The 72,089-nt window shown below is 40.6% G+C and overlaps 1 protein-coding gene across 2 annotated transcripts; it reads right to left on the bottom strand.

The window, feature by feature from the left end:
• Nucleotides 1-42,138: 42,138 nt before the first annotated feature.
• On the bottom strand, nt 42,139-67,158 carry CYTH4 (cytohesin 4). Of its 2 annotated transcripts, XM_063308441.1 has the most exons (11): nt 67,104-67,158; nt 64,190-64,277; nt 61,501-61,619; nt 61,296-61,376; nt 60,215-60,327; nt 59,419-59,567; nt 52,379-52,490; nt 50,458-50,534; nt 49,617-49,688; nt 46,061-46,215; nt 42,139-44,856 (listed from the first exon to the last, which is right to left on the bottom strand). In XM_063308441.1, exons 2-11 carry the CDS (start codon nt 64,202-64,204, stop codon nt 44,784-44,786), a joined length of 966 nt encoding a protein of 321 aa, XP_063164511.1. In that variant the 5' UTR covers nt 64,205-64,277; nt 67,104-67,158; the 3' UTR covers nt 42,139-44,783. The 2 variants fall into 2 exon arrangements, with proteins under 2 accessions (XP_063164511.1, XP_063164510.1); XM_063308440.1 differs by lacking the exon at nt 67,104-67,158 and having other exon boundaries at nt 64,190-64,457.
• Between the last annotated feature and the right edge of the window lie 4,931 nt (nt 67,159-72,089).

Here is a 72,089-nt window from a genome sequence, read left to right as displayed (position 1 = left end):
TCAGTCTTAGAATCTGTACTCTTCCACATTTGTATTAATGACTTGGATGAAGAGGTAGAGGAATGCCAACTTCCAGAGACACGGAACTGTATGGAATAACTAATACCCCCTGCTTTTTTTTTTGGTGCCCTCCAATCAGTTTTTGACTCCTGGCAACTGACTGGACTAGTCCCTGCAGTTTTCTTGGCAAGGTTTTTCAGAAGTGGTTGCCACTGTCTCCTTCCTAGCGATGGGAGTGATGGCCCAAAGTCACCCAGCTGGTTTTGTGCCTAAGGTGGGAGTAGAACTCACCGTTTCCCTGTTTCTAGCATGATGCCTTAACCACTACACCAGACTGGCTCTAATACCCAAGCAGATAGGGGGAAAAATTTCAAAAAGATTGTAATAGTTTAGTGAAATGGGCTGAAAACAACTCAATGACATTTAATAGAGACAAATCCAAAGTTCTTTGCTTAGGAAACGGAAATCAAATGCACAGTAAGGGCTCAGGCATGCCAGTGGTTAACCAGTTGGATGCCCATAGAAAGCTGACAAGCAAGACTTGAGGACAATAACCTCACTTGCTGGTTCTCAGAAACTAATATTTATAGGCAGGCTATCTCTAATTTTAAAGGCAATGTGTAGCCAGCCTGGCAAAACTGCCTTCTTTAAGAGTCAGTAGTAGAAGGAACATTATTTCTGCCATCTTCTCATGAGACTGAACTTTTACACTAATTGAGGGATGGAATCCAAAATAAATGTGACTTTCTGCTCTGAAAAAATACCCTGAGGTCCTGCATTCCCTACTGGTGCCAAAGCTACCACTCTGACAACCTATTAAGTGGCGTTTAGAAGGGGATTGGCTTAGGAGCGCACACAATTCTCCATCTAGTTCCAGGAGCAGAATTGACTGACAGTTCCTCTGATTGAGAATGCATCAAAGGCTGCTCAGCAGCAGAGGGCCACAGTTCAGGATCCAAGGGAGCCAACTGCTGCCCAGCGCTCAGATTGAGCTATCACAAGAGATTCAGTGGTAGTTAGCAGATGGTGGACAGCACAGTTTGTGAAGAATTTTCTCACAAAGTGAGGAAGTGATGCACAGATCATTTGCATTTCCCAGTTGGGTTGAGTAGTGAATGAGTACCTGCACTATCTGTCTCTATGATCATCTTATTAAGCAGTGATTGATAGCAAAGTGAACCTAACATATCAGTTTGACAGTAGTAGCATGAGAAGTGATGTAATTAGGGAGTTTCCCCAAGGGCTCAGTCAGATCCCAATAAAATCAAGAGAGCTCAGCTTGTTAGCTAAATAGCAAATACATAGACAGGAGTTCCAAATGAAGTTCTTGGCAACTGCATGGTCTCAAAAACAAAATTTTACTAGGGGTCAGGGCAACCTCATCTTGTACTTGGCATCTTCCCGAATTTCACACCATTTCACCCATCTTTGCTTCTTACCGTGAACAGTAATTGTTCAAAAGAAAAATAAATATCAGCATAGCATGTCTGACTAATAGTAATAGAATCCATCTTCCTGGTGTCTTTGGATCATGCAACTATGTATAATACCATACATATTTTGATATGCAACCATACATGTAAACATACATATTACCCATTAAAATGCACACTTCTTCTGCAGCAGTATTATTGCTAAAGATAAGGTACAAATCAACTGAAATATATAGCCTTGTATGGGGTGATTACAGTAATAATATGAACTCCATGTATGTATATTTACTGTATTAAGGAAAAGGAAAAAGCTATGCACAGCTGATCCAAATTCTGCACCAAGAGAAAGCTGAACAATGCAATCTGTACATTTTGGAGATTGGCCACATTTGCTTCTCTCTGTCATATTGTTTATCTTTATCTTGCATCATTTATTTTTGTGATATTGATAACAGGAACATTGAATTGCTTAGGATATGTCTATTACTATTACTTTGTTTTAAAGAGATGGCTAATTAGCGACTGGGACTTAATTAAAAAAAGTTAATTTCCTCAGTACTCAGTCCATAACTCTCAGTAAAAGCCATAAACTGCATCCAAGATTATAACCAATAGTCATGTTTTTTTCTTCCCCTCCCTTTTTAACGGATTTTTTTTTTATCTGATTAAGAGTCCTTGGGAACTTGAAAGCCTACACCTCTTGTATAAGCCTTCAGTTAGCCTTATAAACCTTAGGAAAAACTTGAGAATTTTTCAGCAACTGTGAGCTATTTATTCTTTCCAACCCAACAGAATGTTGGAAACAAATTGTGTAAAGGGGATCTTTATGCATTTGTCTGTCTGTGAACAGATAGTCTCTGAAAACTGAACCCAACAAGGTCAAATTTAGTGTGGTGGGAGAAGCCACAAAAGAAAGACAGAGTTTGAAAATGCGTCAGATCCAGCTATGGAGAAGAACATATCAGAAAATATTTTCCCAATGCATCCTAGGGGAGAAGAAGTTGGGCAGTGGCTCAGAATGCTGTTAGTCCTCCATTTTAAGCCCCTTCCTCTTTTCCCTCCCAGTCATGTGACGAAGCATAGTGATTCCCAGAGCACAGCCACATACGAACACAGAGAAGCAACACATGGGAAAAAGCAGAAACACAACAGATGCAAGACATCTCTCTGCTACGCAGAAGGAAACATAGATGGCCACCACTGGCAGAAGGAATTCCAGAAGTCATGATGCGCATCCCTATCTGTTTATTCTTTCCAACCCAACAGCATGGTGGAAAGTATGTGAAATGAGTCAGATTTCTGGCCATCTATCCATCCAGCAGGGTAACTCATCAGAAAATGAGCAGAATGGGAACAAATGTGATTGTGGAGGAGAAGTCAGCACAGGAAAGGCTAAATTTTTTTTTAAAAGGGCCTGTATGTAGCTTGGGGCTGCGGAGAAACAAAACAGACAGACAAACAAAAGGAAAGGGCAGCAGTTCAGGATGTTGCCAACTCCTCCATTCAAAGATCCCTGTCCTGGTCATGTGACCCAGACTGGAACTATGATTAAGGAGAGGATTCTAGAAGCCACCCTTTGTGTGTGCTCCCCTACCTTGTTATTCTTTCCGTCCCAAAAGAATGTGGGAAAGAAATTATGCAAAGGATCTCAGGTCTCTGTCTGTCTGTCTGTCCATGAGTAGGGTAACTCTCCAAAAATGAATGAAACCAGGACCAAATTTGGTGTGTGGTTAAAGCCAGCAAAAGAAAGAATGAGTGAGAAAATAGGCTGGATCAGGCTGGGGGCATCCTATGGGCAGGGGCTCAGTAACTTGGCAGTTCCATTCTAAAACTCCTCCCTTTTCCCTCCTGGGCATATGATCCAGTGCTTTCTGGCATACCTACACTCAGAAGTGCAAAACAAGGGAAGAACAGAAACATGCACATACATTATTTCATTACGCAGAAGAAAATACAGATACTTCCTGTGGTTATGGTAAAGGGGTTGGAAAGAACTCCAGAAGGCATTGCTCTGCTTGCTTTCCTTATTGCTAATATTTGTTTACGTACAGGGGGGAAAGGGTATTTTAATCCACATTAGTAATTGTAAGCATAACACATTAGAGGTGGGGTGGGGTAGAGTGTGTTTCAGGGAACCTGAAATAAACATCCATGATCTGTGTGCATAAGACGCTATTCTCACATTACAAGCACAAGAGTGTAGCACAAACTGTCGAAAATAAAATAGAACAGTGCAGATACGGTTTATTGTGAAAATATTAAAATCTTATAAAAACTTCATATAAGTCTTTCTCATAAAAAAGATCCCAAGAATCCTAATACCTTCAAGTTTAGACTTTTATTGGAGAAAGTGAAATCAAACAGTCTTTTCTCTGGAAAGTCCACACATATCCATCCCTTCACTGATGTTTATTTTTGCCTTTTGCAGTAACTTTATCTGCATCCACCAACACTGCAAGAAAGTGTGATCTAAACTGAAACAACCCAGAACTGGATTCCTGGAGTGACTATAACTGGAGATGCTAAGTGGCAACCTAAAAAATCTATTAAAGGAATATTACAGGATTATTAGTCTAAATAAAGGTGGCTGCAGGTACGTCTGCCATAATGAACAATAGTAAGTTCTGAAAACTGATATTTGGAACAACAGATTTTTAAAACCCTTTGGGATATAGAAAAATACTCATATAGAAAATGAATATAGACAAATAATCTAATTATTTCATGCACTGGACTATTTAGCCTAGCATTCTGATTGGCTATCCCTCTCCAGGTTCTCAGCTAGATTGTTCTTTTCCTTTGTTTCTTTTCTTTTTTTATATCGCTGCAATATTACAGTTAGGTAGCTCTAGATTTTGGACTATAGTCTCCTCTTAAGAGTCAATATCACTCATTTCAAAATGTGACAAGATGGCTTTGCTACATTCAGGAGCCTTCTTGCTCATTCTGCCATTTAGAGCTTAGACCCCTCTCCAAAGTCCTGCCCCCATTTATCAGTGGCCTGAGTTATGGGGACTGGAGATGCCAGGATTTGGGCTTCAACGTGCAAAACATGTGTCCCAATGTTCAGTTATGGTCCTATCCCACATATATCACTTGTGCTAGTAATAAAAATGCATGGATCTAATGATTCTAAAGTCGGATCTACTCAACCACTCTGTACCTGATTAATAGGGTTTTTTAAAATTATTATTCAAAACAGATGGCCAGATGGCAGTTTGAACAGTAAATATGGCCTGAAAAGAATTTTATTTATCCTTTGGTGAATATACCAAATTTTAATCAACACATGGTTAAAAAAAATAACAATAGGGAAAGCTGGAAGGAAGGAGGTCTGATAGAGATTTGTCACATCTTATTCTCCACCTCTTGGGGTTTGGAAAGGAGTTCTATGTGAAGCCCCAATCATATCTAAGTATATGTGCTCCAAAATTATGAAGCTGTTTTGCTGGTAGATCACTACTTTCTTACAGCCCAAGTTATACAGATATCAAATAGTAGTAGAAAGATAGTTGGACCATTGTATGGAAAACTGAAATAATATCTGAATATAAATAAATGTCTTGGAGTATATTATGGCCCCAGCTGTGCTGGAATACAGAATCCAATACTCCTATCCAGCAATGGGGTGAGAGGAATTGTAGTCCACTACACATGGAGAAAACTACTCTGGAAAGACAACCAGATAATAATAGCAAGCCACTCTCTTTGAATCTTTCTGTAGCTAAAATGCTACAATCCCTAGACAAGGAAAAGTCAGTTGCTAAATAGATCAATGATGTCTAAGCTTGCTTGGGAGGCATGAAATATTGACATCCTATTAAAGTTGGGATGGATGGCAGAAAGGAACTTGAATTTACACTGCATCCAACTTACTTTTATGTTTTTACTGACATGCCCAACTTTCAGTTTCATGTAACAAAGCAGGCAGAAGAACACTCTTAAATACAGCCATTTTCACTTATTTGACAAACATTCATTTGTTTCAATAAATCACTTAGTACCTGCTACTTTTCTACCAGCATTTGCACATCTTAATTTTTTTTCATCTACTTTCTTATCTTTTGTAGACTTCCAACAAGGAAGTCCCATTTGTGTATAACTTGCTATTGATCTCCATTTTCCCTGCCAAACACAATTACCTTCGTCTTAGATAAATTAAAATTCAAACCCATGCACCTCTTTGCATCATGCAATCTATTAAACATTTGTTGAAAATCATTTGAGTTTTTATCCAGGAACCCAGCATTGAAGGAGAATTGGGGTGGGGTAGGGTGGGGTGGTCAAGTTAAAAGCTCCTAACTCAAATACATCTTCCTAGGGAAAACAAGGCACTGGCTCAGCTACATGGTATTAAATTGGACAACTACCCCATTAGAGAAATACCTTCCCAGGGAAACCAAAACTCAGCTCAGCCATAAAATATTTAGAAGCCCAAGGAATGCTGATAAGCTAGGAAAAGATAGTGGCAGGTGAGTAGAGCTGTGGGAAAGCAAAGGATGGTTACTTCCTAGAAAGAAACTATGTTCATAGAATACTGCCTCTTTGCTCTTTCAAAACCCTATTGTCTTTGTAGTTATGCCCCATTGCCTCATAGTTACAGCCTAATGGTCTCTCTGACCTCACCAGCATATGATGTGTTATATTCAATGAAATATGTGGATATTCTAATTTGCATTTATCTAAGAAGAGGGACTGTAATCCCACCTCTCCTTCCGCCTGTCTTTGCCGCCATTGTTGTCAATAAACCATTTCCCCCCCTCCAGTATAATGTGTTCTGGTCTCTGGTTTAAATGAACCCCTTTTAGGGATTATTATTATTATTACAGCATCATTTCTCAATGAAATGCTAAAGAGCAAAAGTCTGGTCTGCATGCCCCCCTGCCTAGTATAAAGGCACACTGTACTTCCTAAATTTTGCTAATTTTCACCTGTCATATCTTTCAATTAGAATTCCGGCAAAACCTTCCAGGCACATTTAATAAACTACTTTTTTGCAATTACCTATCCTTCCCTTTCTTTAATGGAATAATGACAGGTTAGTCTTCATTAAGACTCATTAAGCTACTCCACAATAAGCCATATGCAGATTTTAATATTTCTCTGGTTGCACCATCTACACCTGCAGCCTTACCATTTCTCAACAATCTCACAGCATTTGTGACTTCTTTTTCCTCAATATTTTTGGACATGAATATTCATTTCCACTCTTTGACATATCGCTGACATTCTCATATAAAACTTTAAAATACTCTCTTCAACATTCTCTCACTTTGTCCCAAATAATTTTATAACTTTTATTCTTAATTCCATTCACTATGTTGGAGGCTTCTTATTTAGCCCTCTTCATCTACTTCCAATATCTTTTTCAATTTCCATCAAAATCACTCTGCATTTTCTTTGCCTTTTTTAACTTTAACTCTTGCTTTCTTTGACTATATTCAAAGTGCAACTATCTTCTTTATATGCACATTGCAGATATCTTTCCTTCATCACTTTTACAGCAATTATTTTCTTACATGCGTTTTTCTCACTCAAAAATCCTTTCACTTCATCATTCCAGTAAGCATCCTTTTTTATACCTCCTATTAGCTTAACATTTGTGGCACATGATCCTTTTCCATCTGTTCCAAGCAGCTTCCACATCCTCTTTCATATGACTACCCTCCACTGATTCTGTTGGGTGATTAATCTATTTTCTCATACTTTCATGTACAATGTATACCTTCTCTTCTGCAGTCATTCTACTTTCATTCTCATTTCTTTCACTTCTTTCCATTTTGCCCCATATCCACTTTTTCCCCAAGATCCACTCTTGGAACTACCAAAAATAATCTGCCCCACATTCAGTACCTACCATTATCCTTGTTTCCTTTACTAATCCAAACAGTCTCTCATCATAATCACATTTAAATGTGCTTTTATATCTACAGTATATTACTTCTTTGCCATGCTTAGGTAAGAACAGACTTATGCTTTAATCATATAAACTTTTTTGAGTATGTATTCACCATTCCTTCCCCATTCTCGTTCATGTTTGCTTCCCTTCAGAAACATATTTGTATTTCTCATCTCATTCCCAATCATCTAGCAGAATATTTTCTCATCTCATTCATGTCATCCAGCAAATTAATTTTTCCCCTAGATTGCATTGATTCAGAACGTTGTACATTTTTCCCCAAAACTCATCTAGCTTATTCACTGGAACATTATAAACAGCTATCACTAACTTTGAGTCCTACTTTCAATACACCCACCCACTTCATTCTTTCTGATATACATTTGAGCCCTTTTCATTCATAATTAAACCTAAATCTTTCCTGTATGTATTCATCAGTTCACAAGTCTGAGCCAACTCTGCATTTCAAAACATGTGACATGTCTTTTCTAATTCATTTGTTAATTTGTGCTCTTTACACAAAGCTTTAACAATTTACTCCTCTTAGATTCCAAGTTGCAATGTTCCATGTGCTATGGTCATCACCAGATGGGACAATATATATTACCCTCTGCCACCCATTATGGCTTTGATCAAACAAGACTTTTGCATAAGGGTTTGTAGTAATATAGAGAAGATACAAAATGGGTTACCAAGCTTCACTGCACTCATTCTGCATGTACCACAGCTAATATGAAGACAGTAACAGCCAGTTTTGGCACATTTTGGCCACAATGCCACAAGCAGAACTAAAGTCCCATTTTATTCCAAGTATTTTCATGCTATTCTGGGCAAACTAGATCTCTAATCCAGAAACTATCTTGTAACCCAACACACTGTTACCTGCAACTTACCAACTAGGATGGACTGTTATACACTTGAGATATGTGGCCACAATGTGTATGTTTGAATATCCTGTCAGAGATATCCTGTCAGAATATCCTGTCAGACAGCCAGTCTGGCCTAGTGGTTAAGGCAATGGGCTAGAAACCAGGAGTCTGTGAGTTCTAGTCCTGCCTTAGGCATGAAAGCCAGCTAGGTGACCTTGGGCCAGTCACTCTCTCTCAGCCCAACTCACCTCACAGGGTTGTTGTTGTGGGGAAAATAGGAGGAAGAAGGAGTATTAGGTATGTTCATCACCTTGAGTTATTTATAAAAATAATTGAGGCAGTATAGAAAATTAAATAAATAAATAAATAAATAAATAGTATAGCTATATTGTTAACAGACTGATAGCTTCCTGTTCTTCCTTTCAGTTCCAAGACATTCTTCCTTTGGAATTTTTCAGTTGTGATATTTCTGTCACTGCTATGGGGAATTCTGCCCTACAGAAACACTTGAGGAAACTCTGAAGAAATTCATAAGTTAATCCTATTTCTCAGCTCATAAGCTTGATGGGGAATTTATAAAAAACAATTGTACCAAGCCATAGGGTTAAGAACATTTTTGGCAGGCCTGCTCTGCCTTTTTTTAGATGCCCAAGAATCTAATATTCAGCAAAAGAGCAATCTGAAGTCCCTCCTACAAGGTTCTGATGTACAAGTTTTTGTGATATACACACACACACACACACACACACAAACATATACATACATACACGCCAAGGCGTGTGCAGACTTCGGATCTGATCTTGGAATATTACTAAAACCTTTCATTTTAATACCAAAACAGGAAGCTGTTCATGTGATAAAAACATTGCAGTCTAGTTCATGGTGGAAAGCTTTCAGAACAGGAAGTCATCATAGTGGGAAAACTTTGGCATCTAATCTTTTGTGTTGCAGCAACAATTTCTAAGCTGTATCATAGAAAAAGTTGGCAATTCTATTCAATTTCATTCCAAATACTAAAGGAACCTGCTTCTCTAAAGAATGACATATGTAAAAATAGATATTTTAAAAAAAGAAATTAATCAAAGTGATGTAATCTAAATGAGAATTAATCTGACTTTGCTTTAATTAAACTGCAATTACTTCTAAATTAACTTGAATTTGAATTGATTGGTTTTGGACTAATTCGAATAAACAGAACTTGAATTGATCTACATTTATACTTCAATTTCTTGGTGACTTTAAATTCTATATTGTGTATCAACTTGCTTTTCCTCCAAAGGGAAACTGTTCATTGAGAGAACAAATATGGAGAGTAAACAGGAGTTTGCCAGTGGAATTTTACAAAGGGAAGAAACAAGGAAAAGGGAGTGGTCAGAGAAACTATATGTTCTAAGGCATTGTGTGCTCAGCTTTGAGGGGTAAAAAGGTCATCTCCTGAATAGCTGCTGATTGCAGGGCATCTGTCTAGTGACTTCTCCCTGCTAAGAAAAGCAGATAGTAGAACAGAGCAGAGCAGAGCAGAGTAGGAACATAAGGCACCCCAATCCCAGGGAGTTTGCAAACTGGAGGTTGTGGGGAGTATAAGGGATAGTTTTCCCTCTAAGTCAAGAGTTTGTGCTTGGCTAACCTGAAAATCTAAGAAGAGACCAACAAGAAATAAAACTCTTTCTACTGATGGTGCCCTGAGAAGCAAAAGTGATGATGAATGAGCAAGAGTCTGCAATTATGAGATATTTGTCTTCCTGCCTGGAAACAATCTAGCATATATTTGCAGCAAATGCAAGTTCATAGGATCCTTGAAAAAAAAAAGTCAAAAGACTGGACCAGCAAATGACCATACTTCAGCTGTGGAGAAAGGACAGCTGAAAGAAAGGAAGCTGTACCACAGAAACTGACAGTGAAAACAACTCTCTATAAGAAAGATACTCAAACCAGAACAAGCCCAGTGGATGGGAATAACGTCTAGATGCAAGAGATCCAGAAGATATTCTACACTGCTGGAATTCAGAGATGGTTTTTAGGCCTTTGCAGATGAAACAGAATCAAAGGAAGTAAAAGAGACATTGCAGAATCGGAGACAGGTTGGTGGATCTCTAAGGGTCAGAGAGGATGCAATTGTGGTGGATTCCAGCGCTGCCGCTGGTTCCCAGGGGGAGAACACATTCCAGACTGATAAGAGGCTTCACTTCGCTTTGGACTCTGTAGCTGGGAAGGTTAAGAGGTTCAAGGTAGCTCCACCCTAGAGCCTTTCTGGGTTATTTTCCCTTAGGTTAGTTGAGCAGCCTTAGTCTGGCAAGATTCTGTCTATAAGGTGAGAACAATAAATAACTACAGTTGGAATACTGGCTCAGCGTGGTTCCTGGCCTGGTTTCCTAACAGCAATTATGTCCTACAAGAAGACAAACAGAAGAGTCATAGTACCACATAGTCACTACTATGAAGAACTGAAACAAATGTGGGCAGATTAGTTGTATAGCTCATGAAGACATGGACCTCATAGAAAGAATTGTGCATTGTGGGAATATAGCTCAAATGGGGCCTCTTAAACCACTCAGCGAAAATCACATTGGTTCACAAAGTTCATTGTCTTCAGCATCTGTATGCTAGTGCTCAGGGCATAGGAATAAACAAGAACTTGAGCTCTTAATCTAGAAAGACAAATATGATTAAATAGGTATTACAGACATCTGGAGGGATGACTCCCATGACTAGAATACAGCAATTGAAAAAACTTTTTTTTCATTTGTCCAAAACTCCAAATGAATGAACCATTTGGCAAAGCTGTAAAAATTGATTGATAATGTGCCATCAAGTCAGTGTCGACTCTTAGCGACCACATAGATAGATTTTGTCCGTGACAGTCTGTACCTAACCTTGTCCTTCATATCTTCCAATCTTTCACTATAACTGCCTCCATCCACTTTGCATAGAGCTGTCTCCAGAAAGCTGGGCCTTCACACAATGTGTTTGAAAATGCTGTTTAAAATAAGTGGAGGAACAAATGAAAGCAATGCTGTTGTTGATGTCAATTGCTGTCTGTTCAACCATGGAGAAGATGTAGATGATGCCTTCCAAAAACAAAATACCTATCTTTAAAAGAGACACAAACTCATAGGGATGGCACACTTTCATAACTTCAGTATTGGGAGACAAATCCTACCAAGCATGATATTTCAGAAAATTTCTCATTTGTCTTGCTGAAAACCTTCTCCTCCAAAGGATGGAAGAAGGCTCAAGAGAACTGGTTATCAGAAACATTCCATCCCCTAAGTAGTTACCTAGGGTATCAGATTAAGTAAAACACCACATTTTTTAATCTAAAAAATTGCATCTTTATTTTATCCAAACTCTGAAACATTGGTTGGACAGATTGACAGATCCAATAATTATATCTGTTTGCAAAAATATGTTTTAAAATATTAATGGAAAATAATGCCAACAAGTTTCCTAGTTTACCGAGATCTGCTTCAGGGGTTTGGAGATGAGGGTGTCAATTGTATGATTCACCTCAGGCACCAATTGCTGACAGCTAGGCTAGAGCCACCAGTACAGCTATTCTTGGTTTGATATTAATCAGTATAGAAGGCTTGAGGAATTGAAGAAATGGACATTGCAGGAACATTGAGAGAAAGCAACATGTAATACTGAAGTTCTTGATTTTAACAGAAACTGAAATAAAGCATGGTCAAGTTTCTAACTCTGGCTATAAAAATCAGATTGTAATAAAGTAGGATCACAGGGAAGGGGAAGCTAATCAGAAAATGAACTCAAGATGCGTGGGAGTTTCTGAATAAGGAAATACTAAGTACCCAATTGCAAATAATTCAAGAAGAAGGAGAAGAAAACAAAATGGCTATATAGCTTAGAGAAGTTCCTGGGGGCTGGGGAGGGGAAATACATAGAGGGAATGAAAAGGCCAGATCACAAACGATGAATACAGACAGTCTGGAACTGTAAAGCTGGTGTCAGGAAACCAAAAGCTCAGAATAAGCTGGGGTTAGCAAAAGAGGGAAAATTTGACAAAAAAGGCTTATTTACATATGTTCAAAATAAAAGGAAAAGAAAACAATCAGTATAGCTGCTATTAAATGAAAACAACTAAGATAACAAGGAAAGAGCAGAGGTACTCAACTCCTATTTTAGTTCAGTCTTCTCCAACAAAAGGCATGTATTGTGCCAGAAAAATTTGATGGGCTGAAGACAGGAGTAAAGACTGAAACTGAAAAATAGTAAGGGAATTTCTCTTCACTTTGATGAGTTACAGGATCAGATGAATTAAATCCTAGAATACTGAAGCAACTAGCTGATGCTCTGGCTGAAACATGATGTATTATGTTTGAGAAATCCTGGAAAACTGATGAAGTACCAGATGACTGGAGGCACAGAAATGTTCCTATCTTCAAAAAGGGGGAAAGAAAGATCTAATTAGTCTGGTATTGATATCTGGGAAGATTCTAGAGTAGATCATGAACAGATTGATATGTAAGCATCTTGAAAGCAATGTGGTAATTATCAGAAGTCACCATGGATTTCTCAAGAACAATTTTTTGCCAGATTAACTTTATATAGTTTTTTGATCAAATAGCTTCCTGAATAAATTGTGAAAATACTGTAGAAATAATATGACTTCAGCAAAGCATATGAGAAAGTACCCCATAGCACACTGATTAACAAGAATAGGCTAAATAAGAGGCTACATAGCTAGCTAAAAAATTGTATTTAGAAAGTGTTCATCAATTATTCCTCATCAAAATGGAGATGGGCGTCCAGTATTGTGCCACAGGATCCTGTCTTGGGCTTTATACTCTTTAGTATTTGTTTTTAATAACTTGGATGAAGAAATGGAGGGAAAGTTTATCAAATTTTCAGATAAAACAAATTGAGTGATATAGTTAATACCCTAGACAGCAGAAATAAAATTGAAAATGATTTTGATTAGGTATAAAGTAACAGAATGAAATATATCAGAATCAAATGCCATGCCCTTCACTTAGGAAACAGGAAGCAAATGCACAAATAGAGACAGGGCAAACCTCACTTGGTAAATAATACTGGTGAAAAAGATATTGGAATAATAGTTGAGTGAAACTGAATTTGAGCCAAGCAGGTTGATGTAATTTCCAAATCACAGAAAGTCATCATTTCACTTTATTCTGCTTTGGTCAGACCTTACATCAGGTTCTGGGTTCCATACCTCAAGAAATATGGAGAAACCAGAACAGGTTCAGAGAATGGCAATGACGGTAATCAGAAAATTCCAGAAGCTAAGTCCTGGAAAAGCCTTTAAAAAGAAAGAGAAGTGGCGGAGGCTCAGCATGATCACATTCTTCAAATATCTGCAAGGGTATCACAGAGAAGAAGGTCAAGACCTATCCTCTGTCATTCTGGAGTTCAGGACACACAGAATAATGGATTCAAATTAAGGAAGGCTGTTTCCAGCTAAGAGCCAGTCTGGTCTAGTGGTTAAGGCACCAGGCTAGAAACCAGGAGACTGAGAGCTCTAGTCCTGACTTAGGTATGAAAGCCAGCTAGGTGACCTTGGACCAGTCACTCATCTCGCAGGGTTGTTGTTGTGGGGAAAATAGGAGGAGGAAGGAGTAGTTGGTATGTTCGCCACCTTGAGTTATTTATAAAAAATAATAAAGGCAGAATGAATGAATGAATGAATGAATGAATGAATGAATGAATGAATGAATAAAAGAATATACTTTCTAACAGAACAATCAGTCTGACAATAGAACCAGTTACTCAAAGATGTACTCACTGGAGGTATTCAAAAGAAGGCTAGACTGCAATCTGTCAGAAATGCTTTAACTTGGATTCCTGCCCTGAGCAGGGATTGAACTCATTAGCCTAAATGTCACCTTCCAGATCTGTGATTCTGGGATCCATTCTTGGCCATAAACTGTTGTGTCCCCTCATTTCCTTTCATTGTTTCTGCTTTCCATTTGCTGAAATAAGTGGAACTTTAACTCATATTGAATGAAGGATGTGCCCCATGAGAAAGTGTGGAAAAGCAGGCTTTGATATTAGTAAAAGTACAGGTAAATTCTCTTGGTTGCAACCTACAGTCTAGCTATGTATATAATACAGAAGTCTGAGTTGTATTGGGGGAGATCATATAAAAGTATTCCTAACATATTACAAATCTCCTTCTTGATGCTGCCCTTATTAAACATGGTTTCTTGTATCATATTTTTTTGCTGATGTGATGTATAGCCCATTGGGTTATCCACAACTGTGTGATGAGCAGAAGCTTTAGCGGTTGTCTCCTGTTCTCAGCAAGAAGTAGCTTCTGTGACAGTACCAAGGACTTAATCCATTGCCAAATCTTATGGGGCTAGAAACACTGCTAGCATGGGTCAGAATGTATGGACTGAAGAGCCTTAGACTCCCTTCTTTAGGACTGGTAAAGGTGTCTGCAGTAGAGGAGAGGCTCATGGAACATAGAATCATAGAACTGAAAGGTACCTTTGAGGATGTTTAGTCTGATCTCATGCTCAGTACAAGACCCACCTCTGACAGGTGACCACTTCTGCTTGAAGACCTCCAGCGAAGAACACATTGCTTTGTGTGGCAATCTGTATCACTGGCTGACAGCTTGTATGGTCAGAGGTTTCTCCTGACATCTAGCTTGAGCAGATTTCCTTGGAGTTGTAATGCACTGCTGCTGGTTCTGCCCTCCGAGGCAACAGAGAATAAGTCCACCCTCTCTTCTATGTGACAGCTATTTAGTATTTCATATCTCATCTCTGTTGCCTCTTCTGTGGGTTAAACATATCCAGTTCCTTTAACTGTTCCTCACAGGTCTTGGTTTCCAGACCCCTCAGTATCCTGGTACCCATCTTCTGAACTCACTCCAATTTGTCACTGTCATTTGAATTGTGATTTTATTTATTTAGAAAACTTAGGGTTAGGGTTAGCTCATACTTGGACACAGTATTTCAGGTGGAGTTTGGCTATGACAGAGTACATTGGAACAATTATCTCCATTCTGGACTTTATGCTTCTGTTAATCCACTTCAAGATATTATTTGCCTTTTTTAGCGGTTGTATCACACTACTGGCTCATGTTTAACTTGTGGTTGACAAGGATACTTTCACATGTATTGTGTGAAGGTCAGGCTAAGCCAGGCCTCCCTCATCCTGTATTTATATTTTTCATTTTTCCTACTCAGATCCATAACTTTAACATTCACCTTAATAAATTCTACCCTATTCATTTCAGCCCACACAACCTGTTGAGAACTTTATGAATTCTCTCTCTCCTCTAAAATATTAGCCACCCTTCCCAGTGTTGTGTCACCTGCAAACTTCATATAATCAACTTTCTCATCCAAGTCATTTACAAAAATATTGAACAGCACAGGACCAAGGACAGACCCCTGTGGCATTGGACTTGATACTTCCCTCCAAGCTGAAGTGGAGCCTTTAACAAGCACTATTTCAGTATGGACATTCAGCCAGTTTGGAGTCCATCTAATAGTAGAATTATCTAGTGAATACTTTACTACTGTTTTAATGAGAATATCATGAAGCACTTCACTGATGGCTTTGCTGTGGTCCAGGTACCCTATATCTGTGACTTTTCCCTGATCTGCTAAGCTAGTAACTCTATTAAAGAAGACAATAAGGTTAGACTGGCATAATTTATTTACAACAAACCTGTGCTGACTCCCATTAATTGCGGCATGTCTCACAAACATGCTGATTAATAATCTGTTGAAGTATTTTGCATAGGATATACACTAAACTGACCATCCTGTAGTTTCCTAGCTCCTTTTTCTTTCCATTATCGAAGATGGGGTCAATTTTTGCTCTCTCCTGTCCTGTCCTGGAGACCTTGTCAGGAATTCTCAAAGATTATTGAGAGCAGTTCTGCAATTGCTTAGTCTTTTCAGTACCTTTATATGTAATCCATCTGGCCCTGGAGATGTGAATTCATTTAAATTAGCTAAGTTCTTTCTTACTCTTTCCTTGTCAATCCTTAACTGCCATTTCCTCCTTCCCCTGGTAACATAACAATGACCAGCTAAGACTTCATTTCCCCTCTGGGAGAAGACAAGTGCAAAATAGGACTTAAGTAGTTCTGCTTTCTAACTATCCATCACTAGTTCACTACTTTCTCCTTGCAGTGGACCTACATCCTCTTTGGCTTCCTTATTGCTTCTAAGTACCAATAAAACTCTTTTTTGTGTTTTTGGTATCTCTCAAATTGTTGATTGCACCTTTAGGATCTCATTTTGTAGGATTTCCTATCCTCCCTGAGCACTTTTCTCTTTCAGGATTTCAAGGGATTGGAACCAACCAACATTCCCTCACAGTTCATCTAAATCTGTTCTTTTGAAACCAAAGATAGAAGCTTGACTCTTCTCAGTTCCTCCTTTCCTGGATATCAGGAATTCAAAGATAACATGATCACTTTCCTCCAAGGTACATGTCACCTTCACTTCTTTAACCAAATCCTCCCTACTGGTGAGGATTAGGTCTCAGATAGTAGACCTACATTGTTCTTTATTTCACCTTCTGATAAATGAAGTTGTCCACAAGAGCAGATACAAATTTGTTGGATCTCTGCCTCTTTATAGAGTTAGATTCCCAGCTGGATGATTGACATCCCCCATTATCACCACTGATGCCTCTTTGAAAGACTTGTCATCTGATGCAGAAAGACCTCACCCAAAGCTTCTGTCTGCCTAGGCAGTTTATAATAATCTCCCACAAAGTACCTTGTTTGTTGCCCTCTTTTCTTACAGAAACACTTTCAGTAAGATTTCCATGTTCCAATTCCAGAATTACTGTGCAGGTATATTTTATTATTTACATATAGTGCAACACTCCCACATGGTCTTCCAGGTCTATGTTGGTTGTGTTTCTTTTGAATAAGTTGTAGCCTTCCAGGGCTATGTGGCGATCATGAGTGATATTCCACCAAGTTTCAGTGTTGCCCATCTTATCATATTTGTCATCCAGAGTTGGGGTCTCTAGTTGTCCCTGTGCTTTGGTGCAGAAACATCTGAAATTTTGATCACTAATGGCCTTTCCTGTGAAATTCTGAGTGCCCAGGCATTCTGCATCTCCCTTTATGTTCTGCTTGTTGGCCTCAGGCATTGGCTGCTTATTTGAGTCTAGGTTTTTGTCAGCCTCCTTTTTTTGCTGTCCAGATAAGATTGGTGAGGTGCCTGCCAAATGCTTCCTTCCCTAACAAGATGCAGCCTGTCTCTTCCCAGGAGACCTTTGTGAAGATAGAATATGGCATTGTCATAGAATCCAAACCTTTCTTGGTGACATCATCCATATAGCCAGTTATTGACTTCTAGGTTCCTGTTTTTTTCTCTTCTTGTTCCATTACTCTCTACTGGAAAGATAGATGAAAAAACTACATGTACCCCCAGTTCCTTTGCCTCCCTGTCCAAGGACTTGTAGTCTCCAAAGATTCTTTCTCTGGCTGTACAGTGTAATTCACCTGCATATGAATAAATAGGAAAAGATAGTTGTAAGTGAGTTTGAACAGACTCAGTAACTCTTCTGTCACATTGTGTATATGGACACCAGGAAGACAACACACATCCTGCGACATGATATCACATCTGAACATAGCTGCCTCATTTCCTCTTAGTAGGGAAGGTTAGGTTGTGGGAACATATACATATGATCACTCAAAGAATTACAGTTACAAGTAAGCAGCCTGTCCCGCTTCTTTATGGTATTTGTGCATCACACATATGGGTGAAGAACAAGCTTATCTGAAAGTGATAAGCAAATGTTATGATCAAGGAGGATGGCACTTAATATTGTTTAATTGAACCCTCATGGATAGTGTCCCCATCCCATACAAGACATCAGAACTCTTTCACTGATACACAAAATTCTGAATGGTCACTGAAGGGTCCTTGCTCCTTGGGGAATGCATTCAGTCACTTGTGGGATGATGTAATGAATGCCTTTCCCAATAAATTGTTCAGACTCAAACTTGATCTTCACAGTGAACTGCACTGTGATCCTAACTTGATCTTCACAGCTAAAATGGGGCAGTTAGCACTCACCAGGTCGTCCTCATGCCCATCCTCCACCACCTGCCCATTGGCGCAGCTTAAGGCAGGTGGAAGTCATTTCCCGCCAGTTGTTCGGAGGCAGTTTGCGCATCTCCTGCCATGTAGACATCATCCTCCTCGTCCGCTGCTGCCTTGGCCGCAGTCAGTCGATGGGGCGGGGGGGGGGGCGGGGGGGTAGGCGCTTTTGGCAGCACCTTTGGCAGGCGCTCCCCAGGCTTGCCCTTCTGGCAGTCTGCGCCCTGGTGTCCTGCTTTTCCACATCTGATGCATTGGCCACGGGCATACCACCGTTGTTTTTCATCGTCCCACGCTGCTGCGGCACCCTGTCAGGGTCCCTTCCCCATGGAAGGTGGTCTGTCATGCTGTCTGGCTTGCATGTAGGTCCGCTGGGCATGTTCAGCCTTACCAGCTAGACAGATCCAATCATGTAGCGATTCCGGATCATCTCTGCCCAGCACCCACTTCAGAACGTCTCAATTGAGCCCGTCTTTAAATCTGTCTACTAAATTCGCTTGTGACCACTTGGACACTTTTCTTGCCAAGACTTTAAACTCTAGGGCATAGTCAGCAACTGACTTTTGGCCCTGAACAAGATCCTTCAGAGCCTCCTTGACTCTAACCTTAGCAAGCGGATCTTCAAAATATTGCCTTAAGGCGGTCAAAAAATCGTTAAAAGAGCCAAGTTCAGGGGCTTTTGCCTCAGTTAACTGTACATACCAGTCCGCTGTTCTGCCCTTAAGCTTCGTGGCCACTGCCGTGATTTTAGCCTTTTCCAACGCGAAGCACTGCTCGAATTGTTCCATGTAGCTCATGGCATTGGTGAGGAAGAAGGATAACTTGGCAGGGTCCCCATCAAACTTAATGGGGAAGTCCTTCGCGACCCCTCCGGCTGGTGCGGGTCCGGCCGCGGGACGAGCAGGCGCCCCCCAGAACACCGACGGTGGACCCCTCCATGGTGGGGATGGGTCCCGCGCCCGTCTGCGCCCTGCGGCATCTGCAGTGGGAGGGGGGGGACGGGGGATGGTTGTCTGGGACCTGGACTCCCATCGCCTCTCACCTGGCCACCCATTGCCAATGAAATCGATTTCGACATGAGCTCTATCGAGTCCAGCTTCGCCTCTATCACTCTTATCCTTTCGGGCGTGACAGCTTCTTCCTGTCACAGAGCCTCGGGCTGTCGCCCAGCTGCCACCGTCGTAGACTCCACTTCAGGAGTCAGGGGGTAACGGAGTCTCCAAGACGCATGAGGCGTTCCCGGTTGGGGTTCCCCCATTGTATCCCACATCATCTCCGGAGGAGGGGAGCCAGTTACGGGTTGTTGCGTCTCTCCCCCCTCCACCGATCCACCCAACTCCGGGCTGGAGCTGGAATCCCCCGGGTAGCAGGCGAGGTGAGAAGGGAGGGGGCTCGGATCCCGGCTTGGGAATGCCGACTCGAGGAGCTGTCTAGTCGCCTCTCCGAACCCCGTGGACTCCTGTTTCGATTCTGCCATCGCTAACTTCTTCTTTCGCAAGAAAATTTCTTGGTAGAGACTAGCGAGGTATTTTAAAGTGATTCTCAGCTTTATGTAATGAATGCCTTCCCCAATAAATTGTTCAGACCCAAAAACAAAGTTTAAGTTCTGATTTTATTAAGAATAGAGTGCAAACACAAAGAAAGCTGAGAATGAGAAAAGCACGCCTAAAATCAAACTAAATAGCCCCGTTACAAACAGAGTCCCCCCCCCCCCTTCAATCATCTCAAATTTGCATTCCCAGGTGCTCCTAATGAGTTCTGCTGATCAACGGGCAAAAAGACCTTGACACAAAAAGATAACCCAAACACATTCCTGCTTAGCACAAAGAGATATAGCACCCGGTGCAAGGTTTATCAGCAGCTCCCTCCCAGCTAGGAACGCGCGTCAGTGCTCTGGCATGCGAACCATTACGATGTACAGACACATCGAAATGTTGAACATGACAGATGACCCTATTCTTTACATGACCCTATTCTTCCCATTCTATGTATAAGTCTTAACAGGTTGCTACAGATATTTTTAATCACTTCATTGTGTCCCAAACAATTTTGATTTGTCTTATGCCAGTCATCCCACCAGAGAGGATGATGAAGAGCAGGCTTATCTGAAGGTGATAAGCAAATGCTATAATCACTGGATAGCACTTAATATTGCTTTATTGAGACCTCACATCTAGGCAGTAGTTGTGAATGTATGTTGAAAGCTAGGACCATGTAGAGCTGGCACAAGCCTTGCAGAAGAACTTCCTGGCAGAAGGCTATGAAATAAGACCCTGCCCATCTGGAGTACTCTCTAAATCCTTAGAAGGTGACTGCTTTGCTATCTGATAAGCATGAAGCACTGAAACAAGAATAGTAGCCTACGCCAATGCAGAAAGAGTGTTGGCGGCTGATGGAATGGTGCAGTTCTGTGGTTACAATGTGCAAGAACCTTACCAAAATCCAAAGACTGGAGAGTCTGTTCCAGAGGATTGGGTGGTCACAGTAACAGGGTGGATAAAGAAATAGACTGATTTAAATGAAAATTCATAATGTTTGGTAAGAAAGAAATATTAGGGCACATAGTGACATTATCTTTCAGGAATATTTGGTATAGTGCCTCAACATGGAGAGTGTGCAGCAAAGTTATCAGTAGGAAAATTCAAGAGAATAGGGTCCAAAATGGATACGCTGCCAGTGCTCTGAAGACCAGCAATGAACTTAGAGTTGGGATTTACTGCTAGTAACGAGGGTACAAATTAGCTAATCTTTTCAGAACCATTTAAAAATGAGTAACAGACTGCCATAATACATTTTACAAGGAAATAGCAGAGAGGTAAACCCAAAGGGAGGAAAGTGTTACTCTCCTCTTTAAATTTAGGAGAAGCTGAAGAGTAATTTCCAAGGGGCAAGTTTTCAGGTCCAATGTTTTATCTGATATGAACTTGATGAAGGGCAACTATTTCAATGTATAGAAGTGGCACGTGGAAGTCTAGCAAGCACAGGCTGAGGTGAAGACTCCTGTTTCCTTTCTAGAAATGAAAGCTTTGGGCAGTTAAGGCGGAGAGAAGAATTATGTTCTAAGGGAGGGTGGAGGAGGGAGAGGTTTCCAACAAGTTCTGTATTTCCATAGCACACATGACTATCGAACGATCTGGGATTATAAGGGAGCAACCTATCCTTGCCTATCAAAAATTAACTAGAAAGATTAAGAACCCATTTGCCCAATATCATATGATGCTCTTTTTTTTCTTTTCAATTACTGTTATTTTTTCCCGCTACACTGTTGTCTTTTCAAATTAATCAATATATGAGACTACATATTACTGGGACTATAAATATACCATCCTCTTTCATCCCCTTCTAATAATATGCTTCCCCAAGTGTCCGGCCACCTTACGTAGTAGTGCTGGGCAAAGAAATTCTGCTTGTTTGGCAATTCTCATTCAATTCAGTTTGCTTTTGAAATTCTTTCAAAAGACAGGAGCATTTGAGAGAAATTCTCATGGTTGGAGTATGTGGCATCTTCCACAAATTTGTGGCCAGAAGAATGCATCAATCTGCCTGCCTGCCTGCCTGCCTGCCTGCCTGCCTGCCTGCCTGCCTGCCTGCCTGCCTCCCTCCCTCCCTCCCTTCCTTCGCAGCCTCTCTGGCACCCCATGCTTCAATTAAATCCCAAATAAAACCATCATGAGGAAATTCATCCCAATGGGCTTTCTCAGTGGTGGCATTACTGTCATCACTAAGGAGTAGTCTTGCCCTTCAAGGTTGTTGGGGAATTTTTGCTTCCCTTTGTGTCCCATCTAAGAGCTCTCACCTCTATACTTTCCAGTCCCCATCAGACAGCCCCACAAGTATCTACATATGTGTTCTCCCTCCTACCTATTCCTTAGTTTTTGACTATTAAGAGTTTTTTTTTCTTTCAGAACCTTTGCATTCTTTAGTAGCGATCCTGATGAATGGGGCCTTGCTGGTAAAACAAAAATGATGTGATGTAGCATTTAAATGCCAGAACAGGAGTTGAGGGGTATTTTTTCAAGGCTGTCTGCCACACACACCACCTCCTGTCAAGAGCACCAGCTGCTTCTTGCAGATAGCTTGCCAGGCAGAGAGAGCTCTCCTGTTTGGTTATATGAAAGCAGTTCCACAATGGGGTTCTTCTTTCTATCCCAGAGACAAAAGGAGGGCTGCCAGGAGAATTTTCTCAACCTGTATAATGTTGGAATGCAATTCAGCTCCCTTACAGGTCAAACACTGGCAAGCAGCCTTACTGCTTTCTGTTGCAGCCCCATCTTTAATCTGTGGTACATTATATGTTTGTAGTGATTTACTGATGTGGGAAATGGTACTGGTTCCTTCCTGTGAGACTCTCCTCAAGAGGGCTTCCTATATTCTGACTCTGAGATCTGGCAATGAAAGAAGATTCTGTGGTTGAATAAGGATGTGCAAATCTGTCAGGTTTTGTCTTGACACTGACACTATTACTCTCATAACAATTTGAGGGTTCTTTTTTTTTTATCAAGCACAGAACAAAAATGTGTAGGGTTGTTTTGTGAATATTTCTTCAAGCATACACGTTTCTTTTTAGTTTTGCCTGATAAACACAGTTTTTGCCAATACTTTCACATAATAAAATGCATTTTATACATGGAAAAAAGTGCCTTCTGTATAGGCTTTTCTCTCCGATATGCTGCACATTATTTTCTAAGTGGAAACTATATTACAAAATTTGGAAAGATGAATTTGAAAGGATAGCTGTAATATTTTAGATTGGCTCAACAGAAGTGAAGTTGCATTCAAATCTGAATACAAGATTCCTTGGGCTGAATCCTGATTGAAATTAAGTCTTGCATCTCAGAAACTTGGAATGGCTTCCCAAAGAACAACTGCAATTTAGGGAGTGAGGGGTGTGCATTCTGGAGATGTCAAATTTTCAAGCCATGATTCTTGATTCCGGTGGTAAGCAATGGTATGACAACCCATATTTCCTACTGTTTTACCACTGACTTTTTGAAATGCAATCAATTTCTACAATACAAGAAGCAGCCTTTTGCTGGACCATTGGCTAGCCCCGTATTGCCTATGCTAACTGGCAGTCATTCTAGAGGTGCTTTTCAAAGTTGTGCTTGAAGACGCTGGGAGATGAATCGGTGATCTTCTAACACAAAGCGTGTGCTCCACCTCTGAGCTATGACTCCATCAACAGCAGCCATGAGGCTGATGGTGAAACGGCATAGCTAACAACATTGTGCCCTCTTCTCCAAAGCCTCACACTGCTCTTTCTTCTCCCTTCCTTGATATGAATATTAAAGATCTACAGTGAGATGTGTTTAGAGTGGACATATTCTACCAACAGGCAGGGACACTAACTGGAAATAATTTGCTGTGGCTGCAGTAGCTGTTTCTCCTTCTCACTGAGGTGGACTGCTTCTCTGCTATCAAAGAGTGCATCAATATTTTTAAAGTAGCACCAGAAAAGCTCTCATTAAAGAAAGATTGTGTCAAAAGTGGCTTCCTACATACCAGATCAGATCAACTGATCCTCAAATATGTTTTAGCAGAACAGAGGTGCCATCATGTGGTTCGTAAGAGTACTGATTGGAGGGAGGAGACATGTAACAACGGAACCCTTCAAGGTCCATTCTGGGGTGTATCTCAAGAGAGGGAAGTATTGTCATGTTAGTTTGTTAGAACAAAAATTATTAGGAATCTTGTTCAGCACAGAAGCTAACAGATTAATTGTGGAACAGGTTTCTAATAGACTAAAACCCATTTCATCTGATGCAGTGAGCTCTAGTCTGGGAATTGCTTATACCCCTATAAATCTATTAATCTTTATTAGGCGTCTAAACTTTTTGTTGTCCTAATTATAATTGACAACAGAGATATCTGAGAAGCAGAAGGAATTTGAAAGATGTTCTTCATTAAATTGTCTCAGAGTGAGCAAACTGCAAATTATGTCCTTATATAACAGCCAGGATATGCTGTTGGGCATCTCCTACTACACAAAATAATTAGAAACATGGAAAGTTATCTGTAAAATAGGAGGCAGGCTAGATAAAGGAGTTATCAATTTAAAAAGTGGCATCCAAGAAGAAAGGCATGCAGCTAATGGATTGAAAAATTATTAACTTGCACCCCAAAGAAACAGATTCAAAGAAAATAAAAGCAACTACACTCGGATGGAGGCTATGCAGGCATCTAAACTGATCCTACTGAAACTTACGGTAAATTAAGAATGGGTCATTAATAAGCTTAGAAATAGGTTATAGTTGGTTTTGCACTTGGATAAAGAGTTGGAGAAACCAGCTGTGCATGTGCGTTCAAAATATTCATGATCCCTTTTCTTTGCTTGTGGTTATATATTCTCCTATCTCAGATATGCCACTTGCTTAAATTTTCTTCCTAGGGCTAAGGGCTCTCAAATGTTCCTCATAAAGCAGAGGTATCTGTTCCTAATCATGATGACACAGAAGTGATGAAATGTGTTCTACTCTTTCACACTGCACTGTAATGTGTATAAATTTATAAAGGGTGGAGTTTGCATTGCCACATTGTGACACACATTTTGTCACTTCCCCTTCCCTCCCACCTGTGGATGCCTATGCTCATGTGATGCACACTAAAGTATAGTATGATTTTCTTTTGCTTGCATTTTCTGTGTTGAGATGTTATACAGATTTCTGTGATTACTGGAATGATGGATACTGGATTTGAGATGGATATCAAGTGTGTTGTCTCAAATTTCACTTGACTTAGCCTTTCCCAACTGGGTCCCCTCTAATGTGTCATACCATAGCTCTGAGCTGGGGTTGATATGAAATTATTCAACATATCTGCAGAGCACCTGATTAAATGAGCTGCCTTAGCCAATAGATGGATGGAAATTTGGTACTAGATGTGTTTAAGATGTGCTGAAAAGAGAGTGTCCATAAAGGTGATTTCCACCCTATGCTCTATTTGTACTAAACAAAGTTAACTCAACTCTACTTATTTTAAAGCAAGATGGAGTCCAACTGATTAATATGTACACTTCATGTCTTAAGTGAATCTGTGAAAGGAAAAGAAATAGATAGTAAAGGGATGAGAAGACTCTAAACAAACATGCCAGTCCCACCAAGAGTTGCAAATTTTAAGGGAATTGATCTATTTTGTGTTGTTACTAAAGCATAAATTATGCTAAGGTAGAGATTGAAGGTATGTTTTAATGCCATATCTCATCCTCAGACAGTATAAAGCAGTGAACAAAGTGAACATCTGTCTAAACATATGCAGAGTACTTTTTGTCCATTTGCTGAATGGTAATAATATTTAGAATCAATAAGAACATCACAACATCAAAGACAATTTTGTGGATTATTTCAACAATGTTCCTTACAATTCTATAAGGTAAATCAGTGATATTATCCCCAGGATTATCCCCAGCTTGTACTTTGGGAGCACTATGTTCAGAACCACTTGGATATGAAATGGCATATAGGTTTAATGTTGGTGCTATAAGAATGTCCTCTACCACAATGGACAGTAGCAGTGCACATTCCAATACTTCTAGAGCTCTCTGACAGTTGCTATGGGAGTCAGGAGCAATTCTCTGATTCAGCCCAATGGTAGGTCCAGCCCTCCTTGAATGAAGCTCACTTAAGACACAAGATGTTTGAAGAAAGAACTCAATAGTTCACAGATCAGTATCTTGGCCATTGCACCCAACATGCTCTTTAATCGCTAGCAGTTGCTATGTTACACCAGTGATAGCAATAATCAGTTCTCCCAGACTGGATTTTCATGCTTTAAGGAAGGTTGTTTCAACCCCAGCAGGTTTCATTTTTAGGAATGAAGCATCAGTGCTTCATTTCTCTTAGCTCATGATTCAGCTTCTCTCCGGCACAATTCTCTTCTGTTTTATTGATCTGACAGGCATGCTACAAACAATGGTTTCTTGAAGCACCTGCTGTGAAATACCATTCTTCTCTCATGACACACAGTCACAGTACTTCAACAAATTTTTTGAGGGTATGTTTGAAAAAAACTTACATAATGTGATCATGATGGTAGAGCTTGTCCTTGGGATAGATTTTAAATGGAACAATGACAAAAAGAAAGCTAGCAGACCTTCCACTTTGGTGACATTTTCCAATCTGGTGCTGGCCAAATGAGGTGGATCATATCATATATCACCCAGATTTGAATGCCACTATGGTTCTGATAAATGGCATTGTTTATTGAAGGAACCTGGAGCATGCCTTCCCTGCCAGATCTATTTGGTGGGGCAGATACTATGGGAGACAGGTAGCCCTTCAAATAGCTGGACCCTATGCCATGTAGGATGTTACTGGTAGTGACCAGCATCTTGAATCATATCCAAAAGCAAACTGGCAAACAGTGCAGCTCACAAAGCAGAGGTGTTACTTGGGCATACCAAGGTATATCCATCACTGTTCACACCACAGCCTTCTGGACTAGCTGAAGATTCTGGGTGGTCTTCAAGGGTAGCCCCACGTGGAGCACATTACAACAGGTAACTAGGGTGTGAATGACTGTCTGAAGGGCCCTCCTCTAGATTAATTATTGTACAGTCCAATTCTATGTATGTATGTTTACACAGTGTTTTTCCTGGTGTTCAGTGCTACTTTTTACTTGTTACTTATCAGCCTAGAGCTCCCATTTTTTTAAGTGGACCTATTTCTAATGTAGTAACATATGGCTGCGAGAGCTGGACCATAAGGAAGGCTGAGCGAAGGAAGATCGATGCTTTTGAACTGTGGTGTTGGAGGAAAATTCTGAGAGTGCCTTGGACTGCAAGAAGATCCAACCAGTCCATCCTCCAGGAAATAAAGCCAGACTGCTCACTTGAGGGAATGATATTAAAGGCAAAACTGAAATACTTTGGCCACATCATGAGAAGACAGGACACCCTGGAGAAGATGCTGATGCTAGGGAGAGTGGAAGGCAAAAGGAAGAGGGGCCGACCAAGGGCAAGATGGATGGATGATATTCTAGAGGTGACGGACTCATCCCTGGGGGAGCTGGGGGTGTTGACGACCGACAGGAAGCTCTGGCGTGGGCTGGTCCATGAAGTCACGAAGAGTCGGAAGCGACTAAACGAATAAACAACAACAATTTCTAATGGCAATAGTAGATGAAAGAAGTTATCAGATGTTGGTGTAACTGCTGCCATTGTAAAAGTCAATGGACAGAAAGACTGAGTTCATACATCACACTTTGCCAAAAATGTGATTTGTACCTTAACATTCTGCTTCTTCCCAGCCACTGTACTTGGAAATCATGGCTTATTGCTTGGTATGATGTGCCAATCAAAACAATAAACCTTAAATAAACCATGTCTTAATGTGGCCTACTCCAATCTGGGCCTCTAACAGTTTGTTGACTTCAGTTCTCAGAATTCCCCAGATTGCATGGCCATTGCTGAGAATTTGGGAAGTTGGACTTCAGACATCTGGAATATATCAAGATTGGGAAGGTCTGGCTTAATACAGTATGTGAACCCAGTGACTGAGATTATCTTAGTGAAACTACCCTTAAACCATGAAAGTTTGTTATATAAAAGTTAAGTCTGCCTTCCCCAACCTAGTGTTCTAGGTTGGGGAAGGCAGACTTAACTTTTATATAACAAACTTTCATGGTTTAAGGGTAGTTTCACTAAGATAATCTCAGTCACTGGGTTCACATACTGTATTAAGCCAGACCTTCCCAATCTTGATATATTCAAGGCATCTTTATTATGGGCCTTGACCAAGCAAGAATACACATTTAATGGACTTTCAACTTGCAGAATTCACACACTGGCTGTGAATTGGCAAATTAAAACCAGCACAAATGGAGGATCCTCTGTTGGAGAATGCTACATTAATGCTCTTTGTACCAGAATTGGAGGATGGGAGTTTCAGGCACTAAAGAATGTATCACACATTTTCATTCTTTCTGGGTCCATGGTGTCACATAAAACATAGGGCAATTGTTTTCTTCTGACCTACTTTGCTTATCCATTTTTCATATTTTCCATTCTTGCTTTCCTGCTCCCAGCCCTTGCCTCTTTGTCCCTCTGTGATGCAGACAAAGGCACACACTGCCCACTCTTGGCAGATTGATGATTGTTCTCCTTCATATTTAATGTCGAAGACTGAAGCTTTCAGAAGTGAGAAGAAAAAACTACTTCTCACCTTCTCATGCTCTAATTGAAAAGGGACATACAGACAGAAGGAGTTCTTTCTATGCAAAATGTTCTTGCATTTTTCAGGCAGGAAGCTGAAGGGGAATTTTCAAAAGTGGGAAGCTATGTTACCCATCACTAGTGGCTGTGGAGATCTCTAATGCTCTGAGAGCAGGAAGGATGCAGAAACCTCCCAGGCATTTTGACATTTTAAATTTAAATGTTATATCTGTCCCAGTCAGGAGGTGATAACCGTGGGATTTCATGTTTCTTCAGCTCCTTTCTACTTTTTCACTCTCTTTCCTAGCATCATGCCAGATAGCCATACCTTCCTACAATTTCAGTTCACTTCTTACCCTCTGCTTAATTTGTCCTTCTTTGGTTCTGAAAGCAACAGCTACTGCTCATCCACTCAGAAAAAAATGTTGTACCCAGACCTACACATCCCCTGGAGCCCTGCCCTTCCTTGGGAAGGGTCATATCACTAATACAGCACAGTCTTTGCATACAGATGTCTCTGGTTCAAAGGCTGGCATCTTCAGGTAAGGCTGAGAAAGGCACCTGAGTCAGTGTGGGGTAGGCAATATAAGATTCATATGTTTGACTCCCTGTAGCATCACCACCCTGATCTTGTGTGTGTGTGTAATTTTTATTAAATAATCTCTTTTACAAAGTTAAAAGATAAACACAAAAAATATAAAAGAAAAGTAACGAAGAAGGAAAGACAAAGAAAAAAGTGTTGAAAACAATAGAAAGCGAGAAGAAAAAGAGAAAGGAAAGAAAACACTTAAAGAAGCGACTTCCAATCTTCTTTACAGCAGTTATGGACATACTTAATACCTTTTCCCCCTTCAGAATTACATAACAAAGTTCCCTTCTCCCCATATACAGCCCTTTTTAATTGGTAAATCCAGAAATCACCAAATTATTTTTATCCATTTTCAGCAAAAAATCCATAAAGGGTTTCCAGTCTTTTGTAAAAGTAGTTGTCATTACCTCCCTGATCAAACAAATCAGTTTAGCCGTTTCAACCCTGATCTAATATGTCTAACAATTCATAACAGTAATAGTATTGTTGTTTTCTTTTTAACTGCTTTTTGGAAAGATCACATGCCCAAGCCCCAACACACATATCCCAAACCATAAACTTCAGATCTGGAAATTCTTCCCCCTGCCAATTGTGCTCTGCAATGCCCATCCTGTGCAGATTAATCATAAGGGAAGACATCCTTCTTCACTGGGAAAAATTACCTTTAGAAAAACATAACTGATCTATCATAGCTTATCTCCCCAGCTGCAATTTGCAAAAGAGCAGGTGGAAGTTATGAACTCCTCTCAATCCTAGCCAAGCTTAATTGAACATCTCACTGAAGTCAGTAGGACACTGGCTAGAATTAAACTGAAGTAAATAAGGTAAGGATTAGTCTGCCCCCCCCTCAAAAAAGCATTATGTCATAAAGAGGTAAGCAACCTACAAATCTAGGGCAGCTTACTGTCACTGGATGAATTTAAAAAGCCCTTTACAAAGCATCAGCTTTGACCTCTGGAAAAAGTTATCTGTCTTTTCTCAGGCACTATATTAGGTAAAAGGGAGGGAGAGAGAAGAGGTATCAGAAAGACACCCTACCACGTTTTTTTTAGCTCTGGCTTTGCCATAGTACAGCTGCAGAAAATTATTGTTTGAGGAAATAGCATTGAGAGAACCTCTTCCATTAGCTGCCCATTTCCACCACCCCTCTTGTCCTGTCATGTGACTAATTGTTCTGGGAGTCTGACAGGTCATCTTCCTCATCCACTGCTTTTACACCTTATCTCGGTTATTTACATCACTCATGGTTAGTGCTGAAGGTCATGTCTTCCATTTTTAGACTGTAAACAACTTATACAGTGAGAAGTTATAAACAACAGACCCCAGGGATACCTTTTTGAAATTCATTGTACATTAAGCTTGAGAAGCTGGTGTACCTACCCACCCGCCCAACATGCCGCTCAGCCGGGGTTCTCAGAGCACGAAAAAAGGATATAAGCTTACTTTTCCATCACCGTGAATAGTCAATGGAATGTAATATGTTCATCTTATTTGTCTTGTGGTAACATTATTCAGGATCCATTAAGAATCTGTCTGCACAGCTGTGCATTATACCTGTCTACCACTGTTGATTACCTTTGACCAGTAAAAGGTTCTCCTCTCTTCTGTAAATGGTAAGATCAGTTGGTGGTGGATTTATATGCACATATATGCATCTGTTCTCCTACTCATAAATCCAATTCCTAAAAATCCAAATCAAAAGTTCTTTATCAGTTCATGCAAACAGCAAGAATAATAATTGAAGGCATCAGAAATGCTCTCTAAAAAGAAAAGTGGGCTAAGTGATTTAGGGACCAGCAGGTATCAGAAATTTAAATTTGACCAAAGAGCAAGTAATTCAGTGTAAATTCAACAATCTGAGTGTGCAGATATGCATACTCCACCCAGCATTCCTCCCCCACCTCATCCCAATTTAAATCTTACATCAGTCTAGCCACTCTGTGCATCTGATGAAGTGAGCTACAGCTCATGAAAACGTAGCCTTTTAATAAAACTTATTAGTCAGAAAAGGTGCTCCCGTAGTCCTGATTTTTTGCCACCGGAGACCAACATGGCTGTCCTCTTATAATGTCTACAAGAAGATCCAGTGAAAAGCAGCTGGTTCAGATGGGCTTCTTTTGTATTATTCTTTATCTCTATGGCCTTTTCCTGATGAAACTATATCAGCCATTTCCATCCATAATCCTACAGATATCCCTGAATAGAATTTTTGAGACTGTCTTATACAATCATGTTTCATTTTCTCAAGTTGCTTCTGTCCTGGACCCAGATCAGCTGTAGCAGCGCAAGCCTGATCAGGCAGAATGCTGAGCTACTTTGGGTATTCCAGTGGCAGCAGCGTGCAAACTCCCATTATGGTTTTACTATCATGAGTTAAATATACTGAATCCTTTGTTGCACCAGCAACCTCTGCCAACCACTTCTTTAATTCATCCCAACAGATTTTCAGTCTTTAACCAATTCTGAGTTCCATCTACAAAAACATAATGGAGAGAGGTGAGGAAGATGGCTAAGTAGTGTCTGGCTTCTGAGGGAAGGGGGAAGGAAGAGAAAGGCCCTCTTGACTGCAGAAAGGATGTACCAGGTATCTTTAATATGGGTAGCTCTTAGTGGTTGCAAGTAGAGTGCTTCTTGGATGCCCAGCCTGGTGAAACATTTGCTGTAGCCATGAGGAGGTGTTTCAGAACCTCCTCATGGCTACATTGAGCCATGTTGTTTTTGTTGTTTTTGTTAAACTGCAGTTTACTACCATGCCTAATCTTGAACCAACTGTTGTTAGCCTTAACTATGATTTACGGAAATAAGTCATCTCCCAGACTTGGTTTATGAGATGGCTTGTGCCAATATATGGGAAGTGAGAGGAATTACATTGAGACTGCACTGTGGAAGCAAGAGTTAAACTCCCTGTCTCTATGTCATGTTCCAAATCCTGGCTAGAGAGCTCTCTGTTTTCAAATAAAAAACATAATTAATTCACACATGAAGCATGTGTCTAGTTTGCTCTTCTGTTTCTGTACTTTCCTGACATAACCTTGAATAAGTCAAATGCTTCCTGGATACATAACACAGATTCTGTGCTACTGAAATCAAGAGTCCCCTTGTACATACATACCTTAAGTATTTGCCTCAGCAATTTATTTCACAACACAGTTGTGTTCAGTATTGTCTTCTTGGCATGATGCATTGAGAAAAATGAAGAATAAGTTGCTGAGAGATCTGGACCTAACTCACATACAAGGCCCGAGGCCTTCTGAGGGATAGAATCTAATTCTATCCGGTTCCATATTGTATTGGGTTTTCAGTTTGTTAACTATTAGCTTCCTCTAGCTGCCTGCCTATGCTCCTGGCAGTAGGACTTACTGTAAAGTATTCTTCCCATAAGTTATTTCACTTTTAAAAATTGGAATATGCCACAGTGAAAACAGGAAGCACTGCCTTCACTTTTTGGCCTCAAAAGCCAACCTGTAGCCAAGTCTACTTGGTTATGTTGTATAATAATGAAGCCAAGTCAGAGTGACGGTAACAATATCTATACTCTAGCATATTCTGAAAGAAACAAGAACAGAGGAACAAATCTGATACTGTTGCATAGCCAATACTACAGAAAGCTACAGTCTCTGCAGCATTGAAATGGAGGAGCTGTGTTCTTTACTTCAGGGTGGAAAAATGATACATTTGGGATTGTATTTTGGCTTAGTATTGGGCACACCTAAAAACCCATTGCCCAGAGAGGCTGATTATTTGCACAATGGGATTGCTTAATATACAGATATACCAGGAGGCTTACAAATATCATTGATACTACTCCAAATACATTATTTAGATTGCAAGGGGAGCTTCCTGTTAGTACACCTTCTGAGCAGTAAATAAGCTTCTGGCCCCAAAAAGGATAATCCAGACAGAGTCAATAGAGACTAGAGCAGAAGCAGTGAAACCTCTGAAATACAACAAACATATTCATTTTCTCCCACAGAGATGACAATCATCAGAACTGATGGCATGGAACAATCCTGCCCCTTCATTCTGATTCATCTGTTATTAGACCAAATTAAAAAAACATTAAAAATGTAATCAACAAATGTGCTAGCCTCACTTGTGTTCCCTTGATACAAAAAGTTATTGCCTTTATAACTCTCAGCAGACATTACTGTATTAGCAGGATAAAACCAGGCAAGCAGAGACATAGTTAGATAGCTGTGGCATTCTCACTAGTGGCTCCTTTCTTTATATTAGGATTAATGTCAAGACACCTACAATCTCATTGAGTTCAGTCTTCTGACTGTTGCAGGACTGAGGACTTGAATATATATGGAGGGTGATTTGCCCCCCTCTGCATACCAAACTTCCAGCAGCTGAAGCAAAGGAACCCTGCTGATTCCAGACAAATCACTATAATCTTTGCTTTCCATTCCTTCCACTTGAGGAAAGCTATGTTTCTTTCCCATTTAAGGAATAACCATCTGTTGGGAAAGCTTCCAGCATTGATAAAAACAATAGGTAACCTGCAGGTGCTGTGGTGTTTTGACTCAGATTTAGTGATGCACTTTTGAGTGATAATGGAAAGGTTTTTTTTTTCTTAAAGGCCTCCCTGAGCTCCGCTGTTGTGACAAAAAGACAGACTCTTAGTACCTTAAGTGCCAGATCTACAGTAAACTGGCAGTGCTGTCAACTGAGAGGAATGCAGCTGCTGGTGCTGCCAGGCTGATGGGTGCTCTTCTACCAACAGAGCCTGCCAAAAACAAAAGGTAGTAAGAAATATGTACCTCATGGGTAGAACACCTACTTTTTCCTGCAGAAATCCTGGCATCTCTGTTTAAAATAATCAAAGAGTAGGTGATAGGTTAAATTAAGGATCATTGTGATGGGTCGAATTTAGGGTTAGTCTGTCCAAGACTAGAAACCCTGCAGATGGTGCACTTAGCCAAGCTTGGTTGATTTTGGGGGGGGGGAAAACTAAGCAAAGTTCTGTTACTGTAACCTTGTAAGAAAGGTAGTGTTAGTACTCATGGCTGGTGCTTCTTGTCTGGATGTCTAAGGGCTGACATCAATCTTGCAAGTCTGGAAGTGCATCTCTCCCCCTTCGCCTTCACAGCCCAAGGAACTACGGAGGGTCCCTTCTGAGATGTTTGCCATGCCCACATTCCTGCTGCAGGCTAAGCTGCCTCTTATCTGACCATTGCCTAGTCTGCAGCTCCTGTCTCTCAAGGACATTCTCACAGACCATTACACTTCCTTGCCCATCTGGAGCACTGAATGTGGGGATAAGCATGAAAGGCAAATGGAGGGGAAGTATTACCATTCCACATGCTGTGCTCAATTTCAAGGGCTGGACTGGCAGCAGAGTCCCAGACTGAAGGCCACCCTCACCCATGGAAGCTTACTGGATGTCTTTGGGCCAATTGTTCTCTCTCTCAGCCCAGCCAATGGAAGAGATAGTGCTGTGTGTGCCACCTTGAGCTCTTGAAGAGAAGACAGGATATAATATAAGCTAATAAATAAATCACTGCAAAGTTCTGTGATTTCTAGGCTAAACTAAAAATCAGAACTACGAAAGACAGCCTGCCATACTTGCATTGTTAGATCCTTGCACTAATGACCTTTTGCAATTATCCACCCCATTTCCAGACATGAAAATTGGATAGATGATTTCTCCAAATTTCTCAAGAGAAGCACCATTTCTCCAAAAATTTAGAAGGGCAGGACACTCCCTTAGCTGTGACAATAACATTGCCACTGAAAATGCTTTATGGCGGAGATCTCTTCCTTGTTGGAAATCCTGGTAAATCCAGCATGCCTCATTAGCATATGGATGGTTGCTCTAGGATGCAAGCTCTCCATGCTATTGAGGAAGCTGTTTGTTGCCACTCCCACTTCCTCTCTCTCTCTCTCTCTCTCTCTCTTCCTCCACCATTGGAGAAGAAGCATGTTTTGCTTCTCTCTCCATCTTGGGCCTAAAGCCATGTGGCTGCCACTTTCTTCCACACAGCTCTTGGCAGCAATTAGGGCTGAGAGTTTAGGGTGGATTAAGTTTAGAAAGAACAAATGAAGAAAGAAACTTCATCTTTCCACCGAAGATGGATGTCAAGAATAAAAAGTCAGTAAGATGGATGTCAAGAATAAAAAGTCAGTAAGATTCTTTTTACTTTTAAAACCTACTCTAAGCATGTGATTCTTTATGCTTGGGAGGGCTGAGTGTGTAAGATCAATAACCTGTGTTTCTCTGACATGCTCATTGAAGCTATTTAAGATATTCTTTTTCTGTGTGCAGCTCCTCAGTTGTGTTAAGCTTTGCTCCATTAGGTGGTTCTAGCAGGCCGTTAAATGGCTTCATTTCTCTGGGATTCATCAGGGAGCGTGGGAAGCCAAAGAGGCTGTAGACCACTGGAGACATGATGGATTGGTCAATGAAAGACTGAGTAGTCATATGCATCCTGGCAAACTAAATGGGTACAGCAACATCAGGCTTCATTTAATACATTGTTTCCTTGGAGAGAATTCCTAAGGCAAATTCTCTTTCGTTAATTTGAATTAGGGTTAGCAGGAGAAAAAATCAGCATTTCTCATTTATGTCCCAGAATCCTTTACCTCTGAATGCCTAGCTACTTAGAACCAAATCCTTAAAGCCAGATCCTAACCCTAACTAAGATATTAATATTGTTCAGTGAAAGGTAGAGAGCTTCATAGGCCACACTGAGGAGGGATGGAATTCAATGGCATCCACTGGAAGAAGATCAAAATAACTGAAGCATCTGGGAAGTTTCTTTTCCACAACAAATAAAAGGTGCAGAGAAGTGATCTGGATCACGGCTGCAGCAAGGCAAAGCCACCACTCTGCCAGGATGTTCACCAGGGCTGACTCCCTCATGCTTCTGATGTACTTCTTTTAAAAATTAGAAATTGTAAATGGTCTCATGCCTTTTTCACAAGGTCAAACATGAGGCAAAAGTGAAGGAATTATGCAGAAAACAGCCTGACCTCAACTTGAGATTTTCCTATTTTTTCTAGAGAGCAATTTCCTATTTTTGTTGCTCTGTAACTTCAGCCTATACCCACAGAATTGAGAGACAGGTCTGTAATGAAGATGCAAGAATGTATGCATGCATGCCTTTCCCATATATAATCTCTTTCCTTTCTACCTTTCCGTTCTACCTAGCACCCATTCATCAACATCAAAGAGAGAAAGGCAGATTGGAAATGGCACAGCAAGATTAAACTGCAGCACATTCCTGTCACAGTTGCTTACAGTGACGCCTCCACTGGCACTCATTCTTAAGCCAATGGAAATGTAAAGATGGGGCCACAGTGATAACCATGCCCATAAGAGACTTTTTTTTTTCCAGTATGGTCAGCAGGATTTGTTAGATTGAGATGGAAAGCAGATGCTGAATTCCACCACCCATCAGCCCCAGTCAATAAGGCCAATAGTTTGGTAGGAGCTGTAGTTAAAGAACAAGGGAAGGACCACTGGATGTCTCACCCTGTGCTAGAACACGAGAGGAAGAAAAGAACAGTGGCCTCCTAAAAACCCTATAACTAACTAGCACTGCATGGACTTTTCCTTTCCACCAGCCTAATATAGGTGTGTTGGACTACAACTCAGACTATAATGACGGGCAGCAGCTTGAGGAAGACATCTCCAGAGAAATAACAAGATGGACTCTGTGACTGTTTGGGCTAGCATGTAAGTAGGATAGAATTCCAACTTTATGATGCTGACGATCCCATTTTGAGGATCCTAGGGAAGAAGCCCCATAGGGATGCAGTGGCGCTGCGGGTTAAACCGCTGAGCTGCTGAGCTTGCTGATCAGAAGGTCGGCGGTTCGAATCCGTGTGAGGTGAGCTCCTGTTGCTAGTCCCAGCTCCTGCCAACCTAGCAGTTCGAAAACATGCAAATGTGAGTAGATTAATAGGTACCGCTTCGGTGGGCAGGTAATGCCGTTCCGTGTAGTCATGCCGGCCACATGACCCGGAAGTGTCTACGGACAAACGCCGGCTCTTCGGCTTTGAAACGGAGATGAGCACCGCCCCCTAGAGTCAGACACGACTGGACTTAATGTCAAGGGAAACCTTTACCTTTACCTAGGGAAGAAGCCAGGTGGATAATTTAGAAGAGGTCACAGGGTACCTCTATATGAAGGCTTTGCAGCCATTCAGAAGCACCTCTAGACCTGTCTGATCTCACAATGTTGGTTGGTTGATTTAGGGGCTAAGTCAACAGTTTTTGGCTCTCTGATGTATTACTTAAAACCAGAACAAAGCTGTCCTTCCTTTAGGAATTCTGCATTGGTGGAAATTCTTGTCTCATCCCCGTTCCTGGACTCAAGGCAACCATTACTCTCCCTCTCCCCCGCAAGCTTCAGAAAATGTTCCTGGTGTTGTATGAAGTATTGTTTATTTTCTCCAGCATTCTAGCCTTTGAAGTAAAATACAACCACAGTTACGCTACTAGGAAAAGTGCCCTGCTGCAAAATGCTAGTTTGCTGTGACTTGACAAGGGACTTTTAAATGCAACCTAAAAATGGTGTTTTTCCACCTAGCCTCCCATCACAGCAACTATCAGATTTTTTTCCCCCAAAGGACAGTAAAATGTACACAACAAGTACTTAAATACAGAGAGGTGGCTTGGGGGTGAGGATTAGCCGTTTAGTTCTCTCTTTTATGTAGAATAAAGGTGAGTAAATCTTCATTGCTTCAGTAACTGAGGCACATAGCCCATGTTTTATTGCCACTGATTGGTTCATACAGAATTTTGAGATTGGCAGAAATGAAAATGATCACAAATTGGCTTTAAACGGCTTTATAGGTACTCGAAATGGAGTAATGTAGAAACACCAACAGTTCTTTGACGCATCTGAAACTTCACAAACTTCGACATTTCTGAGGCTTGCTTACTCCAGCCTTGGAGCTCCTGTCCAACTTCATTCCTTCCAAAGATCATGTTAGACAGAAACCTGACTGCTGCAATCCTAGGTCTGGAAAGTCTGATTTGGTTTACTATAAAACCTGGCTTGGAATTAGAACAAGTTGTGAATCCAGATGCAGAACCTCAAAGCTACTGACTTGCTCTTGTTGCTGTTCCTCACACCCCCTAGTTTCCTTCTAGCATGCTGTCCACATCCTATCCTACATGTCTCTCTGAACTCCACTGAAAGCAATTCTTGGCTGGTGTTCCAGCTTCAATCTCCTTTGCTGGCAAATGATCTCTTGAAGCCCTTTAAATTGTATCATCTTTCAAAAGAGGGACTGATAAACTGAGGTGGGAAGGGAGGGGCAAAGCTAGAACTTGCCATGTTCCTCTGTGTTATGCCCATTGCTTCCTGGCCTTTTATGAAGATATATAGGCATTTGTTAGGAAAATAAATTACCAGCCGCACTCCAAAATCCTTGATAGGAAAACGGCCCAAAGTGTCAGGCTTCGTTTTCTGCTTTCAGGCATGCGTGTGCTCCCAAGCACGGAAAGAAGCATGTTAGCCAGCCAGCAATTTATCAAATTTACTATCCGACAGTGCATTACACATCCGTGTGTGTGCAGATGGGAAAGCGTCTGTGGGCAGTGAGGCAAATTTTCAGCTGAATTAATGAAAGTCAACACAGATGACATCTTGAGTCAAAGGGTAAACATGGTGAGATATGAATCTGGGCTGGTCAGTATCCTGGTCCAGCCGGTTTATAATGCCTGACCTCCTGTCAATGAAGAAAAATGTTCCAATCAAATGCATCAAAAATGTCTGGTCATAATTTTAATTTTCCAGAATGCCCACAACCCACTATTGCTTTAAGGCATTGAGGGAAATTGGTACTCAGAATGCTGCCCCAGCCAACCATAAGAAACTCTGCTCAGCATCTTCTCCCTCCCCCACCCCACACATTTCAAGCAAGCCCTGGTTTGAATCTCAGTTTAAACATAAGGATTCAGTGCTTGTTTGGGACTTCATTTTCATCCAAGCCTCATCAGGGCTCTTCTCCAGAATCTATACTCAGTATTTGGAGGGGAGCCTGAACAGAGTCCTGGAGCATGAAATAAGCATATGAATTTAGGAAGCTGCCTAATGCAAGAGAGAGGAGGCTTTTCTAAATAGGATTCAGAAAAAGGACTTTCCTACCATATAACAGTGGGGGTGGGGGGAAGCAAACCTGCAGACACTGTGGTCTGAACCTCAGTTATTCTATATGCAAAGCACTAAGTGATGCTCCTAATCAAAAGTGGCAATCTATAGCTTCAGAATCCTGGGGCCTTCAGCCTAACTTCAAAGGCCCTTGGTAAGTAATCAACTCATATCTTTTCCAAAAGCAACTTGTCCTTTTCTTTGCAGCTAAAGAAAAACAGGGATGTGTGTATGTTTGATGTCTCTATCTACATCCACTTTTTGTCTCTTGCTCTGTCCGCCAGTGCCATCTCCAGCAGATTACTTCTGTGAGAAAATAGCCCTCAACAGAAAAGAAAGGTTGTATATCTTTGCCCTAAACAAATGGAATTATCCCCCATCATCCATTCTCCCAGTGATGCTCCATAATCTTCAATTTCCAGTATCTCCAGCCAATATGACCAACTTCCAGGAATGCCCAGACCATCAACATCTGGAAGACCAGCCATAGTTCGGTAAGGTTATGGGAAAATGAGATCCTGTGCTAAAAAAAGGAGACTTTTAAAGCCTCAAACCTTTTATTTCCAAATTAATCTCTTGAGATCTGTTCCCAGCTCAATTTCTTGCCTCTAAAATGGCTAAAAGTAGTAATACTCTGACTTTCTTCCTCCTCCTCCTTTAATTTAAACTTTCTCTCTGCTTTTGTACATATCAAACAGCATAACAGTACAATCACTCACTTTTTTCCCATTACCAATGAGAAGGTAGAGCACAGTAAATCACCAACCCAGATACAATCTATATCGCTCACTTAATGAAGCTAAGTTAGCGAGATAGTTTAAAATGTTAGATATAGTATTATATATAGCACTGGATGAATCATTAGTTAGGTGTAGGGATTTTCTGGAGGTATAAATGACATTTACTGAGCCTTCAAAGCAGTACAGAAATATGAAACTATATCAATCTAATATTCAATACAGAAGAAAATATAAGGAACATATGCAGTAGGGGGAATATTCTCTACCTTTTAAAGCCACTTTTCCTGCTTCAGCAGCAGCTCCTCTTACCCACTAATAAAAATAGATTTAAAAAAGGAGCTACATGGTTTGCACTATGTTCCAAGATCCCTAAGGAAATTAAAGATAAAGATGGTCACTTCTCAGAGGACAACAAACTTTTCAGGAGACAGGCACTATTCTTCTATTTCCCACAAGGTGATAAGCACTAACTTGTTCTAAATTTTTAAAATGGGCAAAAATTTCATAAACTTCCATGTGATAACAGAGTTTGCCCTCTGTGGGAGCAGTCCTTCAGATTTGGGTCATATGATCCCTTTTTAAAGTATCTTAGTTTTGGAGATCCATGATTCTTAGAGTTGTGGGCACCATGGCTCTGTAAACACCACATTACCAAATTTGCTGTATTCAAAGAGAAAATATAGCTCAAGCATATTTTGAGTAATTACACTAAGAGGCCCAGGGCAACCATATAATTGAGCAGGGCTGAATGGGCGTGCTTTGGTACCACAAAAGAGTAACAGAACATTTAATTTGTTATGATTGTGTGGATAAAGCACTGGTAAGATTTTCCACTTGGGTAATCATATGCAATCCTGCAGCTTGATTTGAACAGAAGAGGACTCATTTTCTTCTTAGTCCCTGGAAACAAAATGTCAACAGCTGGCTCACTGCAGATGAAATATTTGGGGGGCACAGAAATTGAATATTGGGAGAAACTGAACTGATTGAATTTCTAATAGCAATTTCTAATAGAAGAGAATATATGTGGCTCAAGGTTGAAGTTCTTGGTGCTGAGGTTGTTTGTTTGCTTGCAGACATTTCATTACCCAACTAGGTAACAGCATCAGCATGAGTGAATGTGGGGTTTACTGTTTATATATAGTAGCTTGCAGCAAACGCCACACTCACTCATGCTGATGCTGTTACCTAGTTGGGTAATGAAATGTCTGCAAGCAAACAAACAACCTCAGAGAGCACCAAGGACTCCACAAGACTGAATTTCTGCCTGATACAATGTTCTTAAAGGCTTTATTGTCATATTGAAGGGTTTTATTAATTTTACTGAGGAAGTACTATGGAGGGAGCAACTGGATTTCATATCACCTGGAAGGAGCTCTAAAGTAACCTATTTGGGAAAGCTGAGAAGAAACCCAACTGGAATTACTTTGCATCTAAGAATGTATTTTCTTTGCATATCCTCTAGTATTTGAGCAAGTAGTACAGACCAAGCCTTTCATTGAGTTCCTGTTTCGAGCCAAGTTGGTCAGAAAGCTGCTGGCATGTCTGATCTTTTCAGAATATTTAGCAATTTATTTCCAGTAGAGTAAAATATTCTTACTTTCTGCTCAAACTTGCCTCCTTGCCACAGAGATTTCTTCATCCTCTTCCCACATGCTAACCAACTAACTAACTAAGATCCTTGGGGGATTGTCAACATTAGCAAAAAAGAAGAGCAGCACAGGGGCATCATTTAAGGAAAACCTCCACATTCATCTCCTATGCTTGCACGTGATTTGACTCTAATATCTATCCGCTGCGCCTGCTGGAATTAATTCACCTGCCCTGTTGCACTGGCAAAGGAAAAAAAAAAATGGTGTCTGAATTTCCTTGTGGACAGAGCCCTCTTCAGGAGGAGAAGAGAGAAAGAAGAACTACAACTGGAGATAAAAAAGGTTAGATTATCTGCAAAAAAAAGAAGAAGAAGAAGAAGAAGAAGAAAGCCAAGACATGGGATAGTTACTGCTCATCCATGCTCAGGAAAAAAGGGAATTACTGTTTTCCTGGCTGCAATTCATTATCATAATCACCATGCAGATAAGTAATCCACCTTCTAAATTTAGCTACCATATATACATTATGCAAATAGCACCCTCAATTCTTCTTTTGGATTGTTCTGTCTTGCCCGGCTTAAACAACAAAAAGAAATGCAGAGGTTACCACAGCCTGTATTTTGCACTAAATGTTTTTTTAAATACTGTTTTTTAGCCTACTTTTCATGGCTAAAAAGGACAAGGTAGATGGCATTGCAATTAAAAATACAAAGTAATCTAATTAAACCATAATAATAATGTATAAATAATTCAGGTAACAAGTAAATACAACATTAGCAGAAACAGATAATGTATTAGCTAAAACAGAGAGTGCTAAAACAATAGATGACCGTACATAGATTGGCATCAATAAATCTTTAATTATTTCTTCTCTGGCATTCACACATTTTCAGGCTGTATTTCAGAATTACAAAGGCTTGGTGCTAATAATAATAATATTCCAAAAAACTGAGTCTACTTTATGCATTTTTTTCCTGCGTAGCTGTGGAATTGCTACCAGCATCCAACCTTGATTGTATTCAGTGTTACCTATAACTTGTTTGGAGCTGCTTGTTAGTGTTATCATTTTTCTACTACACATATTCCCAATAATCTGGGGACATCAATTCATGAATCTCCAATTTTAAGATGAGGAATTAAACCAAAGGATCAAACTACACATGCTAACATTCCTCACATTGGTGAACTTAAAAAAAAGTTGTGAAAGGATTGTAAGCCAGGATGCAATAGAATATTCAAATTCAGATCATTATTTCATTCACCAGCCAGCAGATGGCATTAATATTTTGTCACCTCATTGTTATCCCGTCCTTTCAGCTGAGCAGCTGTGTTCGTGTTTGGCAAACTGTGTAAGCTAGACCTACAAACTGATTAAATTCATGCAAACCATGATGAGTTAATGCCTTATACTTTTGCCTCAATCCCTAATAATCAGCTCTACTACATTCAGGAAAGGCATCACCATTCTTCAGAGCACCCTTCCTTTTGCAAAATACTTCTCAACCTAATCTGAAAATTGTGGTTGTTTCCCACCAGAGAGGCTATTATCCTATCGCCAAATGACAGGGTTGTGGGCACTTTTCTAAATAAAGAAACCAGATTTTAAAGGAGCCTAGTTCAAACCCTCCATACAAATTATTCTGATAGTGATTATATTTCATCCATCCATTACATGTATAGCTTTTCTGCAAATGTCATTTTATTCTGTAAAAATTAAAACAAACAAGCACATGTTTCTTCCACATGCTAGAACAAGATTGAATAGAGCTCTCTTTTCTCAGAACTCACTTAGGATCATGGATTTATACCAGATGGGATCTTTGCAGTGAGTTAGATCAGACTGATCTGCTTTAGGAGCTCTGGATAAAACCCAAAATTGACTTAGATCATTTCTGTGTACCCTTATTCTGAATAAGGGTACATCTTCTGTATCCTTGAGTGATATCAGCTTCCAAACCTATCAGTGGTAATATTAGATGCTATCTTATATCAGGTTATTTGTTGGCCCATCCAAGTTGGACTTCCTTTCTTTGACTAGCAGCAACTAGGGTTGCTGTTTGGTGAATTTAAGATTTTTTGCATCTAACAAGTCTTTGATATTTTTCCAAGTTGTGTAGTGAGATTCATAAGAAAAAAGAAAAGCAATAGAGACATGCAACGTACCTCCTGCTTCTGTTTTATGTTGATAAAACAAAAACAAAACCACAAGCGCATAAGACTGCAAGATGTTTTTTTCATTTTTTTTATTTGAAAAGAAAAGTTGTTATTTCTCCATCTGTTTGAATCTGTGTGGAAAACAACACACCCTAATTCTGTGCATATGGAAGTATATTTTAATAACATGCAACTCTTTACATCTACTTACTTAAAAAAATTATAGTAGTCCTCATTTACAATTTTACAAGTAGCCATCACTCTTACAACAACCCAGTTCTTCATAACCACATTAAACAAGTTTTATATTTTTACAGAACTCATTTTACAGATGAAAACCTAAGAGGAGAAGAAAATAATTTCCCCAAGATCAGCTATGGTCAAGATGGAATTTGAATGTAACTCTTCCATAGCAAAATCTAGTTTTTGATCCTCTGGGTTAGTGAATGTTTCAGAAGAGGAGGGAAGGAAACAAATACTGATCTGTAATCACACTTTTCAGCTGTTCCAACATTGATGGACCAGCCAACTCAAAGAACCTAGGAACTAACCACTTGCTGCATTGTTTATTTAGAGCTTGATTTTGGCTGGAAGGTTCTGTCCTGCAAAACTAATGTTCAGTATTACAATAAACATGGCAATGATGCGCATGCCCAAAAGAGCCATTTGCCAAGCTCAGCAACACAGTAATATGTGTTTATTCTGGCCAAGCTCCATTGCATCCCTTGAGTCTATTAGTTCACCTTTGCCCTTCATACTATTATTCCAAGTAAATTTATCTCAGACAGCATCATTATTCTAGAGACTCCAAAACAGTGAATCAGATGGGGGAGGAGTTAATATAAAAAAATCTAGTTTTACATGTATAAAACACTGCAACTGCTGAAGTGTGCCATTTCCTGGATTTCCTGACCCACACATATGCACATGCACACAATTATATCCTGCTCCATAACCTCAGAAATTTGTGCTTGTTTTCTGAACATGAAGGCAAGATAGAATTCCTGTAGCAGTCTCTGATTCTGCATACTTTGACTCCGGGAAATGGAAGCAGGTCACTGATCATCCTTTCAGTCGCTTGCCTGTCTCATAGAGATAGTTGAGGAATTTTGCCATTAGGACTTCAAGGAAGTCATTTCTTGGTGTTAATCATCCACTGAACAAGATGGTACTAGTCAGAAGGTTCATTTTTTGATGGCAACTTTTTTCTTACGAGCAGCAACCAGGTCATAGAAAGGGTCTCTAGTGATACTGGTTCTTAAATAAAGAAAAATAGAAGGAATTTAAGACTTGGCTGTTAATCTAAGCATTAATTACCTCCTTCACAGGCCATAGAAGTATTTCTAAGCTTTAAGCTGGGGGAAGAAACAGGCCATGTGATAGCTACATGCATTGTCTATGTTCACATGTAATGTGTCATTGAACTTATACCAGACAAGAGGGAATGTCAGTGGCCTTCATCTTTCCTCTTAGTCTTTCTAGGGACCCTCAGTGGGAAGGAGGATGCTGGACCAAAAGGGTTTAGAGAGCTCTTCTCATGCTTGGGATGTTTATGACAAATGTCTGGGGGAGAAGGAAATAGGAAATAAGGAAGGCAGTACTGCTAAAAAGAATATGAAGTATTATTACTTCCCAGTTTTTGGTGATGAAGTTGACATTTTTATCTACATTTTGCTGGGACTCCCTTTTCCTTGATTTGTGGGGTGAAATGCTTTTTCACAATGTTACTTTCTATCTCTGTCTATCCCTTGGCAGCTTTCATCACCAACAGTATCTCACTTGTGTCATCATTAGGTGGGGGACCTCAAAAGTAAATGCAGTCAGGTGGCACACACGTGCATGCTCCTTACATGATTAACTGCATATGCCCATGAAGGTCAACAGTTAAAAACACCAGGGACAGAATAATCCACCTAAATTCATAGGCAATATTTTACAGGAAAGCAGTTTCATGTAATGGTGTCAGATAGGTGTCTCTGATAAGCTCACACTAGAATATTGTGAAACAGGTGGTCCCCAACTTATGACCACAATTGGTACTGGAACTTCCATCGCTAACCGAGGTGGCCATTAAGTGAGTCACACTGATTTTATGACTTTTGCCATGTCCATTAAGTGAATCACCATGGTCATTAAGTGAATCCAGCTTCCCCCTTTGACTTTGCTTGTTGTAAGCCAGCTGGGAAGGTCGCAAATGGTAATCACATGACCCCGGGATGCTGCAACTGTCATAAACATGCCAGTTGCCAAGTGCCTGAATTTTGATCATGTGACTGTGGGGACACTGCAACAGCCTTAAGTTGAGGTTAACAGTCAAGGACTGTTAACAGTTGCTAAACGAATAGTTGTAAGTCAGGGGCTGCCTGTATTCCTTATTACTGAACATTCCTCTCCTTGTGGAGCTCTCTTTTCCATGTCATTGATATCCCACTATAGAACCACAATAGCCTTTCTTCCTTACCGTATGGCTTCAATCCATAGGTCACGGTCCTCCTGGGAGGCTGCAGAGATCTTATAGGATTGGTGCTTGCCTTCCACCACCTTTCCATCCCCATCAGTCTTGCAAGCTTTGATCTTCTGCCCTTTGCAGTTTGCATTGAAGAGCTCAAAGCAATTCTGAGAGGAAAAATGTGGAAAGCAATGAGAATCAGCAATACTACTCCTTCCAATATCTGGTATGTGTGCGCACCTCTCTTTTGTGCTGTATGTAAGAAACAGCAAAAGCCCTTTAATACTTTAAGGTTTAAACATCCTGGACCCCTCTATGAGGCAGCGCAAGGATCCTAAAGGACTTTCAATTTATCCAAACTAGTCAGGATAGCTGGGGATGATAGTAAAGCTGGTCCAACACATCTGGAGGAAGATGCCATTTTACACACTTGTTTCATTTACATGCAGATTCACGTATTCCAACTGGTTTCACCTAGTCTGCTGCTTATGGACTAATATGCAGAATGGAATGCAGCTACTGATCAGATTTTGCATTTCTCCAGATGATGCAGCATAGTTCCTAGCTCACCCCAACCCTATCAATAAAGTACCGACATTTATTTTAAAATGTGCATTATGAAAGGGAATTGGGAACTGATTAGGTCCAGTTCCAATAAAATGCTAAATCCTGGCAAGATGTTACATGAAGGAATCCTCTGCTTGAGCACTTCCCCCTCTCTGTTTTCCTCTCTCTTCTCTTAGTCATTTGATGGATTTCAGCACACCACAGTTTTAATTGGATTCTACATTCTTGTATTAGCCCCCTGAGACCATACAAGGAAAAGCAGAAAATAAGCATCTTAAATAGATCAATTGATTACCGCTGGACTGGCAAACCATGGTACATGCGTATTTTGCAGACCAGGATTAAACATTAGGTTTTGTTCCTGTTTTCTAATCTTGATTTTTGATTTGCTGAAAATAAGGAAGTAAGTAAATCAGAGAGTGAACACATGGAAGGGTAAGCCATCAACCTATAATCCAAATGTTCATTGGATACTTACCTGAATAGGTCTGAAAATAACCAAAACATCCCAGATCCTATATTGGGTCCATTTTTAACTAGATTCTGAAGATTTGGGAGAGGAAAAGGGGGATTTTCTGGAAAAGACCATCACTTGAACCCCAACTCTTTAGGATGCTTGTGCTCTGGGGATATCTCCATGCTGTACAACTCAATCCTATGCCAATTTTCTTTGAAGCAAGTCCCCACTGAGTAAGGCTTGGCACAGTGCCAGCTGTTTAATGAACAGAACATACTAGCCAGGAATCCCTTTGTGTTCATACCTAGCTGGTCCTTGGCAAGAATCAGCCATTTAGATATCCTTGTTAGGATTATACATCCAAATGATATGCAAGAAGTTAAATGATTTGTAGGGCAATTTAGCTGCTTCAACTTTGTCTACTCCTTTAGTAATTTTCCAGCCTGGCATGTGGCGCTATGCATACTTGGTGAAATTTCCTCCCCCTTCCATTCTGTTAAGTATACTAGGAGACAAGGAATGAAACTTGCTTCTGATCTGGTACCCGTTTTTCTCCAGTGGAGCTTTCTGATGAGATCATCCTGACTGCTGCTGTTAAGGCTAAATCTCAGGTTCTTGATTAGAGCAGACACTGGAAACAAAGGGCTGCATCTCATATTTTGAAAGACAATTGTAATGTAGATTTCAAAAATCATTATCTTAGAAGTGCCATATTGAGAATATGGAATAGATGTAAACCCAGACTGTTCCCGAAAATGCCTTCATGGGTCTCAGCACAAGAAGCATTTTATAGGATAGAACAGCAGGCAAAGATAAATGGTTATCCTATTGAGAGTTGTTGGAACAGGAGCATGGAGAATATAAGATGGAATCAAGAGAACAACCGGCTGCAGAGGAAAGAGTTTTGAATGGTTTTCATATACACAGTTAAAAGATTTAAGGTAGATCACAGGCCAGCCATTGGGAATTGAGCAACAGAAGCAGACTTTGAAGTTGAGTTATGTACAAATGATGACCATGTAATTGCCAAAATGTATAAACTCTTGCTGAAGTTTGAAATGGAGGATGAACAAGTGAAAGAATGTATGTTAAAATGGGTTAAGAATTTTGGACATAACGTATTGTTGGAACAGTGGGAAAATATATGGTTGAAAGGACCGACGTTCACATTATGTTATAATCTAAAAGAGAACTTTTATAAAATGATGTACCATTTGGTATATGACTCCAGAAAAATTATCTAGAATGTATAAGGATAGTTCACATTAATGTTGGAAATGTGGACAACACGAAGGTTAATTTTATCATGCTTGGTGGACTTGCAAAAAAGCCAGAAAATTGGACTGCTGGAGGAAGAAATGGCAGATTGTGGAGCCAACAACCACAGTGAAGAACTAACAGCCGGTGAGTAGACTGGTTCTTCGAAGGACGGGAATTGCCCATATGTACTCCAAACAGTTGCTCCTTATGAGGAGACCATGAGAGAATGGTCCCCAGCAGGTGTTGAGCACTGGGAGACAATGGGAATAGCCATCTTGTTCACAACCACAGTTGGCGCCTTTTAAAGGACAAAACCTTGAGATCCCTGAGTTAATGCTTTGTGAGAAACTCAAGTCTCACATTGCTTTTTGTTGCATTTTAAGACATATGCATAAAGTCCTTAAAATATACTTAATTAGTGGATTTGGGAGCAAAGAAGGTACAGAAGAAAAGACCTTGTGGGGGAAAGGTATCTTTAAGGAATTCATGGCCACTTCAGTTTCAAGTTTTGTTAACAGCCAGTCTGAAATTATAACCCCTTATAATTTTCAACATGACCAATTATGCTGGACTTTGCAGATGAGGCAAAGTCCCACCCATCGGTATAAGCTTTGGGATTGATGCCCTGAGCAGCAGTCTTGCCCTCACACTGAGAAGGCTTTCCAACCTTGAATAGAGAAATAGTGGGTGGAATGAAACCTGAACAGAAGTGCTCTGCAGTGCAACATTTTATTGCTGATCTACAGTACATGGTATTGTACTAAATCAACGTTGTACAGCACAGAAACAAAGGTAGTTTGGGGTTGGACTTCATAGACTTCATGGTCATTGCTGAACTGGTAAAGAAGAAAGGTGTGGGGGGGGAGGGATTGTAACCAAAAAAGGAAGCAAGTAAGTTCCCTATAATTCAGAGAGAACCCATATTAGCTGGATTCATACAACACACTGAATTGTAAGCCTGGAATAATAAAACACAATTGTTGAATTCTCGTATCATGCTATGCCCAAACAAATAAAACATGTTACAGTTTAACATGATGGCCTTGTTCCCACAACATACTATTGATGTACTGATTTGTTACATATAGATTATATTTTTATTTTATGTGATAAATACATAACACATAATAACAACATAAAGCTAAAACACAAATCTACAATAATATAATATGTGCTGTGGCTGCATCTAATAAAACGACTGGGTTCCTATAATATACTGAATCAGAAATTAACCCATTTTAGCCTAATCTAGCATGTTGTACAAACCCAGTAGCAATGACTTACTGGTTTCTTCAGATCATCTACTGGTTGAATTGATAGGTTTTCCAGTGGAATAATCCCCAGAGGCTCTTTGTCCTAATAAACAGCAGAAATCGTAAGTGAGTTGTCCCAGTGTGCACACAACATCAGTGAAATTAGTGGTAAATAAGTCTCCATTTAAACATGTCTGGTAGAAGAGTTAATTCCCTGTTTCTTACATGGGATTCCAGTTCAGGAGAAAAAATTGACATCTGTACAAAATGCCCTACATCTGGAATGGGAAGCAGGATAACTGGGTTCTTAAGACTTTGGAATGACAGAGTCATATTTTTAACATAGCTTCTGTGTAGAAAGGAATCAGGGGAAGAATCATTCCAGAAAGACAAGACAAGGATGTGATTTGTAGGAGATACACACTCCCCCATATAATTCTGAAAAGCTACAGAGCCTTCTTCTAATGCAATTAGATAAAGTACTTCATTCACCTCACCATGAACTGAAACTATGACCTCAGTGTCATGAAGGATTCTGCATACTTTCATGCAGTTTTTTCATCTTGATTGTTCACTTCTACAACTAGAATAAGAAGTGAACCAAGCAGAGCCAAGCATCAGGTAGGATAATGCGGAAGACTATAATGGTGGAAGACCTCTGCCAGGATCTAGCAGCAGGATAAAGTCAGGTCCTGGGCACTCCTCCATACCCCAGGTTCCTCCCAGCTTATCTTGCTTCCTCCTGAATTCAGCTATGGTCAGCTCAGCTCAACAGATCAGTCAAAGTGGGGCTTTGACAACTTTCTGATTCACCTGGGCTCTAAGACTAGCCAAGAAATCTTATACACTGAAGTTCATCCCTGAGCTCTTACTGTGGTGTATTCAAAATAGTACAGGCAATTATCTGTCAGAATGAACCAGCGGCGTTTCCAGGTCTTCACTCTGCCTCCTAGAGTGAAAAGGGAAGGAAATGAGCTAGTTATTAGTTTTTTGAGAGAGACAGAGATAGAGGTAGAGATTTATCTCACACACACACACAAATGTAAGGCATATCTTAATATGGATTAATGATTAAACAGTATTTGCTATAGCTAGTAAAGCCAGTGGTCAGATACTTTGTCAAAACATCAAAAGTCAAGTACCAGTTGCCTACTCCTGGTTGAAGGGGATGAGACTAGAACTCTGTCCTAGAATAGCCTACATTACATGGCACAACCTACAATAACTGTGTTTCCGGGTTTAGAAAAATCCATCATCTAACCTCAGGCTCTTGCTGCTGTATAGATAATGTTTTTTCAGCTTATTTATGCTACTTTTTTAAAAACAACCATTCAGAGTGTTGCTTTAGGGCAGGAATGGAGGAAAAATATCCAGCTCAAGAGCCAGATGTCATCCTAGCCTACCTCCATGGGGAAGGGTGAAGGGGGCCAAGGGCTCCACCTCCAAGTCCCTCTCTTCCAAATCCCTCTCTTCTCCCATAGGTATCATCCAGTTCCCACAGACAGGCATTGGAGAGCCAGCACTTGAAAAGATTCACAGCTAGAACATTCAAGGATTGTTTTCCTAAGATCCATTTTTTTTCCCTATAAAAAAGTCATGGACTGGCAAAGGTTTCAAGGTATCGCTTGGCTTTTCAGAGAAGAGAACAAGGAAGAGGAGATATTCAGATAAAATAGGGGGTTTGTCCCAGGAATCTTGTGGATTAGATTCAGTTGGAGCCAAAATACCTTATCCTTTCTTTACAGCTTTTGTTAGTGTTTCTCAGCCTTGTCCACTTGAAGATATGCAGACTTTGATTCCTAGAATTCCCCAGCCAGCAATGCTGGCTGGGGAATTCTAGGAGTTGAAGTCCTCACATCTTCAAGTGGCTGAGGTTGAGAAACACTTTAGACCTTTAAAGAGAGGAGAGAAGGACATCAAGACCAGTCAGGCTGAAGAGTGCACTGTTAATCAGAAATAAGCCCCACCAACTTAATCCTAATAAGCAAATTGATGAATTAGTGAAACAAAGTTTATGGATGGGAAGAGAAAGAAAAGAGCATTTCATTAAATCATCTCTTTGAGCTGTTGTACAAATTAGTGGTTAAATCACTGGTTCTTGACCATTCCGGTTCAAATCTCCAGCTCATTAATTCTGTTTATTTTGCAGGTTTAGAAAGCCTATCAACAGAAGCACATATATACACGTGATATAAAAAAGAAGTGCTCTATGCTGGAACTTAAGAACTTTCACGGCTGTATTCTAGCTTTGGTTCCTTCATCCCTTGACCAAGCACACAGCTTTCAAGTTATCGTTTGAAAATGCATCCCCAACATTTTCCCCAGCAACTGGCTCTCCAGGTGGCTTTCCTCCAGCCCGTTAAATGATGCCAGCCAAGAGAGAGCAAAGGATCGGCCACTCTGTTACTGCCTTGTGCGTTCTGCAGGAGTCTCTAGAGAAATATATACCAGAGCCAAACACCAGGGGTCGCTCTCACCCCACAGCTGAAGGCTGGCTGGCTTCCGCTGCTGCAGTCCTCAGCCACGGTATTATTATAATTTTTTTTAATGAAAACGTTATTCAGTTTCAACGTATATAGTTAAAATACAATGTAAAAAATATAGGAGAGCAAGGAAGTACTGTATATCTATAGAACAAAGATTTCTTTGTTTCTCCAGTTCAGATATAAATACAGCTGGAGATGTAATTTCTTACACAACAAGCTACCTTTTTCCTTGAGAAAGACTTGAATTTGAGTAGAAGCCAGGAGCAAGATTTTTGATTTTCTTATTAGCAAATTACAAGCAGGTTACCTAGCTTGAGGAGCCAGCCTTCCCGACTAGGGTTGAAGAAAGTGTGGGTGAGGTCATTTCCGTCATCTTCTGGGATGGAGAATGGTTCGTTCTTGATACTATCAAATAAATTCTGCCACAGGGAAAAGGAGAGGAGAAAGAAAGGGGAAATCCTGAAGAGTTTTAATAGGCAGTTTACCATATTTATATATCTAGGACAGTAATAGCTCTCCTGATTTGGGATCTCAGGTAGAAGTCTTTCCCTTCCCCTGTTGCCTGTTCCTTTTGATTGGATGGGCCCTTGACTGGATCTGGGACTTCTTGCAGGAAGCCATCTGCTCCATCACTGAGTGATGGTCAGTCCTTTCCCTTTATTAATGTGCAAATTTGAACTTTCTTAAGGTTACCCATATAAACCAAAGCAACCTGAGTCCCTGCACTCATGTAATATAGTTGCTTGAGTACACGTACAGTTTTGACTGAATCGCTGGAAATCTAGTCACACCATTACTACTGCTAGGGTGTAATCAAAATGAACTTTTCCATTCAGCAAAATGAGATAGAATTACTAATTTCCTGCCTTTAAAAGAATTAGAGAAAAAAAAATCAGGAAGCACCCATCTACCAGTTCTCTCTTTCTCTTTCTATACGTGTATATTCTTATGCTTGGTACACCACTTCCTGCAATGAAACTATGTTTTCCTGCCATTCCTCTCAATCTAATTTGAAACCCAAATAATCATAATAAAAGCATATGCTGTTAATCAGAAATAAGCCTCACCAACTTAGTCCTAATAAGCAGGTTGATGAATTAAGGAAATGAAGTACAGTATATGGATGGGAAGGGAAGGAAAAGAGCATTTCATTAGATCATTTTTCTTTGAATTGCTGAGCTGTTGTGTATATAACTTTTATTTTTAATAATTTATTCCATGCCAGTTTGGCATAGTGGTTAAGGCATCAGGCTAGAAACTGGGAGACCGTGAGCTCTAGTCCCGCCTTAGGCACAAAGCCAGCTGGGTGACCCTGGGCCAGTTGCTCTCTCTCAGCCCTAGGAAGGAGGCAATGGCAAACCACTTCCAAAATCTTGCCAAGAAAACTGCAGGGACTTATCCAGGCAGTTGCCAGGAGTCAAAAAACTGACTTGAAGGCACAGACACACATACAACATCTGTGCTTAGGAAGTGGATTCCCATTATACAGCATTTTCTTAAATCTGGGAGAAGATGAAGTTCTGATTATGCACATATGACTCACTGATTAGGTTTGTGGGTTGTTTTTTTTTAGTGATTTCTCATCCAATTAAGTAATGACATTGGGCTACTGGAATATCATGTCATATATTAAGTAATGTTCCTGCAACTTCCCCAAACCGCTTACCCAGAAAGCTCCACTTTTACTCACAAAGTAATTTCAGATTCCTATGCAAAATTAAAATTGCGTAAGGATGCTGATACTGAATTTGGACAGATTTTCAAACTCCTGCAGAAAATACTTGTAGCTCTGCAGTACAAATCAAGCATGCTATGAAACCCTACTTAAAAGTCTGAGCCCTGCAAGGATAAAAACTAAAAGGGTTGTATTAATTCCCACACTGGCCCACATTCAGTGGAAAAGTGAAAGGTCCTATACACAAGCAGATATAAGTGCAATAATCAAGAGTTCCCATTAATGTGAGGAGGCGTGTGGGTGTACATACTTTTGCTAAACACATAGCTGTGGAGAACATGGCTGATGAGTATGTTAGTTTATAGCTATCAAGTATGACTGCGCCTCATGTGGTGCAGAGTGGTAGGCGGCAGTATTGTAACCAAAACTCTCCCCACGACCTGGGTTCAATCCCAGCGGAAGCTGGATTCTTGGGTAACTGGCTCAGGTCGCCTCAGCCTTCCATCCTTCCGAGGTTGGTAAAATGAGAGTACCCGGCCTGCTGGGGAAGGTGACGACTGGGGAAGGCAATGGCAAACCACCATGCTGTAGTCTGCCAAGAAAACGTCACAAAAGCGGCATCCCCCCAAAGGGTCAGACATGACTCGGTGCTTGCACAGGGGACCTTTCACCTTTCACATGATTCCATTTGTCTTTCATATACTTGGTAATCCCCAAAATTATTTGAACATGCCTATCTAGCCTATAGATTGTAGAATAAAGACAAATATTACCTCAAACTTCAAATCCTAGTGATTACATGGACATATCGATGTCATCTTCTTGGCAACACTATAGAAGTGGTTTGCCATTGATTGCTTCAGGTTTTTTTTAAATTCCTAGTCTAGACTACAGCCTTGTGCCTTCTTAGTGTTCTATCCATAGCTAACCAAGTTTGAAAAAGCTAAGGTCATCCAGGTACTGATGGAATTCTTTACTTGAATATGTGATGATTTTCTTGTATGTCTCATCTCATGTACTTCATCGTTTGTTAATGTTTAATGTGTTTTTAAAAAATCTACTTGTTCTACAAACTATGAATACAAATCAGTCAGTCAATCAATTAATCAATCAATCTAGTTCTTTTTGGTACTTTGCAATAAATCAGTGCATTTCATTTAGACTTATATTGTCTAATATGGTCACAGTAATTGTTAATATGTTTTCTACTACAGATTAAGGTTACTACGGGAACTAATCATTTTGGCCAGGTGAAGAGGTTGAATTTAATTGTCCCCTTTTTCATGTGTCAATGGTTGCATTGCCTAAGGGAAGAACTTGCCTGGACTTGTTTGTAGTTTCAGTTTCCCTTTTGTGTAGGTTTGCAGAGAATATGCAGCTGAGAGAAATCTCTCCTCTCAGCAAACAGCCTTTAAATATGTTCGTTTTCTGTAAATAAAATTATTTTTATAGAAATGCCTGGTGTGTGACTTTTCTGATCTCTCCTGGGCCAAAGGCTTTCTAGCACTCTGCCAACAGGTTATAGCCCAGTAAGCAGCCCAGTAAAACCCAGAGAGAATAGAGAGATCAGCTCCACACCTCATGCACAATTTAAAGGCAGGTAGCAAAGACCTGTGAAGATTTTCTTTGGAGCCTCCTGGAGATTTTCCAGCAACTGCTGGTCTACAGGACAAAGAAGCCAGCTGAGGTGACTTGCAAAAGAAGGAAGAAGCCATGGCTACCTCCCAGCCTTCAGCGATGCCTCTGGAGCACTTATCAGAGACCAACTATTTGAATTGGGCCCTGAAGATGGAGATGTATCTTCGCAGAGAGAATCTTTGGCTGCCAATTGGTGAGCAACCCCCCAAAATCCCAGTGCTGAATAGCTGAGACAGGATGAGCGGGCTAGAGCCACCATTATTCTGGGAGTTGAGGACAATCAGCTAGTCCATGTGTGAGGTATGCAGTCTGCAAAGCAACTTTGGGACGCTTTGAGAGACTTGTATGTAAAGGCAACAGCAGGGAGTAAAGTTACCCTGACAAAAAAAGCTGTACAAAGCCTACCTTGCAGAAGGAGATAGCCTTCCTAAGCACCTGCATTATATTCAGCAGTTGTTTCTTGAGTTGCAGGAGAGAGGAATGGAATTTACACCTCTCACAAAATCCTATATCTTCCTGTCCTCACTGAATGAAACGTGGGACATGCTGATTTGTACCCTGGAGGCTATGCCTGAAGCAGACCTAACCCCATTGTATGTTACACAGCACTTACTTGCTGAATGGGAGAAGAGAGAGGAAAGATCCCCCCCCCATCTCTTCTGGAAAGCTGCAGTACCAGAAAACAAGGGAAAAGAAGGGAAAGGAAGCTGAGGCCACAGCACTAGCCAGCCAGCGATGCTTCACTTGTGGTTCAGCTGGACATTTGCAGAAAGACTGTGCCTTGAGACCCAAGAGTAGAAAGACAGAGAAGAAGGACACAAGGACAACATAGAAGAAGGCTCTTCAGACAACCCAAATTGACAGGTTGCTGAGAAGGGTAATTCTGATGTATGGGTGTTAGATTCTGGGGCCAATTGTCGTTTATGTAATTGTAAAAGCTCTTTTGTGTCACTGTCTAAAACTGAAAGACAAGTGTATCTTTGGCTGATGGGTCTGTGACCAAAATTATGGGACAAGGTGACTTGTATTTATCCTGCTTGGGAGAAACTGCAAAAGGTGTGTTGTATGTGCCAAATTTACAATCAAACCTTTTATCTGTGGCACAATTGGCTGTCATAACATTTAAGAAAAATGGTTGTGAGATACGTAAAAATGGAAAATTGTGTGCTACTGGTATATTAAAAGACTCCTTGTACATTGTGCAAAATGCAAGGAAGCCAAGCTGCAAGGCTGCAGTTGGCAACACACCATATCATGACCAATGTGTACACCTGATGCACAGGAGATTTGGTCATGCTAATTTCAAGTATATAGCACAAATGCCACAGCTGTGTGCTGACCTAAAGATAAAACCCTGTGACAAATACTTAGATTGTATAGTTTGCAAAGAATGCAAAACACTAAAAGCTCCTGTGAGTAAGCACAGTGACAGAGTTACAACGAGACCTTTGGAAATTGTACACTCTGACATTATTGGTCCTTTTGCTCCAAGTCTTGGACAAGCAAGGTATGCAATGACCATCACTGATGATTTCTCAAGATACACATTTATCTACATCTTAAAACACAAAGATGAGGCATTTGAGAAATTTAAAGGTTTTGTGACATGGGCAAATAGAAAATTCCCTAGTCCTGTATCTGCACTCCAATGTGACAGAGGAGGAGAGTACCTTTCTCACAAATTCAAAAGGTTCCTAGTGGAAAAGGGGATAGAACAAATTCTTTCTAACCCTTACACCCCTCAGCAAAATGGTGGTGCTGAAAGAAAGGGCAGAACCTTGCAAAATGCAATGGAATGCATGCTTAAAGATTCACATTTATCTTTTAAGTACTGGGGAGAGGCAATATCTACTGCCTGTCATGTACAAAACAGACTGTATAACTCTGTGATTCAGGACACTCCATTCCATTTGTTTTATGGTGTGAAACCAAAGGTAAACCATCTTAGAGTGTTTGGTAGCACTGCATGGGTTCATATGCCAAAACAACAGAGAAGGAAAGGAGGCCCCACAACAAAGAAAGCCATCTTTGTTGGCTATGAACAAAGCCAAAGGAGCTACAGGTTCATAATGGGACAGAAATTGATAATTAGCAAAAGCGCTTCTTTTGCTGAACAAAACTGGGGGAGATTAAATTCTAGCTCTCCAGTTGATCTGACCACCACAAGAGAACAGCAAGGACTTGCTGATGGTGATCTTTTGCCTGATGAGGACATTAAACCAGAAAAGCAAACTGAAGATCTGTCTGATGAGACAGATGCTTCTCAGGAAAGTGATAGGAGTCAAAATTTAAGCCCTGTATTACCTCGCAGATCTCAGAGAAGTAATAAAGGTGTTCCTCCATCACGTTTTCAGGCTGAAACAGTAAAGGCTTTTCACATATTCACAGAACCTGGGTCTTTAGAACAAGTGAATGCTTTACCACCTGAGATTGCACAAAATTGGCATTCTGCCATGCAACAGGAGTTAGCATCCTTGAAAGAAAATAAAACATGGAAACTGGTAAATCTACCTCCCAATGAACACTGTTTAGGTTGTAGGTGGGTTTTCAAACTGAAAAGGGATGCTGATGGCAAAATCCAAAAATATAAAGCAAGGTTAGTTGCAAAAGGGTTCACTCAAAGGAAAGATTTAGACTTTGACAAGACTTTTGCACCAGTTACTAAAAGCGAATCAATTAGATTACTGTTAAAAATTGCTGCACTCAAAGGAATGTCAGTTCACCACTATGACATTCAAACTGCATTTCTCTATGGTGATTTAGACCACAAATTATACATGCAGCAACCCCCTGGCTATGAAAAAGGGGAGAATCTAGTCTGTGAACTGCAGAAGTCAATCTATGGGTTAAAACAAGCTGCTAGATCCTGGAACCAAAAAGTAGATGAAAAACTGCAGAATTTTGGTTTTGAAAAAGGAAAAGCAGATCCATGTGTATATATGAAGAAAGACAAACAAGGCTGTATGTATCTGTTCATTTATGTTGATGATTTGCTGCTGTTCACATCAACAGAAAAACAAAGGCTTGATTTTGAAGCCTGCATGAAAAGCCATTTCACATTAAAAAAAAGCCTTGGAACTGTAACAAATTACCTAGGTTTGGAAATACACAGGAAGAAGGATGGTAGCTTTTTGTTAAACCAAAGGGGAGATAATGTTAAAATATTGTGAATGGAAAGACATACAGAGTTGTCAAAGAAAATTGGTTTGCATCTTATTCTGTAGTATAAAAAGGGGAGTGTTAATATGTTTTCTACTATAGATTAAGGTTATTATGGTAACTAATCATTCTGGCCAGGTGAAGAGGTTGAATTTAATTGTCCCTTTTTCACATGTTAATGGTTGCATTGCCTAAGGGAAGAACTTGCCTGGACTTGTTTGTAGTTTCAGTTTCCCTTCTGTGTAGGCTTGCAGAGAATATGCAGCTGAGAGAAATCTCTCCTCTCAGCAAACAGCCTTTAAATATGTTCGTTTTCTGTAAATAAAATTATTTTTATAGAAATGCCTGGTGTGTGACTTTTCTGATCTCTTCTGGGCCAAAGGCTTTCTAGCACTCTGCCAACAGTAATTAGTTTTTCTTAACAGGCAGTACTATTCAGAGATACAATAGAATAAATTACCTGACCACTCCATGAGTATGCAGGGGATAACTGAATTTCTGAAGTGCACACAACCATTAAAACTACTGGAAATCTACTAGAAAACGTGTGTTCATATTGGTAAAATAGTTGACAATTTTAGTCTATTTTCTTGCTTTTAGATGATTGCTCTGCCTCCCTTATGCCATTTTGCTACCATTAATAGTTTCTGTCCCCACTTCTCCATATAATGTACTTTTAAATTTCACATAAAATCTCATAGATCTCAGCTGTTTCCACAACGAATGAGGGCAAAACCAAATGGTACTGCACAATGGTAACTCCTCCCAGTTCATCTTCACTTCCTCCTTGTCAGCAAATGTTCCAAAGTTTTGGCCAAGGAAGGGATCTCTCTTGGCTTCAACAAGAAGGATGAAAGAAAAATGTTACATCTTACCTTCAATACTGTCTCTTGAAGATCTGATCCATTATTGATGCCCCTGTTCATGGACACAAACCGCTCAAATGGAGGTTTATCTTTGACATTTGGATTGTGGAGGCTGGTATTCAACATAATGACAGAGAATGACAGGATGTAGCAGGCATCTGACAAATAAAAAAAAAATGTGGCATTAATACCTGGCAATAGTGGGTTTCTGAAAGAGAAAAAGAGACAGAAATCAGGTTAACTAGCAGGATGATGCATAGAGCCAGGGACTTACCTTGATAGCTCAGCTGATAACCCGTTTCTCCAAAACATTTGCCATCACAAAGGCAATTCTGGGCCACATGCTTTTGTGACAACCTCATTTTGTATACACATTGTGACTCTATTTCTGTGTGGCTACTAAACTACAAAAACAGCAACAAAGCTCAAGTGAAACTGCCCAGAGTCTTCTGGAATGGGTTTATAGTTTTTCAAGAAGTCTTTTAAGCTAGGGGTGGGTGGCACACTCTTTCATGTTAACACTTATCATGATGTGATCAGTGTTATCCTTATCTTGTTTGTTGCTTTTAATCATTGTTGTTTTCCCTAACAATGAGTTGAAAGGCAGGACAGAAAATATACATAAACTGAAACAGCTAGTTCACTGGCATGAAAGTTAGTAGAAGGGTGCATAATAATGCAGAAATAGAGCATACGTTAATTTCAAGCACAGATTGTAATCAGACTGGCCTCTCTATCCATGCTATTAGGACTGGTACTGTAGAATCCTAAATAACTATCTCCCTCCATCCATTCCCATGAGTACCTGTTGACTGGAAAATGCCTGGGTTGCACTGACAGTACCAATTGGCAAAGGCTTCCATCATACGGTCAATCTTCTGGGCTTCTCCGGGCAAGCGGAAACTCCACAGAAACTGCCTGTAAACAAAATCACATGGTCAGATTCTTCCAATTGTCAGAAGATGGAGAAAGTTTCTCCTTTCATAGAAAATAGAGATTTGTACGGCTCCCACCCTTAAGATATTCTGCAAGTTACTAAAAGTGTGGTTGTTCTCCCAGGCCTTGGGATAGGGTAGTTGCGGAGCCCTTTTTAGTTTAGCCTAGTTTTGTTCTTCTGGTTGGCCATATTCTCTTCTATATGTATTTATTTTTTCTGTAATTTATAAGCTGCCCAGAGCCACTGAGGAGTTGGGTGGTCTCAAAATTGGAATGAATAAATAATTAAATTAGACAATTATACCATTTCCAGAAATGTTTTTCATCTGATGATTCATGAGTTACACAGATCTTTTGAGAGGAAAAGAGCAATCCTTCCTTCTTGCAACAAATTGAAGCTCAGGTTATAATTGTGGCTCCATACGTATGACCTGGGACTTTCTTCATACAAAGCAGCTGTGTGCATGTAAGATGCATAACCAAATCAGTTATGAATATAAAAGCTGCATTTCCACAATACTAAAAACCTGGTTAGTTTTTGTGGCTTAGTCATTTACTTTGTGAACTCAAATTTATGGGTAGCTTATGGTTCAATGTATTGTTCAAGCTCAGTAACCAAATTAAGCAGTGTGTGTGAACACAGCCACCAAGTGCTCTACAATTGGATGGATGTCTCTTCCCATGCCACAAATTTAGAACCATTTTACCCAGTGTCAGAGTCTTGTATCCTTATTGGATTTGCATAACAAGGCTGGAATTTATCCAGATATATATGCACAGAAGTGGAACAGAAGCCACATTAAGTGCATGAGAGAATTTACCCATTTACTTCAAATTAGCAGCATCTCAGCTGGTTCCCTCTGGAGAAGAAAAATGGGCACGAAGATCAAAAGGGAGCCACAGCACCTAACCTTCAATCTTTGAGTTATTTTGCATGTTTCAGAACTCACCTTAGCGCTTGCACAAGATTGAGATTGGCAAACTGGTGACATTCTACAAAAGCCTGCAGAATCTGGAGGTTCAGTGGATCCCTGGCAGGAGAACATAAGCAAGGTGTGAGGGATGGATCTTTTCCTCCCCAAACCATATTTTCCCCTGTGGCCTGAAGGCTAGAAATTAAACATAGGTGTGTTTATTCATTGAGGATGCACTTACCTTTGCCCCAGGTAATCTCCTATGGCTGTCTTATTGAGTCCTTCTCCCTGGTAAAGAAAGCTGGCAATTTCTTCTGCATCCAAGGAGAGTACCTTGTGCTCAACGAAATATTGAATACCCTGTTAGAGAAAATAGAGGACCCCTATGAGTTAACTGGAGATGAACCGTTGTTTCCAAGGAGCAAGCAGGAACATGAAAATCAAAGCAGCCATAAAAATGAATGATGGGCTGTCCATGATAGTTATTGTTATATGTGAGCAACTTAGCCTGACTAGTTGGTAATTCTGAAGGCTTCCCCCATCTACAAGGGAAATAACAGCTGATGGCTGATTATGACCTGAATCTCTTTTAAACAGTGAATTGTCCATTGTCTCTCAGGTCTTAGAAAGACTCAGCTGCCTAAAGAAACAGGTAATAGGTCATATAAGAAACTGGCCAATAATTCCTCCTGCTCTATGTACTTTAAGATTGTCGACAGTTTTCTCTTTCAAAATTCAGCTACAACAGTCGGGCCACCATATGTTCCTAGTAAGTAGGATATAGCTTGACTCTGGAGCTCTGCTTTAGGCCCCATAACTGTGGGAAATCAGAGCTGAGATTGCTCAAGGGGAGATTTCTGTATGGTGACATCATATCCCTAGCACACACTTATGTAACTTCCTTAATTAACTGTATCAATTAAGTCAAGACATTTTAGTTCCGCCAGTCCTTTATTTTATCTTCAATGTGTTTAACTGCGTTCAACTTGCAGCTGTGTTTACAATAGCACTCCTCAATGTGAAGTAAGTGGGGAATGGTTCTCAGTGTTGATGTTTTGGTGTTTATACACACATTCTTATTTGAAGAAGAGGAATTTTAAATAGGGCAGGATATAGTTTCTAGTCAAACTAGTTTTGTATGTGTAGGTGCTTTAATTACCTGCAAATTGATCAGAAATAATAATGCAACCAATAAACACATTGGATATCAATCGTCCTATCAAATTGTCCTCAGTGGTTTTTCTTAAATTCCTTGTTCATATTCAGCACAACTTTACCCTGTTGTAGTAATGTATTTACCACTTCAAATTAGTGGTAAATAAGTCCTTCCCAAGAGGTAGCTGCTTTTCTACTAAGATTCTAACTACCACTTAATGATTGAGTGGTTGCTTTTGACTGTAGTGTTGTTACTAAAAAGAAGTAATTAAGTTGGCAGTATCAGAAAGAAACAGTTCAGTATGAAGTGCAATTCACACTGGGTTACAGTTAGTGGAATGCACAGAGGTAATTATATCTAGAAAAGAAAGATAAGGATAGAGACAACTCCAGTCCTCTCTTTGTGCAGGCAAGTGTCTGGTTGTGATGAATAGAAAGAAATATGGTGAGGCCAAAACCTAGGGATGTACAAGAGCTCCAGGATGAAATTAGCTGTGGTTAACACAACTGCTAATAATTAATATCATAGGTTGTGATTTTCCTTTTAAAGTATAGGCTATCAAACGAAAGAAGATTGGAGAAATAACAATGCATTATTTATTTGCTTGTTTGCTTGTTTTAATGAAACAGCTGTAGCAAAGGATGGATCTGGGCCACAAAAGAACAGAATATTTTGAATGTTTGTAGCATCTTTAATCAGAAAAAAGACCTGGGGTGCTTTCTGGTCATTCTCTCATCAGAAAGAGGACCTGGATTTCTCGGGGCTGGACCTGGGGACTGTCTTTCACCATATGACTTCTTATTTCATTGCTTATAATTTCATATTGCTTGCATTACTTGGCTTTCATTTATTATGATTTCAAGTTTTCTAATTTTTTCCATTCTCTTTTTCATTTAGTAAACTGTACATGGTTATAAAAATTAGGCTTAGCTGATAATGTGTGTTTAAAAAAAAACCTAAGAGTCGTTCTCCAAGGCTGAGTTAAAGTGTTATCCACTCATCTTTGAGCCAATCAAAAACTATATTGGCATTAAAATTGCTGCATCCATCGGTTACCTATTCTTTCATTGGCACAATGCTGCTGGATGGTGTTATTCTTATTTATTGCTCATGGGCATGTTGAGAAAGGGCTTTGGAGAATTCTCCCATCCTAGTTTCCCTCCTCTCAACACCAGCTGTCAGAAAACCTACCAATTACTCTTCTTACTGGGGGATAGGGATTGGGAGGAGGTGAGTTTTCACCGATGGCTGGTCTGGTGTATTTAGTCATCTGTCAAAATTCACTCTGACTTTGAGCAAATGTTTTATGTGGCTGACTCCAACAGGAGCTCAACTTTTAGCTGATAATGGGGATCCTTTTGATGTGGGTTTAATGCACTTCTGGAGGAGCACTAAGCTCACATTCAAAAGGAACAGAACATAGCTTTAGTGCTTTTCTAGAAGACAATTAAACCCATATTCAAAAGCAGGCCAAACGATAGATAACTGCCAGGGGCAATTATGCCATGAAGTAGTAGAGAGAAAGAGGGAAAGAGAACTACTCTTTCTCTCCCTCTTTACCACACAGCCCAAGTACTATCACCTCTGTGTCAGCTGCTATTTGTGCTGGTTCCTGAGATGGGGATTGGCTTTGAGACATGGTAGATACAGGGGGAGCCTGGTTCCTCCCTCCCTCCTTTCCTCCTAGAAATTGGCTTTTTAAAAAATAAAAACTGAGATTCTCAAGGTCCTAAATCTTAAATTAAAACGAATGTCAATACAGACTTGTTCCTACCTTAACAGGATCCATATTAAATTTCTTCCGTCCAATGCACAAATTTTTATCCCTCTGAATAATTTTGCTGCAAATATAAAGATGGGATCTAAGCACAGAAAAAAACTAAAGAAGAGTCACCTTCTGTCTTTTCTAGCTGCTTGCTTGTTCCCAGAAAGATACGCCAAATTTCCCCCATCTGGTGCATTCAAGTTCAGTTCATACAACTAATTTACTTAATTTTAGGGGCATTAAATCTCAGTTGCTTACCTGTTTTATGTCAGACAAAATATAGTATTTTGTCTGACATAAAACAGGTAAGTAACTGAGATATAGGAACAAATTAAGCATTACTAATAAAGGGAACAGTATGAAGGAAAGTAGGGTAGATCTCCCCTGATTCTTCTCTGCTCCCATCTGATGGAACTTTTTATGCAAAAAGAAAAGCATTAGGTCACACTTACACGCAGAGAGCAATAACCCACACATGTTAGAATCCTCACAAGATTTGCCACAGAAACTATTACATAGGATGGCATTTCAGTCTGGTTACCAAATCAGAATACACATCTCAATCAGCTTTTAAGATGTGATTAATTTAAGAAAATGTCAAAGAATGGTCCCCTGAAGATCTAATAATTTGTCCCCAACCCCACCCCATGAGCCAAAGAAAAAGGACCCTTATCTCTACCAGCAACAATTTTAGCTTTCACAGAATTTCTGCTGTAAAAAGAGAGGCAGAAATAGTGGAGAGAACATGGAAAAGTTCCAAATAGGAGATAATGCTATCTGGACTCTCACCATAAAATTCTCTGTATGAAGCAGATATGCTAGTAGATCTGGTATTGGGCAATTCATCTATCTATCTATCTGGAATGAACAGAAATGAGCAATAATGAATACTCCAGAAATGCGTATCCTGATTATATATCCTCATAACAATCTCCTATATGATCCATACAAGGTCATATTTCTATATATCACCTGACATAATCCAAGAGTCAGCTTCAAGTAACTATTCTAGGAGTACTGTTGGGAAACTTTAATCCTGCAACATGCAAACTTTGTCAGGGTTAGCTACCACTCTTTTAAAAGATACATGTTCTTAGTTTCATGGCAGCATTGCAAACAAAGGAGTGAAGGAAAAGTTTTTCAGGAATATATAGCTGATGATGATAATTGGGATCAGAATGTTGGTCACTAAGTGGCACAGCAGTAAAGCCTGATGTCACCTGACTGCCCCGCTTAGCGATGGCAGTTCAGGCAGTTCCAGCTGCTGCTGTTAAGCAAATCCCACAACATTGTTAAGCATAACATCATGTGGTTGCCATTTGCAGCCTCCTGCTGACTTCCCCATTGACTTTGCTTGTCAGAAGCCAGCAGTGAAGGTCACAAATGGTGATCGCATGACCATGGGACACTACAACATCATAACTGTGAGCCAGTTGCCAAGCGCCCAGATCATGATCACGTGACCACAGGGATGGTGTGAAGGCCGCAACTTCGAGGAATGGTTGTAAGCACCACTCATTCAATGCCGTTGTAAGGTCAAACGGCCCTTGAATGAGTGGTTGTTAAGCAAGGACCACCTGTAAAAAACAAACTTTGTACAACAGGACTATCTGAGGGGAACAGTTTAAAAAGACAGAGGTGGCAGAAAGACCTCTTATTTATTGTAAACCACCCAGAGTCCCCCATTGGGAGAGATGGGCGGTGATATAAATTAAATAGATAAATAAATCTGTACTGAAGCTGTTCGAGTGCCTAAGGCTGTTTTCTATCTACTAGGTTGTCTGTGGAGAAGGCAAGGAAAGATACAATATAGTATCACAATCCATGAGTCAAACACCCTAGATACTTCTTAATATCCTTGGATCTTCATTTGGGACTTGAATTAAGCAGGCCTTCCTTTTGTAGCATCTTAGTACCAATGCACCTTGGCAACTTGGCTTCACCTATTTGGCCAGGAACAGTGCATCAACCTTAATTATAAACAATATTTATATCTCTGTTAGAATTTCATATACTGCTCTTGTTCTCTGCAATGTTATGTTTCAAACCAAAGTTTCTATTCCATGCTGGCTGGCAAATTCTGTGAGCTGAAGTCCACACAGCGTAAAGTGGCCAAGGTTGAGAAACACTGCTCTGTATAATTGACCTGGCAAGTTGATGGTATTTGATTGCTTATAAAAATATGCATGTCCAAACCAAATAGGCAAACCAACATGGCATTTTAAATTTAGAATTTCCTGAAAAACGTTATTTTGCAGTTTTGTCTGGTCTGGCCTTAAAAAATCACTTAGATTGCCTATATTACTTGCTTATAAAATCCAGCTGTTTTTACTAGATCAGTTTCTAATCTCCCATGGAGCTCTCCCAGGTCCTGAGTACCTGATGTGCATAGGCTGCCTGTAACTAGCTTTTTTCATCCAAGAATTGCTGTTATAAGTTGCAGACAGAGTTCAGGTGACAAAATGGCAGTTCTCATTTCAGGTACAGATACTGACTGGCTAGCAGATTACTCAAACAGAAGTTATGATGCAAGGCAGGCTGTATGAGCCTGAGTGCCCTTAAGTCTCACTGCTGATGCTTTTCCCTTAGCTTGTGTTGCATAAAGTGGCTAATTCAGTGTTTTTCATACTCAGAAACTTTAAGATGTATCAACTTCAACTCCCAGAATTCCCCAGCCAGCATTCTGGGTCACTGGGTCAGCTCCACTAGTTTAACTAGCATAGTAAAGGCTGTCAGCTGCAACAGGACACAGGGAAACTCCCTTTTTGTATGAATTGTTCTCAAAATCCCTGATATTCATGGGAAACATGACAAAAAAAGCCCTTTATCCCTTTTTATATCCAAAGAGAACTTCTGTGTGGAACATCCAGCATTTCCTAGTTTTAGTTTTGTTTCGTTTTTTCATATGGGGCTGGCACCTCACCATGATTGTGCTTGCTGGAAAAGATCAATCTCCAGAAATATTTCAGCAATCTCTTCCTTTATTTTCTGGAAGCAAGAGAAATAATGAGAAAGAGAAGGGAGAATGAGAAAAATAGTGACCACATTGAATATTTTCCCAATATTCAGTACAGAAGACTAGGTGGTGAAAAGGAAACAATAATTTCATACCAAGTAAACAGATTTTTCAGCCATTTCACTCATATGCAATACAGACTTTTACCTTATTTATCCATAGGATAGCTGTTCAAGATATTTTGCTATTATGTCCATGTTACAGATGAAAAACACATGTGGAGATTCTCTAAGTAAGTCAGAGACTGAATAGAGATGGTCAAGCACCAAACTTCTAGTAATAATGCCAGGAGTCTTTTCCCATTATCCAAATATACTGTTCTATCTCACAGGAAAGTAGAGCTTATTCAGTGTCTTTATAAAGTCCTATTCTACTACCTGTAACTCCATTAAGTCCAGGGTCAAAAATTACCTAGCTGCATTATTGATTCAGATAATCCTTTGCTTTCTCTCAGCCTTCCCCAACCTGGCATAGTCCAAATGTACTAGACTACATCTCCTACCATTTCCACTCCACACAGTCAATAGGCATATTGTATGGGATTATACAAGTTGTAGTCTGCCCCATTTGGATGGTGAACTGGAGTGATTCCTACCTGAATGTCTTCCATAAACTCGTTCTGACGCTTCTTGATTATCTCTAGCTCAGCCTCCTCAGCCTCACTCAAGTCAGGTGAATCTGAAAGAGAGCAACCTTTTTACTCCCACCATAAAACTCGCTGTCGTAATAAGAACAAGATCCAAAAGGGCATATATGGTACAAAATTACCCACCCACATGTAAATTCTTTCATTCATCTTCATGGAATAACAGTCAGGGTCTAGACTGTCACAGAGTTGTCATATTCAGGGGACAAAATTGTTTGATTAGTCCAGAACAAAATGAGCTGTCATTAACAGAACAGGTAATATAAAGTGCTGACAGGAAAAGAAATCTGCCAGGCAACCTGGAGTCAATGAATCAGAAGTCTAGATATCAGGGCAAATAGCAATCCAATATTGAAGTTCAAGTGAGTAGTCAGAAGAAAAGTTTGAAGGAGAACAGTAACAGGACAAGAACTGAACTAGATTGATGATGCTGATCCCAGCAACTGAATTTGCATTAACTAGAAACATTTATAATGGGAGTTTCTCTGGTTACTTCTCTGTTTCAGCTATTTCTCAGATAAATGACACCATATGGATGTTTTTTGAAAAATCTGTTTATGTGTTTTCCATTGTTGAAAGCAGAGGCCCAAATACATTCCAATCCAGCTGCTAACATATAACAATCCCACGAGATGGAATCCTCCTCCCTTCCCAGAGGAAACACGCATCAGCTAAATGACATGCGAAATGTTACGATGTAATGGCAACATCGGAACGGTGAACATGACATACCGCCCCCCCCAAAACACTAAGGAGCAGGTTTGAGAGGATAAGCGAGATGAAAGCGTCGAACCAAAACAGGAGAATGAACATCACGGGCAGACACCCACTCAGGGTGGGGAAAGTGTTTCCACCGAATAAGGTACTGCAGGGTGCCACGAAGTCGGTGAGAATCAAGGACCTCCTTCACCTCAAAATGTTGCTGTCCGTCAATCATGATCGGAGCAGGAGGTGGGGGTTGCGGATGCCAACCAGAGTGGTTGACAGGTTTGAGCAAACTGCAATGAAAAACAGGATGTAAATGTTTCAGATTGTGTGGCAAATCCAGTTTAAACGTGACAGGGTTCACAACTCCCACAATGGGAAAGGGACCAACAAACTTAGGAGCCAACTTCTTCGAGGGCTGAGGGGACTTGATGAACTTGGTGGAAAGGTAGACCTTATCACCAACCTTAAAAGTAGGTTGAAGGGCTCATCGCTTATCAGTGTGCAGTTTATAGGCAGATTGGGCATCAGCCAATGCCTGCTGAATCACTGGCCACGAATCTGCCAGTTGAGCAGCCCAATCAGAAGCAGAGCAGGGCGGCGCGGGGGGGTTGAGGTAACTCAGGAATGGGAACAAAATCCCGTCCAAAAACAATATGGAAAGGGGTGTGCCCCGTGCTCTGATGGACGGCATTGTTATAAGCTACCTCCGCAAAAGGTAGCAGATCAACCCAATCATCCTGCTGATAGTTGACAAATGCCCTCAAAAATTGCTCCAGGGTTGAATTAAGAACCTCCATAGATCCGTCAGTCTCTGGATGCGATGCAGTGGACAACGCCTGCTTGGTGCCCACCAGCTTCAAAAATGCCCTCCAAAATTGGGAAGTGAACTGTGTTCCGTGGTCCGTGATCAAGCGGGAGGGGCTCCTGTGAATCCGGTAGATGTGGATTAGAAAAAGGCGGGCCAATTGCTGCGCAGACGGAATGGAAGCACATGGAATGAAATGGGCTTGCTTAGAAAAGTAGTCCTTTACCACCCAAATCACAGTCTTTCTCTGACTAGGAGGCAAATCCACAATGAAGTCCATAGAAACCTCCTCACAAGGATGGGAGGGGCTGGCCACCAGCTGCAGCAGCCCTTACGGTTTGCCCCCCTTCCATTTTGACATGGCACAGACAGGACAAGAAGCAACATAACTTTTTACATCACGTCTCAATGTGGGCCACCAAAATTGGCGGCGCACCAGATGCAAGGTTTTGACAAACCCAAAATGACCAGCCACTTTATCATCATGAGACCTAATCAAAATTTCCCTTCGCAAACTGCCAGGGACATAGAGGCGGTTTTGTTTCCAAGCTAAGCCTCTGTCAAATGTAACATTGTCTCTATTCGCTTGCAACCAAGTGTCAGATTTCACCTCTAGCAGAAACTGTTGTTGCAATTGCGAGGGAATTGGCGTCCTTCCCCCAGCCAGTGAAACTGAAGCTGGGGGCAGCTGTGCACGAGTCTGACTGCATGTGACAGCTTGCAAACCCAATTGGGGTTCTGTCCACACCGTACCCACAACGTCAGGTACCTGGACCGAATCCTGGGGCAGGCGGGAAAGCACATCAGCTAGGAAGTTTTTCTTGCCCGGAATGAATTTCAACTTAAAGTCAAAGCGACTGAAAAATTGAGCCCAGCGGATCTGCTTAGGACTGAGCTTACAGGGCGTGCTGAGCGCTTCCAAATTTTTATGGTCAGTCCAAACCTCAAAAGGACATTTAGCCCCCTCTAAGAGGTGGCACCATGCCTCCAAAGCAGCCTTGACTGCAAAAGCTTCTTTCTCCCAAACATGCCACCGCCTTTCCGTCTCGGAAAATTTCCGGGACAGATACGCACACAGCTTCAGGCGGTTGTCAGCATCCGCTTGTAGCAAGAGCGCTCCAATTGAGAAATCGGAAGCATCCACTTGAACCACAAAGGGTTTACTGGGATCAGGGTGCTGAAGAATGGGTTCAGCAGTGAACAGGCTTTTGAGTTTGTCGAAAGCCAACTGGCAGTCAGGTGTCCAATTGAGCAATGCCCCCGGCTTCTTTACCTTGCATGTGTCCCCCAACCCCTTCGTACGTAACAAGTCAGTGAGAGGCAACGCAATTTCGGCGAACCCCTGGATGAATTGGCGGTAATAGTTGGAAAACCCAAGAAAACTTTGGAGCTGCCTGTGGGCGCTCCCACCCCAAAATAGTTTGAATCTTCGCAGGATCCATCTCAATGCCTTTGTCAGAGATCCTGTACCCCAGGTAGTCAAGCTGAGTCTGATGAAATTCACACTTAGAAAGCTTAGCATAGAGCTCAGCCTTTCTCAGTTTGCTAAGCACCTGTTTCACCATGCTCTCATGTTCCTCTTCCGTTTCAGTATAAATCAAAACACCATCCAAATAGACCAGTACACCCTTGAATAAATGTTCATGTAACACTTCATTGATCAATTGCATGAACACCCCTGGTGCCCCCACCAACCCAAAAGGCAAAACTTTATACTGAAAAGAACCCAGTGGACAATTAAAAGCAGTCTTCCATTCATCCCCCTCCCATATACGGATACGGAAATAGGCTTCCCGCAAATCCAGCTTAGAGAAGATTTTCACCTTAGCCAGATGTGCTAACATGTCTTTTATTAATGGCAGAGGATATTTGTTCAATATTGAGACCGCATTTAATCCGTGGTAATCTGTACAAAGTCTCAATGTCCCATCCTTTTCGCTCGAAACAAGATGGGGGCGCCCACTGGCGAATTTGCTGGTTCAATAAAACCCCTGGCCAAGTTTTTGTCCACAAACTCCCTCAACACCACCAGTTCCTTTTGAGTCATGGCATAAATTTTTGGTTTGGGCAGTTGAGTGTTGGGGACCAACTCTATCGCACAGTCAGTTTTTCGATGGGGTGGGAGTTGGTCGCTTCTTTCTCACCAAACACATCCGCAAAGCCCTGGTATTGCTCCGGCAAGCCCTCCAGTGATGTGACAGTGAAATGCGGAGTTGCTGCCACCACCTTCCCCACTGCAACCTCCGGAGCGTCATCCTCCCCAGGGGCTTGATAGAAACCATCCCCAAAAGTCAAAGTGCTGTGTACCCAATTTATATAGGGGTTTTGTTGGACCAACCAAGGAATCCCCAGAATGACTAAGGGATGCCCCACAGGCGCCACCACAAACAGCAACCCCTCACGGTGGCTGCCCATTTGCAACACCACCATGCCCGTGTAATGGGTGACCGGTTTCCCCCCCACTGTAGAACCATCCAGCTGGGTGAAAATCATGGGATGTTGCAGTGGAAAGCTGGGTAACTCCAAAGCAGCCACCACATCAGGGTGCATCAAGCAACGCGAACATCCCGAATTGATCAATGCCCAAACTTCAACGGTTCTTGTGCGGGAGCCTAACTTCACTTTCACGTTCAGTGTGGGATAGTTGGCACTCACCAAAACATGTTCGCGCCCATCCTCCACCACCTGCCCACAGGCGCTCCTTAGAGCAGGTGGCTGGCGTTTCCCTCTGGCT

Source organism: Candoia aspera, chromosome 7 (genome assembly GCF_035149785.1).
Source record: "Candoia aspera isolate rCanAsp1 chromosome 7, rCanAsp1.hap2, whole genome shotgun sequence".
In the NCBI taxonomy this organism is placed as follows: Eukaryota; Metazoa; Chordata; class Lepidosauria; order Squamata; family Boidae; genus Candoia; species Candoia aspera.
Note: the sequence above shows the minus strand (reverse complement) of the source record. Positions and strands in the feature narration are given on the sequence as shown.

Bases quoted from the DNA above. Each gene is read 5' to 3' on its own strand.
- CYTH4 (XM_063308441.1), bottom strand. The intron at 49,689-50,457 runs GTAAGAGCTCAG...GCTGTTTATTAG, and splicing joins ACTATTTTGAATACACCACA to GACAAAGAGCCTCTGGGGAT. The intron at 44,857-46,060 runs GTAAGGAAGAAA...TCTTTATTTAAG, and splicing joins CTATGGATTGAAGCCATACG to AACCAGTATCACTAGAGACC.